The 72089-nt window shown below is 38.7% G+C and overlaps 1 long non-coding RNA gene across 1 annotated transcript; it reads left to right on the forward strand.

The window, feature by feature from the left end:
- The first annotated feature begins 3878 nt into the window (after positions 1–3878).
- LOC129784618 (uncharacterized) lies at positions 3879–42998 on the forward strand. Its single transcript, XR_008747566.1, has 3 exons — positions 3879–4099; positions 32042–32212; positions 42814–42998. It is a non-coding gene; the product is annotated as an uncharacterized LOC129784618 (long non-coding RNA).
- Positions 42999–72089: the final 29091 nt, after the last annotated feature.

A 72089-nucleotide genomic window follows, 5' to 3' on the forward strand; every position in this document is an offset into this window, starting at 1 on the left:
TGCATAGCTCCAGCCAGATATGTAAACAGATGTTTTGATGGAAAGTAATTTTAAGGCTTCATTTTGAAATTTAGCTTCAAGGAGGAAGATTTAGGTTAGGTATCTCTAAGGTTAGATTCTGATCAAGTCTTGAGAACTAAGCTGCTTCATTTTATCCCAATTTAGAATGCAGTTGACGTTGACAAAGATGAAATTTACAATGAAATAGGTGGTGATATTTTTAAAATGTATCAGCTGATTTTTCTAATGATTACTGAATGATTTAACTACAATTGATACTCAGAATGCAGGAACAAGACTAATGAGTTGATCTGATAGTATAAAATGGGTATTAAATCAGTTATCTAAAATCTTCAGCAACTCCTAATATTGTTACCTGGATCTGCAGACCTTTTCACATATTATTTATAAGAACTAAGACAAATTTTCTGTGGAATAGCCAAATGTTCTCAACCCAAAAAGTGGGCAACAGTATACAGAGTTTATTACTTACAGGGCACTGAACAAAAATTCTGGAAATAAGGATTTTCTGTTTTTACTGCCGGTTCTGCTATTGATCCCTTCTGTGTCTACCTTATGAATACAGTTATCACTTTTCTGTCAGAGGGCTTAGAGAGGCTCATTTAAACTAGGAATGACAGTTGCAATTGGCCTGCTGTTTATATTGAGCAGAGACCTGACCAAACCAGGAGTAGCTCCACACTAAGCTCTTCCCTTTGCTGATCTCCTCTCTGTTCTCCTACAGCCCAAAACTTCCAGCAGTATTTCCATGTTATCTTGCCAGTGGATTCTTTCTGCCTTCATAAGTAACTGTTGAAACAGTGGTTTTGCTCTTTTTAGTTATGTTTTAAATTACTGCACCATGTGGCCTGCTTGGCTTTGCTTGAATACTTATTTCTTTCTTTTGGCATGTTTAACCGGGAGATTAGTTTTCTGTGTCTCTTTTTCCCTCTAATCTTAACCCAATATACACACAACAGCTTTCGTGCATGACCACAGTAACATTCTCACCAAAAGCACTAGCATCTTCACTGATGTATCCATAGCTCTTTATAATGGCAAACCCTCCTTCTATTACTGAAACTTTAAAATTAATTTCTTTCTACAGAAATTTTAATCTCTTTGAAAGTGTTTTGACTGGATTACTTTGTTATCTTACGCTATTTGCTAGCTACCCAGCTATCCCACCATAAAACCAGAATAAGGTGATTTTTCACTGCAGTGGTTTAAAGACACTTGTGATAGAAAAACAGCATTATCAATCATAATGTCTGAAAGCAAGCCTAACATTGCATAAACTATTAAAATAAAGTAATTTTTGCTAAAGGACATTCTTGTGAGGAGATAAGCATTCTCCCAGTGTTAAGAACAGGAAACAAAAACATTATCCATGACCACACATTGTGTCTGTGGTAGAGGCTCCGGATCTTTCCCTCCTGTGTTCATATACCCCTAGGGCATCACCATTTCCTACTGCTGATTAATTATATTTTAAAGCAGTAGTTTATTCTTAAGTAGCCTGCAAAAACAAGAACAAAAATAGTTAACCGAGCTAAGTCTCAAAATATCTCTGAGAGAAAGAAGTGGCTAGTTTACATGAATGCACGCCTACACTGAACTTTTTACTTGAAAAAAGGAGCAGGATTTTCCAAATGCTGCAAGAAAAGCACATTTAATGGACTGTTTCTTTTTTCTTATTGGTGCAGTTTACTCAAGGGACTGCAGTCTTTATAATAATTAATTAACCACTGTAACATTTCCTGGATATTATCAGTGACCTGCCTTCCAAAGGCAAAATGGCCCTTGAGAAGTACCAGTTGTACAAGCTTGTAATACTTATAAATACTCACAAAACTGATTTCAGCTTCAAAAATCTTTGGACAAAATGTAAAACTACTTGAAATTATCCTGAAAGTAGAGATAAAAATCTAAGCCTCTCCATTCTTGGCTTAGTACTCTAACTAGAGTTAAGGTCCTTACTTTTTTCTGGCCTCACGAACCTGTTATTTACCAACCATAAGGAAAATCTTCAGTAAAGTTATCATCTTCAGGTTCTGTTAGCTTTACAAACCCATTTGCATGGCTGAGGAAGGACACTAGAAATCACATAACTAAGTCAATTTTGGCAGCAGATCTTTATTGGAGACGTGCTGTCAGGAAGCAGAAGGACATGGTAGAGTACTTCAGAGCCAAAGCAAGGAACTGGTCTGTCTTTCACTAGTCTTTTGTTTACCAGGCTCTTTAGGTGCCTTGGCAGGATTATGAGGCATGAACAAAACAGACTATTTCTTCCCCTGTGTGTATGTGGGCACAAATCCTGTCCTTTGCAATGATAACACCAGCAGAAGTTTTGTAGGATCCTGGAAAAAAAATCAAGATTAAGCTTGTACAGAAAACATGAATAACTGCATGGCCCTTGCATGAGCTTTCTCCTTTCAGGCAGTGACTGAGCCCTGGCTGTTAATCTGTACTGATGCAGAAACAGGTTTCATTGAATATCTACACAATTCTAACCCATGAGTACAACAGTTTAAAGCTGCTTAAAGTATAAATGTCAGTATTCTATCAAGCACAGAGAGACCCACGTAACTTGTGTACAACTGCCTACGCTCTCCCCAAGGCACAACAGGAATCTGTAAGACAAGTAATTTAGGGTTTTTTTTACTGTGTTCAGTGAAAATTCACACAAATCAATGCCATAATTTGTACTGTCCCCTACTGTGGGGACCACAATATGTTGCAAATGCTTAACAAAATGTTTCTGTGAGGAAGCTGTTCTTGAGTTCTTGAGCAGGTTTTACTGTCACTATGCTCTCGTAATTTCAGTGTGACCTAGGATGGAACACCTATGAAAGTGGTACCTAAGCTGTATTTTTATCAGTTTTAATTCACAGTTTTATAATGTATTTCCAAGGTTGACAAGACTTTTCTCCACAGGAGATAGCCATAAGACTGTTTGGCCCTTCCCTGCTGAGGGCCCTGGGGACACAGAGATCTCCCTGCCCTGCCCAGCCGTTGGTACTGCACAGCTTGCAGGGTCTTTGCTGCCCTGGATTGTTTCGACCCTGTCTCAGATTTGTTACAAAATTGTTCTTTGGCGTCCAAAGCGAGCTTGTTGTCAGGAATTTTTTGGCAATGTGCTGTCAGCACCCTGAGCGCATCCCCTGCTGGGGCTGGCTGCAGGGCAGGGCCTGTTCAGCGCTGAGGCAGCCCAGGGTGGCCCTGTTCTTCTTGTGACCTGGGGAGAAGCTCCTGGACAGGTGATGAGGAGGTTTTGGCCAGGTCCAACCCCCAGTCCATGAGGGCTGCTCTCGGCTGAGTCCCCACTGGCGACATCCCTGAACTCCAGCCCCACCACATTGCAGTCACGCCTGGGTCCATCATGGGCCCCACTGAACCAGACTCAGGCACACCCATGGGCTGATGTCCCAGCCTAGCCTCGGCCCATCCCCAGGGAGGTGCCCGATGTTGAGGGCTGTGGCAGCCCTGGCTGCCTTCCCACCTCCTGGCTCCTCAGCTGGGGTGGTGGGATGGGGTCTGGCTGCAAGTCCCTGCCCTGCCCTCCAGGGAGGCCCCATAGAGCGAGCCATAAGCCCACAGAGCCACCAGCCCATGCGGAGCCCTGACATGTGCACTCAAAGGAACAAGATAAATGCACATGGAGAGAAAAACAGTTGGTGTGTTGTAGAGGAATGGAGGCAGTGGGTTGATTAGCATTGATAACATGCAGCTGTGGCCTTGCCTGAGAGGCAGGGAGTTGATTAACATGGATGATGTGCAGCTGTAGCTCGTTCCTGCTAAGTGGTTAAATAGCCCTGAGGATTGTAGAGGAGGGTGTCAGATGTAAGAGGAGCAGTGTGGTTTGGCCTCTGGAGGAAGGCGCTACAGCACAGAGTGGAATATGACCAATGGTAAAGCCTTATTATAGCCTACTAGTTTGTGCTACAACAATTGGTGCCCAGTGTGAGGCTGACTGAGTTGGACTACAGGAGTGTGCGAGACTTTGCAACCTTAGAAAAATCAGCTGCAGGCATGCCCCCAGGGAACCTGTCATGGGCTTTTCCTCCAGCGTGCCATAGGAGAGATGAGGATTTCTCTGGTAAGTTCATAAATTCTGCTCACCTACAGCAAATCTGGACAATTTCAGTAGCTTCTCTCTCATTTAACTGCATTTTCTAAGCTCTTAACTACAAACTGGGATCAAAGTGCTGAGAGTCAGGAAATCTGGGTGCTGTTTTAGGGCCTGCTACTTCAGCATCTCATTTCTGCCGTATAAAAATGGGATACTTCTACACACTTCATTTGTAAAGCCTATTAGTCTGTGCAAAAGTAAAGAGCTATGTGAGAGTTTAGTATTAGTATAATCCCATGCTGCTCTGTTCTTCTAAATCTAAGGGGACAGAGGATGTTCAGTCCCTTGTGCTTAGTTCTGCCTCCTTCAATCCTAGTAAATGTTAGAGCCTGCTTATGGGCTAATGAAAGCCACATGCATCTCAAATGTGCAGATCCAGAGTAGATTTCCACTTAGCCAAGCCCTACACAGTTATTTTATCTTCTCCTCAGGCATTTTCAGACTTCTGGAGTCTTTGAAGCTATTGAAAAAGTTCCTCTGTGCTCTGTAAAATATATAGGGATGAAAAAAGTACACTTTCATTTTTTACATAAAGAAGGAAACAAAGTCATTGTTAACTGTTTTTAGTTATAAACTAAATGGTGATATGCCACCATTGCATAAAGTCCTTGGTAATCTTTTTCTTCTTTCCCAAAACCCACAGAACTATAGCAGGATCCCTGCTGCAAACTAAGACAAATGTGCTAAGAAAAAGAACGCATGTTCCCTTTCATCAGACTGGAAAAGGGAAAGAATAATGACTCGGGATTAATTGAGATAAATTCTCAGTTGTGTTTCTCAGTCAGTCATGGAGAAAATTATGAAGCAAAAAATACCCAAAGTAATAGAAGGCATTCCATAACCAAATATTCTTGAATATGGTGACTCTTACATCCAAAGGATGAAAGCTGGTAATAGACTATCTCCTATGATCAATAAATGCCCAGGAATGAACTGATTTACAGGCTTTGACAGAAACCTTCCCTTCAGAGCTTTTGTGTGGGAAGAAGTAAAATGAAAATTTTATACTCAATTTCCTTCTTTTTTCAGTTTGAGGCTTAGCTTGTGAAAAGGTGAAAGCCAAGCACAGCTAAGGCAAGAAGGACTCTTGTATGCCTTTTTGCTTTCACCCCATGACATCTATGATTAATAAGCTTCAAAGTGTACAAAACTCTCCCTAGAGGAAAGGTTTACATGGAAGTAAGTTTTAAGTTTCCTGATGAGAAGTTAGGGAAAGTGCATATAATGACATTTAGCTTCATTTTTTTAAAAAAAAAAACAGTAATATGTTAATGGGTTTTTTTTGGTTTTGTTTTAATTCATGGCAAGGAAAGGAAATAATCTGGTTTAGAAGTTGCTTATTTCCAATTCTAATAAGTTTACTAGGAAAGCATTAGAATATGAAAGTATTCAGATGGTAGAACAGCCTTTTTTGTATTTATAACTTTAGTTTTATAACACTCTCACTAATCTAGTGGAAAATAAATTTGAAGAAAATTGAATTGAGTGAAAGCACTGAAACTCATCTACTTCACAGATTATATGCCTTAGAATCATATGCAGCGTGCTCTAACATGTGCCTGATAAATTGTAGAGGAATCATTAATGCTCCATATTTTCAGTAGTTCTTTGACCATTAATAGCTCAAATGTGTGTCAAAATTAAGGCTCCCCAATTTTACTCAAAGATAAACCGATTCAGTCTTTTCATCATCACTGTGTGAACAGAATGCCTGAAACAACTCAGAGTTCCTGTTTACCTTAGGGGTCTGTTAACTCTGGAAACTAGTGGTATGCCACAGGAACATTAGCCTTGTAATTTTTTGTTTTTAAAGGCAGAAATGGACAGTGATCTCATAATGGTGAAAAAAGTCATGTAACATCCCTGAAAGTATATCAAGAGGAGTGAACAGAGGATTTATGCCACTTCCCACTGACAGAAATCTCTAGTGTGCCAAATCCTGAAACGTCTTTTTTTGTGTGTGTCAGGATGCTAAAGTCCTGAGTGTGGACAAAGTTAGTTTCCAACATGCTTAAACCTCCCTTCATGACACTTCTAATATGAAACCTGTTTGATTTTAATAGGAGCAAAATCTGCAGTGGGTGGAAAATTTAGGAGTAGTATAACATGTAGTCATAATTGAAATGTAGCTATGTTGAAATGATTTTTTTCATGGTACATGCATCTGAAAAAAATAAACAGTTAACTCTTAAGAAATCATTTAGTGGTACCGGATATTAACTTTGTTACCACCACCAAAATGCAAGAGAAATAAGAGACTTTTCTTGGAGTGAAGTTTAGCTTGTATCAAATACGTGTTATATCAGCTTGCTTTCTTTCTGCTGTGCTCTAACACTGGAGTCAAATACCCAAACAAATGAAATTATTAGATATAATAGTGGTCTTTGTGAAGAACATTATCTGTCCTGGAAGGAAGTAAAAAACCCTCTCCAAATACCAGTGCTGCAGAATGGAATTAGAGTGAAGATAGAGGTTGAAATGTTTGAATAATCTTATTATAGACAGCTAGTGATTCTGTCCACACACACACCATTGATATCCAAGAAGCTGTTATTTTGAAGTTACAATCTGTATTTCAATAAATTACTGATCTCTAGGAATCTGGCTTATCACAAGCTCAAGATAAGTCTGCTGTCTTCTAAACCAGTTCAAGACATTTGACATGAATTAACAAGTAAAGGTACTTTCTTCAAGTGCTATAACCCTTCAGTGTAAAACTGTAAAATTCTTCATTGGCTGTAATTTGTGTGCTCTTTCTTTCTGTGGAACAGGAATATAAAGAGGCCAATTCTGAGTATTTTTTCAGGAGATGCTTAAATAATAAGAAGCAGAAATATTACTAGAGTGATCAATTTAAGAACACATTTCTGCTCATAGAAAATGGGTCAAAAATCAGGCTTTTTCTGTCCCCACTACTACTGTTTATAGAAACAAACAAGCTGCACCTGTATCACATGCAGAAATAATATCAGTGTTATTTTTAATAAGGAGGCTAACCAGAATGTCAACATTCAGCTTAATTAATGTCAGTAAATCACACATATGTATGTCTTCATTTGGTAGTATTTGAACACTCAGGTAACCCCATCAAAACTCAGCTCATTCAGTGACAGCTTAATATTTCCTTCAATTTGGAGCCTGAGTAGAGGTTCTGAGAAGACATACAGAGAGGAGAAATACAGCTGAACCCCTGGTTATACTGAAGCTGGGGAGTGATGAGATAGAACTTTTGATAGAGTAAGATATGCTTACTCTGTATTCAATACTTGTAAAGGATCTCTTGGCCAAGAAACTGTAAATGTTGGTGCCACAGCAAAAAGTGAGAATTGACCCTTCCTGCAACCCTTAAATTTTAAGTTAGGAAAACAACGGATAACTCACCAATTTGTATATATGCCCAAATGCCTGATGCCTTTGATGGGAAGAGTTTGAATAAGTTAGATGCACAGATAGTTTTTACTAATGGAGAAGCGTAATTGTTGATACTTGAATCTAAAGCTGTGGAAGCAGAGATTTTTAGGTTAAAGAATACAGAGATCAAAGGAAGAAACACTTGAAGTAGAAGATGCAGTAGGCCCTTTGGTATGGCTAGTGGAATCCCAAGTTGATCTAAGTTGACTGAACCAGTCAGTTGCAATTATGCATTGTAATTAATGAATTAAAATTACACAGGGAAATAAGTGGATGGGCAGTGACCTCCACTGCACAAGTAGTAGCACCCCCTCAAATAGTGAGAGAGATTGCAGAAAGAGAACATAACAAAACTCATCAGGACTCAGAAAATTTGGTTAAATACCTCTGTAAAATTATTATAAGCAGGCAAATAATCAGATCAATCACTGAAAAATGAAAAAACATGCTAGAAAAGCAATCCAAATAAGGGGAACCACATTGCATTAGGAACTATTAAAGAAGAAAATGCACCCAGAGATTATTGGCAAGTAGATTTAAACTGCCAAGAAAAGAGAGATACAAACATACACTGATATCAGTGGATATCTTTACTGGATGGCCAGAAGCCTCTCCCAGTTGCACCAACAAAGCAAGAGAGGTAGTTCAGGTGGTGTTGAAAGAAGTTGTTCCAAGATTTGGTATTCCCTTAGGGATGTCATCAGATCAAGGATCACATTTTATTGCTAAGATAGTACAGCAGCTGAGTAAAATGTTAGCTATAACCTGGGACTTGCATACTCCATGGAGACCACAGTCCAGTGGCAAAGTTGAAAACGAATTATACTCAAACTGCAATTAAGCAGAGTTTGTCAAGAACATCTATGACATGGGTGCAAGCATTCCCTCTAGTGTTACTTAGAATTAGGATACAGCCTTGCAAGAAAAACCAGCTCAGTCCATATAAGTTGCACTACGGACATCCTTATCAGGCTTCCCACATTCCTGGAGATCCACATATTAAAAAGAATATTGATATTAACAATTATTTGATTTCTTTAGGGAAAATTTTACAGAAACTTCAGAGATGCATAGTAAAAGATCCCTAGGACTGGATACTCTTGCTTACTCTTTTCAGGCTGAAGACAGGGTGTATGTCAAAACGTTGGACTTGGAACCTTTGGCTGAGAAGTGGAAAGGACCATTTCAGATATTACTGATGGCTTGTATGGCAATATAGGTGGAAAACAAGGGACTGTGGATTCATTATTCCAGGATAAAGAAAGCCCTTGCTCCCAGTTGGACTGTTGAACAACAGTATCCCCTTAAGCTAAAGTTAAGGAAATAGTGATGAAACTTGGTGATTTGTTATGAATATTTATGGTGGCAACGAGTCAGGCTTGGTTAGTTCTAGGATTGGATCAAAATATACATTTAGTTTTGGCATAGAATATCACTCAATTCACAAGAATGATTGTTGGATTTGTACCCACATGCCAACCTCAGGAGAAGGTATGCCTTTAATAGGAGTTCCCTTTTCCTCCAATAATTCCTGGACAAATGCTGCATATTGGACAAACACCACCATGAATAAGAATCCTAGATCAGAATAGAAAAGTGAATTGCAAATAACCATCTTAAGAGAAGACAGTACTTACAGCCCTTGCTTACAGAGCTTTCAGAAATCATACATTTCTAGGACAATATTAGGGGTGTGATGCAACTACTTCCCCTAATATGACCCATGTGAGTAGTTTTTGTCAAATGTGGTTGCACTGGCCTCCTAGTCCCATTAGGAACAGACTGGTATTGGTCATGTGATAATCAAACTTCAAAAGTACTGCCCCTGGGTTGGAAAAGGAGCTTTGATCCCCAATATGACAATAATTGCTAAACTACACCGACAAAACAGGTGGATTAGAACTTTCCTCAAATTAACCCAAAAGAGCCACAATGTTATCGCAGACGGACCCACAAGATTCCACAGCTTTATTAGATGGTTTATCCCATGGTTAGGAGTAGCCCAACTAGAAAAGATGATTGTAAATGTATCAGCTGTAATTGAGAATATTGAAAACAAGACCACTGATGCTATGCATGCACTTCAAATAAATACCTAGTTTATCTCTGGTAGTGTTACAAAATTGAATGGCCCTTGACTGACTTCTGGCTTCACAAGGAGGTGTTTGCAAAATTATTAATACCAGTTGTCATATGTATGTGGACCAAAGCAGCAGAATTTCTACTGACTTAAAAGAGATTTGGGAACAAACAAAAATTTTGTATCAGGGTACAAAAGACATACATCCTGGGGTTTTAAAGAAATATGGAACAACTTTACCTCATGGCTGCTGGATCTGAGCTGGTTAAAGAACATGTTTATTATTGTTATTCTTGCTGTTTGTATCTGTGTTATTGCTTGCCTGACAATTCAATGTTGTAGCTGTTGTAGCCAATTGTGGTACAAAATTAAATATGATTATTGAGGCTCTGGGTTGATAGCCAAAGCCTCAAGAAAAAGGGGGGGGAGCTGGTATAATTAAAATATAAAGAATCAGTAACGGCAGGTGAAACTGAAGCAGTGATTAACTCTACCTATTGAATAAGCTTGCTAAGATGTAACAATCTTTTTGAGACATCTGAGGTATAACAACAGGCAAGGGAAGTGGGGGTAACAGAGCGTTGCAGTCAAAACCATATAGCGCAGAGAACAAATGAAGTTATGTAAGAATACAAGTAGTGTGCACGTTCCTCAAGTTCAACTGAAGTCCAGCTACTTGTTGACCATCAGGGGTCTTGACAGACCCCAAGAAAGACTCCCAGGAGCGTAGTGTGCATACACAAGTGGCTTATGCATATGTAAATAATTTTGGGGAACTAGTTATAATATGTATTAGATTTTAGATTTGGGAGGAATATGATGAATATGTCTGCTTTTTTGCAATAAATTGGGGAATGCTGGTCAGATTGGTGTGGATGATTTGAGATGTTAATCTCCATACATCCAGCACTGCAGTAAAGGATGCCTTCCCTCTAAACTTGCAAAATAAAGTCTTAGAGGGCTTCCCCCCCCCTCCTGTTTTTTCGGTATCGTGGTTACAACACCAAGGTGTGATATTCAACTTTTACTGAACATGATGGCTCTATTTGGTCACCTGAATGTAGGTGACTGCTACTGATTTGAGACATGCTAGGAAATCTGAGACATGAACACAGGCTGGAAGATATGACCAAAGACTTACAGGATACCTTTGGGGACAGTAGCTGATGATCAGGTGGGAGCATTTCAGACAAGCCTAGATCCCTCCATTTCCAATCTGAAAGACTATAATGTTGTGAACTAATATTATACACAAGAAGATAAATGACACTAACCACTTGAGTAGATCAAGGGTGATTATGTGTTTTGGCACAAATACACTTATGGACACTCAGCTCATGAATTAGTGCTGTAAGAGATCCATCAATATTTGTGCATGTGGAGGCATTCAGAAGAAGAGCTCAGTAGATTGACTCCACCTGATTAGGAAGAATGTTTTTCTGAACTCAAGGCTGACACAAGTGACTGAATGAGTTTTAAACTCGGACAAGAAGAATATGAAAGACTGATGGTCTCTGAGCCCATTTTTACAGTAGAGAAAACTCTCCAGTGAAAGGAGATAAAGGAAAAGAACTCTACAAGATGAAAGGATGAGAAAGAAGCTAATAGCAGAAGAAAAAATCAGATAAATTATACTTACAGAGATAGGACTGTACCACCATCTGGCTAGGAAGATGAATGAGATGAGTAAGTATCAGCTGAGAAATTCATACACAAATTTGAAGAACATAGATAAGAGCTGGAGGGGTGAAGGACATGAAAATGGATATTGTAAATGATAAAACAGACATGGAAGAAGAGGAAAAATTAAGGAATAGTTATTAGAGTAACATTCAGAAAACAAAGTTAAAGGTAGATTAGCATTGTATATTACTGCTATAATAGACCATATTTAGAAAAATGTATTACATAGATAACATTTTTTTGTGTGTGTGCAAAAATCAGTTTAGGGCAGGATCATTAAGAAAGGATCTCCTGGGGATGTATGAGTTGTCTGGTTCTGAATATAGATAGATCTAACTATAATGCTAGTAGAAATATAACTGCCACTGCAAAGTATTTCATTATAGGAAGCTCTAAACTTTCAGACACAAATTAGAGGAAAAAGTAATACTAACAATGCTAAGTTCCAGATACGTTCTGAATATTATAACCAACAGATTCCATTTTCAGTTACTGAGTCAATGTTCAGTGGTATTTTTTAAACCATGTTTTATGAAGTAAGGAAGATAATAGTTGCAGAAGTATTTGGATGCAGGGAAAGCTGCCAAACATCAATCTGTACTAGGCTTTTGAATGGAATTAGAACAAGTAGCAAGAGGATCTTTAGCAATCTAGATCAAAAAAATAGAGAAATTATCTGCATGTAGGATGGTATAGGATAAACAGTAGTCTAAATATGAACCCAGAATAAGTGAATGCTTTGCTTCAGTTCCTGTGGGCAGAAGGGCAAAGGGTGAGACACAGGCTAGGAGTAAGAAAGGGAACAAGCACTTACAGGATGGAAGAACAAGTGCTGGAATTCACTATGCCTATGCTGGTGTGACTGGATGACCTCCAGCCCAGAATTTGGAAGACTACAGTAAAAACAGCTTTGACAGCAAAGATTTTAAAGAAATCTACCAAGTCAGAGCTGGAGCACGTATCTGGTAAAGAGCAAATGCTGCAGCTGTTTTTAAGAGGATAAAGCGATTTAGGCACCTTTATCTAGTTCCAATATCATACATTGCTTTAAAACACAGTTTGGAAGGAAGGTTAATTGAAGACATGGAGTTAAAGTAAAAAAGCATTAAGATCCAAGATAATGATGTCACTGATATGGTAACTTATATTACAGATATGTTGGCATCTTACCTGTCTGAGGAAAGTTTTTGCTAAGATGTTCAGATGGAACACCTTCTTGGATAAACTAGAGAAGATAGGTGTTGGTGCAAGAAATGGGAGATGGGAAGGAATTGGCTTACCAGGGATTTCTAAATGGCAATCTGATTGCATGAGAATGACTTTTTTTCCCATGGAAAATTCTCTCCGTTAAGGATTTTCATACAGCTCTGTACTTAATGGCCCATTTGCTGCCTGCTTAATGGGAGTAGAATTGAATGCTCCAGGCATAATTTTATCTAGGATGCTGAACTGAAAAAGTCAAAACTCAGAGAGCAATGTCAGCAATAAACAACATTCAATTTCCTCTCTATTTTTCATGTATTAAGTATATACATGCTTGATACTACTTTGTTCAGCTCAGCCTGACTAGTTGCAGCAGAATACTATAACCTCATTAGAAAACTAATGTCTATTATAAAAACATTGTACTAGAGATACAGGAGGTTGGGACCAGCTGCTGCAGATGGTCATGTCCTGGCTTTCCCTGCATGTCCAGAGGCTTAACACTACCTGGACAAGTCTACACATAACTGTAGACATCTACTAAGTTGTGTCTTTCAGATGGACTTGATCAGACACAATCTGACATGTATATGGCCATATGGTTTCCCGACCAAGACTTACTCATGCCCCATGGCTGTCCATGCCTGAGTATGTGAATAGGCCCAAGACTGGTGACTGATCGCAGGTATATTCCTTTGGCTTCTGGAGTGGCCATGCTGAAATGCGCAGGTGGGGAAGGCAGCTTTAAACCTGCTGAGGGTATTCGGCACTTCTTCCAATTAACAGAGAAAGGAGCAAGAAAATTGTTGTGAGTTTATAGCTTTAACTTAGCTGTTACCTTTGTTTATGATTACAGATTGTCCTGGTTTCAACTGGGATAGCGTTTATTTTCTTCTTAGTAGCTGGTGCAGTGATGTATTTTGGATTTGGTGTAAGAACAGTGTTGATAACACACTGATGTTTTTATTTGTTGCTTAGTAATGTTTATACTAAGTCAAGGACTTTTTAGTTGCTCAGGCCCTGCCAGTGAGAGGGCTGGAGGGGCACAAGAAATGGGGAGGGGACACAGCCAGGACAGCTGACCCAAACTGGCCAAAGAGGTATTCCTTACTGTGGGACTTCATGCTCAGTATACAAACCTGGGACAAGGTCGGCCAGGACCTGCTGATCACTGCTTGGGAGCTGGCTGGACATTATCAGCGGGTGGTGAGCAATTGTGTTTTATATCACTTGGTTTCTTTTCTTCCTTCCCTTTGGATTTAATTCCTTTCCCCTTCTCCCTCCTTTTCATTATAACTGTTAGTGGTTTTGCTATGGTTATTATTAGTATTTTTATTTTACTTCAATTATTAAATTCTTATCTCAACCATTGAGTTTTACATTCCTTTATGATTCTTCTCCCCATCCCTCGGGGTGAGGGGGTAGTGAGCAAGCGGCTGCATGGTGGTTAGTCGCTGGCCAAGGTTAAACCACAACACAGATAAACTTCATTTTTCTGAAGCTGATAAATGACATGTAGGAGAAGTTTTAGCTTCCCAAACAAGCTCCCACCACCATTTTGGCTGTTTGTAGTCAGTAAGTTTGTGACTAATTGCCAGAGCCACATGACTTTATTTTGTTTCAGGCTGAATAATTTTTCCTTCTCCCCCAAACTCCTAAGAACTTTCAAGAGAAAAGCACAGACACACATGAATATTCATGACCCTTTTGGGAAACATTTATGCAAATAAATATCCAGTGGTATGAATACTTTCGAAAACAAGAGCAAAGAGTTCCAAGTGCGAAAGCAAATTTGCATTTTGGTTTCAATAAATAGGTGTGGGTTTTTTTCTAAGTATTCAATCAATTTGACAAACTGGGACTAAGTAAAGCTCTACTACCTAAATACTGTGTAGGCAGAGATTTGCATATTCTGGTTCATGATTTGATGGTAGACTGTAGCGAAGGTAAATGGTGGATTCTAATATCATTGTAGTGACTTCAGTCAAAAGGGCTGGAAAGGGTTCATATGGATTAGTGAAGAAGTCTGAAGGGTTAACAACCATCCACTGATACAAAATGGTTAGAATCCCCTGGTGTGACAGAAACTGGGAAAGGAGAAACCCGGAGTGTCTGAAAAGAATAAACCTCTAGTATCTGCTTTGTGATTCCTAAGACCCAAATTGACTAGCTGAGGTTAGAAAATGCAGATTTCCTACCTGCCCCTTACAGGTCAGCTCTGCTTTTTGTATAGCAGCCTTTATGAAAAGTCATTTAGACTTTCTCATTTGAGGATCTCCATGTTTAACTTTCAGCGCAAAGCCCAGTAACTGTGACACACATAACCCTGGTGTCTGTTGCCCCTTACCTTTCTGAAGGGCACTTGCAAGGGGAGTCTGGCTTCAGCTTCTATATCATTTCCCAGTAGGTAGTTGATTACATCAATAAAATACTCTTGTAGATTTCTTCTTGTAAGGCTGAAGGAAACTAGTTCTCTCAACTTCTCAGATATCATATGTTCCACCTCATAATCTTGGTGGCCCTCTCTCAGACTTGCTAAAAATATGTCCATGTCTCTCTTGTACTGGGGAGCCCAAAACTAGACACAATACTCCAGATGTGGTCTCATCTGTGCTGAACAGAAGGGAAAATCAACTTCTTAAACTTGTTTGTTAGAGTCTTGTCTATTGATGTGGTTAAACCCCAGCTGGCAACTAAGACCCACAGAGCCACTTGCTAACTCCCTACCCTGGCGGGATGGGGAAGAGAATCAGAACAGTAAAAATGAGAAAACTTGTAGGTTGAGATAAAGACAGTTTAAGTAAAGCAAAAGCTATGTATGCAAGCAAAGCAAGAAATTCATTCACTGCTCCCCTTAGGCAAGCAGGTATTCAGACATCTCCAGGAAAGCCGGGCTCCATCATGCATAACAGTGACTTGAGAAGACAAAACACCATCGTTCCAAATGTCTCCCACATTCCTTTTTCTTACCCCAGCTTTATATGCTGAGTGTGATGCCATGTGGTATGGGATATCCCTTTGGTCAGTTGGGTCACCTGTCCCAGCTGTGTCTCCTCCCAACTCCTTCTACACCTACTGTTCCTATTCCTTCTGTGTACTCACTGGTGGGGTGAGGTGAGGAGCAGAAAAGTCCTTGACTCTGTGTTAGCACTGTTCAGCAATAACTAAAACATCCCTGAATTACCAACTCTGTTTCCAGCACAAATCCAAAACATAGCCCATACTAGCTACTATGGAGAATATTAGTTCTGTCCCAGCCAAAACGAGCACACCTATGCAGTCATACACTATTCTTCAGGGCCTCCTCTAATCTACACTTTAAATTGTCATTGTTATCACTGGGTATAAAAGGTAAACTCAAAATTACCAGCTATCCCACAAGGAAGAAATACGCCTGCTAAATATCTCTGAAGTAACTCATTAACACAAACCCCATGAAGTATTTGCATAGCAATGGAACTATAATGTCTTTTAAGTTATAGAGAAAAATCCATGGGCTTGAAAGAAACACTATTTCATCTAATCAAATCTTTTCACAGCTGTTTCCTGACTAGAAACTGTTCCACTTTCCCAAGAAAAAAAAACCTCAAAAACAAAAAACTTTTTATTGAAATGCATTTTCATGAAAAAATTCATTTTTAGGAAAAATTAGGTAAAAAAATCTTTGTCTTCTTCATGGCTGTCCTTTTGATGATCTACTCTTTCACACTTTGGAGCACTGAAAAAAGAAGAATAGTACTTAAAACTCCAAATGAACCAAAATACATTAATTTACTTTTTAACTGAAAAAGAATTGGGAAAGCATTTAAATATAAGAAATCTTTAACAACTGTGTTACAGTTCACATAATCAATTTTGTTCACTACCATACCATGGGAACACTGATTAAAATTTTACTTTTCCTTTTTACCCTGTTTTAATTAAAGCTCGCCTGCTATTTGCATGCTTCTTTATTAGTTCTTCCAGCATAAGCATATTCAGGCATAGTCAATCTTCAGAAGTGTAACCTCAAAGGTACCTCTGGAAATAGCACTGTAACCACTTGGTGGTTTTGCTTTACAGTGGTAAAAAAATCTGAGACAAATTTTTTGTAAGCAGCAGGCACATACACTATTCTGAGCTTCTTTCTTCTGACCCTAGGCAGCTATAGAATACTGAAAGATTTATGCAAGTTGGCCATACTTTTATTATTTCAGGAAAAAAAAAGCAATAGTTAAAATGTGGCCTGTGATTGACAAAATGTCTTCCATCCACACACCTTAATGAATTCAATTATTAAAAACTGTTTAAAAAGCACTTACATTAAATATTCATGACTAATAGTTAATGCTTAACTTTTGACTCTTCTGCTGTAAATATCACTTTAGAGCCTAGACACTCCTGGAAATCTCATTAATTTGACAGAGGGGGATAAAATTACTGTGAAGATGTCAGATTTTCTAAAATGTGACAGAACTTAAGGAATACGTGTAGCATGTAATAAAAGTCAATGAAAACACAAACTATTGTGGGGGGAGTTAACACCATACTAGTGTGAGAATTACCTCTCTATGGTGATGAAGAGGACCATAATAGTTTCCTCTGATTCAGTTGCTCACATGAAAAATGTTTGCTTCAGCATGATGAAATTAATTTCTTATGCTTTGTGAAGCCAACAGGTCTGTTTACATTATAGCTAGGAGGTTTTTTATCTCATGGTTGTGCCATCCTTCATTTTATTCCTTTGCATTTTAGCAATTTAATCTATTTTATTAGAAAACTAGGAAAACTATTATACATCTCTGCATTGGATATAAACGAAAAGGAACCTCTAATTTATTCAGGGGGGTTGTTTTTTGGAGTACACAGGTGTGAATTCACTGAGGTTAGAGAAGCTGCCAGTTGCTTATTAACATGAACTCATATCGCAAGAGTAGGATTCAGTATGATTCAGTCAGTATATTGTGACTTCCCTTAATGTTGAATCAAATCTTTGTTCTAAGTAGAGGCTAACCTGCAGGGATGATAAGATGTTCTATTTTGGAAGAAATACATCTTTGCAGGTGAATTTTCAAACAGAATTGGATGAAGCATAACACCAAGATGTGAAGACACATGTCTATGCTGCAGAACAGGTCACAGGTATATGATTTAATTTTGAACACGTTCATGGCAGAAACAGAAAGCCATTTAAGGAGAAAAAAACTCAGGCATGATTCTATAAATACAAGGTTAAACTGCTTTGAATGCTGAAGTCAATATTTCTTGCTTCACTAAGCCATAAGAATATGAGAGCTTATTCGTAATGCTAATTCAGCAAATGCTGGCACTCTCCATCACAGACCTCAAAAGTTTGGCCAGAAGAGCTTCTACCTTGAAATATGTGGTCTTCAAAAAAGAGTATTTTTAGGCATATTCTCAATAATTCTACATTCAATTATATCGATTTTATAGTGTGATTAATCTTGACCTACATCAGTGAAAGACAGAAGGTAAGGTGAACACTATATTCATATCTTTCACATTGGAATAGGAACAGATTTGCTTCTTTGGTAAAAGCTGTACATGTGTTTGAGGTGCTTGTCTAAATGGACAAACCCATTCTCATGCAGTTTACGTCTGTTGTATCTTGCAGAGCTTTAGCTGATCTGATCTTTGACATAATGATATTTTCTGCTAGGTTACTGTTAAAAACTTAAGGGGACAGAAAAATGCTTATTATTAGCAATAAGTACAGAAAGCCATGGCTGACTTGATCTAGTTTTCAGCACGCTCTCTTCAAGTGGGAGGCTGGATTATAGATCTCCAGAGGTCATTTCTGATTCACACTGCTTTTTCACTGAATAAAAAATGCAATGATTCTTCTTGGATTTTTGCATTATTAAAGCCTTTACTATAATCATTAATTACTGACTTATTAAAATGGACTTATATGCATAGGAAGTTTGTCAAACATTATTTTCAGGACCTTGTGTTTTCAAGAATATAACAACTACAGCCAGTTTCTTTTCTGATATTATTTCCTTAGATTAAGGACATTTTGAAAAGAAACTTGTCAGCCCTTGTCAGACCTTTTTCCATTTCATTACTACTTGGGAAGAACTCGGCTGTTCTAGTACTGTTAATCCTTCCCAAAATCTTTCTTGCTAACTGCAACAATTTCAAAAACTTACATTTACATAATCAGGAGTGACAGATAAAGTCACAAAGCATGTGTTATAAAATAGATTTAAGCAAGATATTGTTTACTAAAATATTGCAGATTTAAGATCTGTAAATGCTAACTGATGTAGTTTGATTGGATGGAACAAATCTAGTAATAATCCAGTTTGACACTAAGACATAAAAAGAAAGAGGTGGTCAAGCTGCATTAGATTAATCTTTTTTGGTGATCAGTTATAAACAGGCAAGTAGGATGTAGGGTAAAGATGTATCTTCTGGTATCTATTTGCAGCAGTATGTTCAGCCCAATTTACCATGCTATTAACATGAAAATGAGGGCTTAGTCACCATAAATAGTCATACACATGCTAAAGCAGTGTAGTCAAATAGAGGTGTTGATACAGATAGGTAAAGAAATAGCATTATTTCCTGTTGTTAGAGCATTCCTCAAAACCAGAGTGGTGTGATCACTTGCGCTTTCGACACAGTGCCTGTTATTTCATACACAAACTGTCATATTATCAATAAGTTCAGAAGGACAATATTGATTTCTGTGTTTACACACTCAACAGTAGCCATTTAGTTCTCACTAATATGGCTCCTGACCTTTCTCTGATTGACAGTTCTTCCATGGCAGCTGACAGATTCTTTAGCTTCTTCATTTGAAACGCTGCTGTAATGAATTTGGATGATACCTGTCAGTAAAAGCTGCCTATGTTTTAAATAAACCTGTCTCAAGATCAAATGTTTCCTTTGGATTTATTTCAGATGAGCTAGGTCGTCCTGCTGACTCCTGCCACCAGCAGAGCTGGAAAGTCCATAAGCCCTAAATCAAAATGCTGTCTGAGTGAAACTCCAAAAAAATGACTCAAAGGCACCAACATATTCTGAAACTACAGGAAATTGTTTGTATACTTTTTGTGGAAGCTGTCCTCAGTTTAACTCCAGGGCTTATGTAGACCTAAGAAGTTGCAATCCTTATTGCTTGGAAACCACTGCTGCTTTTATTTTGGAGTAGAGATAATACAGACTTGTTTGAATAAAAGATTATAATTGAGACCTGTCAGGTTGTCTAGTACCTGTCGAGCTGTCTATCTGTGCAGAAAGTTTCTTACACATAATTTCTTGGTGTTTTTTTCTATGTGAAAATTAAGAGATATTTCAGAACTGTAGCCCTATCCAACAGATCTTTTTCCCTATTCAAAACATAAAGCCAGCACTACTTCTTTGCCCAGACATCTGCATCTTGAATTTTGCAGTCCCACAGTCTTCTTTTTGGCTTTGGCATAAACCAACTCTTTCTCCTGTGAAAAGTTTCAAACTGTTGCTGCACAAATCAAACTGGTTGCTTGAATTACATGGCTACCTCTTCAACTTCCTGCAGCGGTCTCCTGGTTTTTATTCCTCTCTTGGAGACTTAGTCCCATCTGGGCTGTCATCTCTTAGAAACTGAGTAAATAATCTTCTCTCCAGACCACTTCCACCTTCATTTTGCCAAAGATTCTGAACTCTAATTGTCTTGTATTCAGGTTTTACCACAAAAACACTTTGATCTTTTTTGTGTGTTGTCTTTTAAGTACAGGAGGGTTCTTCCACAAAATTTCATGAACACTTTTACCTTTTTACCTTTAAATCTCCCCTTCAACTCTGAAAAAAGGGGGGGGGGGGGGGGAAGAGAAGAGATTTTGGCCCCAATTCATCCTGCTTACCTTTGGATAATTAATATTTAAATTAGGAGACTAGTCACACTGGGTTGCCTTTATCTATTAGTGAAGAGAAAAGTGATCAACATAGAGAGTTATTTACTTTAATATTGCCACAGGCAACGATAACATAAGCCTAGGGTAATAAAAGTGGGTATCTCACTTCAGTTCCTTGATAATTCCAGACCTTGGCAAGCAGCTGGTACACGGTGTCTACTCCATATTCATTACTGTGATTGTTCCACTCCAGCTTGTCCTAACTCCACCTGCCTGAATCACATTTCGCCATTGTCCTTATTAAAACTGGGTCTTCTGGGGGCTTGTCTTTGGGATTCTTCTGCAGAACGGGCTGGCAGCTGCTCTTGAAGTAGTCCAAGTGCTAGAGATCTTCAGTAGAGTTTTGGCTAAGGGTGTACAAGTTAAATTACTTTTATTTTCTTGTTTCCAAACTTAATGCTTTTAAACATATTGAAACACTCATGAAGTTTAAGTTGTTCCCATGTTATATGAAAACATTGCAAAAAGCTAAATAAATGCATGTTTTGTAGACTTGCATAATCAGCAGTGACTGACTATGAAAAACAGTATGTGATGTTGAAGGAATTATTTTTCATCTCATGTGGAAATACCAAATTTTTGCTCAATTGTGGAAAGAAAAAGGATACAAAGATGGATCCAAGTCTCCACTATGCTTTTAAGTGTCTATTAGTTCCAGATCTTTTATGCCCTGGACATCTGTATGAGATCTTTGCCTGGCATTTATACTGACTAGACAGAAGAACAGGACTAAATTAGTATTCCTTTTTTGTTTGATGCATTATATGGAAATGTAGCTAAATCTTTCTTATTCTTCTGATGAGATACAAAAGAAAAGAATGTGGGACTCAGGCAAAGACGCTAAATACGTGTTTCTGTGAGGTATTTATCATGCCTGGAATTTAGGAAGGAGCAGACAGGAATGGGACAAATGCCATGGAAACACCTAGGGTTACAACTATGTAAATGTGTAACTACACCATCACTCTGCTGGAAAAAAAGCCTTTCCTATCAGTTTATTAAAACCTCACTTTCTACATTTACCCACTGTCCTTATTTTTCAATTTGTTACTAACAGAATAATTTGAGGCACAATTATAATCTATAGAAAAGTTGGGGCTGAGTTTTGACTGTAAACCTCACTAGCTAGGTTTCTTATTATTACTCCTCTGTGTTAACTTTTCTTCCCTTTCCAGTCTTTTTGGATGAAATTTGCTTGATGACTAAATATCACAATAACCTGAAGATCAAACCTCAAAAGTCAGAAATCATCACACACTGGGAGATTTAACGCAAATAGATGAATTTGAATTTTACACAAAGTCAAGGATTTTTTTTATTGTGGCCAGGTCAATCAGGATTTCTCATCAAGTTCATAATAAAACATCAGAGCAGATGAGGGCTTCTCCCATTAGCCAGACATTTAGCTAGACTCTGAAGCTGCAGTGACGTAAGAACAATACCTGCTGTCAGTAAGTTTTTGAGATGTGTTGCACACACTGCATTGGAAATGGCAATGCTTGTGCATACTTTTATGTTCCTGATGATGCACTTGGCAACCCAACAGATGGACGGGTTGTGGTGTCAGTCAGTTCTTTCACTGGACGGCAATAGGCACCAGAGGCCTTTAGTCGGTGTTTGTTGTGCTTTCCACAGTACAGAAGTAATTTGATTTCTGACATATCTATTTGCTGCCGATTTACAACCACTTCTGCTTCTTTTTGCATTATTCAGGTCTCTAGTCCAATGATTCCTTTCTCCCTAAAACTGAGCTCAGTTAGCCAAAAGGAAAGTCCAAAACTGGGAAAATAACCTATTACTTTTAAATCTACTTGTTTTTTTCTGGATGGCCAATACGTTACACGTAGACAGGGTTAATGCAGACATCAGTTACTTTTATACTTACAACTGGCAGAATTTAAAATTTTGGCAATAAGTTTTAAAGCTGGGCAAGTTATACAAAAAACTTCAAATTCTACATTATTTTTTTTTATTATTTGAAATCTGGTGTCTGAGTGAGGTCTCTTTCCATGATTTTTTTGCCTGTTTCTTCTGTGTGCGTTGTTTCTGAGGTTGTTGCTGGTGAGGTGCGTTACTCCAGGGGTTTGCTCCATTTTGATAACTACAGCCTCCTGTTCTGAGGATTAGAACAAGATAGTGTCTGAACATGCAGAAAAATCATGACACCCCTGTAAGCATAGCAGCCACTGTACATCACAAGATGGATGCCAACTTCTTCTGGTCCACGATAGGAAAGCTAGGAAAATGGTTTATATGCTGTAATTTAAATTATGTAGTGCAAGTGGCTTTCATGATAGAGCTAAAGTTTTGCAAGGACACCCACGATCGTGTGCTGCTGTGTGTGGTAAGGTACCATTTTATGTGTACTCTAAGCACATGGCTATATGGAGAATAAACTCAAAACATGCAAATCAACAACTTGTTCACCAATCTGAAATTAGGAAGGAAGCAGGATATGGAACAGACCTATGAAGTCTGAACTTATGAACTTACAATCCAAAAATAATTGATTTATCAGACTACATTCTTTCCTCTATGCTGAGGTGAAATCTCCAGGAAATATACCTCTTGAGACATCTTCGCCATTTCTGTCTGTGTCAGAAAAGCAACAGAAAAAAGCTTTCTTGGTGGCTTCCTCCCAGTCTCGAACTATGCAGACAAGTTTATTTAATAATGTGTACACTCATTATCCCCTTTGTCGTTTGAGAAATTCTGATGTTGGTTTTTTGCTCTTTTTTAACTTCACAAAAAGTGCAGTATCCAGAGCCATTTACTATATGTAAAAATATACACTTTTTTTTTTTAATCTAATCCATGTCCTATATTTCTGAACATATAATGAACTTTTTATACTTCCTGGGTGAAGACAAAAATATTGCAGAAACGTTTGAGCCTTGATCTTGCATCTTGTCTTTGCCCAAAGGAAACACAAACGGTAGGACTCCAAGAAAGGTAATTTTAATTATTTTTTCTTTGTGGAGCCTGATTAGTAAGCATGTAACAGTGGTGATCTTATTGCTATTACTTTAGACCTCTTGCTTTCCCATTAAAAAAGTCTCTTTGCAATTTGTTTCAGTATGTTTATTTCATGGAGCTGGTAATGATGTTGATCACACCCTAGAAGGGAGTGGGAGAATTGCTGGTCCTACATCAAGTGGTTACAGGGAAGAATATAGCTTCCATCTACTGAAAAGTCAGTCCCATTTCCAGGACAATGATAGCTTCATCTTCTCCTTCTATTCTTCTCTTTTGAGCCCACTGTAATAACAGTGTACATATTCATATATTCCAGAACATGGAAAAGGCAATTACAAATACCTAAAGTTTGGACTCATCAGCTCTGAATAACCAAATTTCATTCAGTAAACTGGCATAAATCTCAAAAGATTCAGCACTCACTTTGAACGTTTCCAAAATTAAACCCATTAATTAAAATAATTTAACTTGAATTAGGAAGTTGTGCTGCAGCAATACAGTTTCCAAAATAAACACAATTTAGTGAGATTACATGTTTTAATTAGATACTACTCTATGGCACTTAATATGATGTTGGATGGCTTGGTTGAAACAATTGTTTGTTTATATGAAAGACATGACTTTTATTCCTTTCAGAATGATCTTTTCCTAGAAAAGTTCCTAAAACAAATTGTCCTTGCCCCTTTTAATGTACAAAATGCCACAGCTCCACTAGACTTCTCACTCCTTGAGTTTACGTCCTCTAAGGCACCAAACAATATTGTAATAAGGTTTTATTGCATCTTATTGACATAGCATCTAGTTTTTAAAATGGTAATTACACATGAATGGAAAACCATGAACAATTTTAAATGGTGATTAGCAGCATTTATATGCCAGTGAAACAACCCAATACGCCAAAGAAAATAAAGCTTTTCTGGCCTTTCCACTTGTCTTACAAATCATCTACAAATTAATAACCACCCACAGTTTCATGAAACAGTATCAGTCTTCATGATGACTGGCTGCTGTTCAAAGGAAAATGAGGAATGAGAGGTTAAAAAGGTTTTGTCGGAATTATCTATTAAAAAATAAGCATAGAAGGAGCAGAAGGTGAGACAAAACAATGGAAAACACACCAGCTTTCAGATAATCAACAAAACTGTTATTTAACTTATACCACCAAAGGAATTTGGCTACATTAAAATGCAAATCAACATAAAAGGCAGCAATTTACCATACAAAATGGGAACTGGCTAATATAAAATATGGTGGTTTTCCTTAACAGGATCACTGAATTCAGAGGTCATAAAAAAATACTGTGGTTTAAGTTTCTGTGAAATCATATTTAATGTTTCCTTCCCATGACTTCACATTCAGTGACCACTGAAGCTTTGGGAGCTATTCTATCCTCTAAGTCTTAAGATTTACTACTAATAAGGGCTTTTTAAAGAATAAACATTAGAAAGACTGTTCTCTTTTCACCAATGCATCAACAGATCATCAATTACAGTGGGGAGGCAACTTCTGGCATTTGATACAGATTTTATGAAAGGGCTGCTTCTGTGGACAAAACAATAATTATCCAAATGCAGAAATGTTGTCTTTTCAACCATGTTGGGTTTTGTATCTATATCTTTCTACTCCTAGCTACTTATTCCTTTAATTTAATTTCATTCTTACAGGTCATCAGTACATTTAACCAAATGTCTGAGTCTATTGGGAACTATTGCCAGTAAAGTCACCATTATCTTACTGGAGACCTAGAAGAGGGCACTCACTGTTGAAAGGGGAATGCTTGACAACAGATCTTTCATCTATAATGCCTTGTTGGGCTAAACCTGATCACTCCCTCACAGCATTACTATTTCAGATACCTCTGTGACAGTTCTGTCACAAGTGTTGAAATTCTGAAATTTCACTATAACTATGTATTTCATGTTACTGCAATAGTTTCCGATCAATTGTAGTCAGCAAAGCATGTATGAAGATGTCTGTTTAGATACTATGTACCAAAATTATGCAGTGCCCTTCCTGGTATTGTGTTTATAGTGATGTGTTTGTGTAGACTTGTAAGTTTATGGCTAGGAGCCATATTTAATAATTCTAAATCATTTTAATTAAAAAGTTTCTCCATTTATAACTAAATATTCTACTGGTTAATCCTGAAAATTCCAGTTGAGTTCTGACTCTTCCACAGATAACCCACATCTGCCTGGGTAGGGTTCATCTCCACCTAGCCTCAAGTATCTACATCTGAACTAGCTGCCTTGGAATCCTTTTAAAGCCAACACAGACCAAACTGGTCTCGTTCGTGTCAAGTGTACAGTGCTCCTCGACCGTGAGTGCGTGTCTAAACTAGGTCACATGAATCAAACCCTCATCTCTTTTTCTAGTTCAGCCAGAAGCACCAACATGATGAGGCCATAAAGAAAGTGAAATTAATCCAGGCTCTTCAGCCTTTGATTCTACTTATACATGATCGAGCCTGTGTAATCATAATGCTCCCAGTATGTACTGTGCCTATGGAAGTGCTTGGCACTTGGGAAACACTTCTGTTGATATATAAGAAGTAACAAGTTCTGTTCATTCACCTTCATAAGAAGTGACTAAGAAGTAACTTTGAACTTACTAATGATCAAATCTGTTGAGTAACAGATTTTGGTATTTACATAATCACTTTCCATGAGACCTTTAACCGAAGGAACAGCGATAGAAAAAAATCACTGGAAAGAGGACTGTGAATATTATTTTTTTAATTCTTTTTCTTCCTTTTTTCTTTGTAACAATTATCAGGCTGATAAAGTGAATAAGAATTGCCATTCCAACAACTACAGCAAAAAGAAATTAGCACCAGATGAGAAGTTTGATTTTGATTCTCACACAGATTGTGTCAAAACTGAGGTAACAAAATATTGGAAGGATATCTAAGCACAGGCTATGACCTCATTCTTCACAGAGAATGAGTGCTTTATTGTTGCTTCCTTCATCTGGGGGTATACCAAATGCTGTACTCACATGTGTGTCCAGTAATTCAAGCATCAGCCTCTCTTACCACTGGCCAGAACTTACTTAGTCTGTGTAGCCAGCTGAACAGGTTACTTGGGCAGAATTTTCCTGATTTCAGAGGATCTGCTTAGATCCATGCATCTGGTTATAACATTTGCTGATTTTTATTAGCATTTCATTTCTCAGTGCAGTACTTCACATATATCTTCATTGAATTTCACCTAGCTGCTTTTGAGCCACGTCCTGTCATGTGAATTTTGAGCCTGTTCTCCAAGCCCTTCTCAGGGCTTAGTGTCAATTAAAACATTTATAAATCAGACTGCGTTCTATTGTCCAAGTTGCTGATGAAAATATCAATGAGATGTGACTCCAGATTGGACCTTTCTGGGGCATCACATGAAAGAATCTTCTCGTTTGACATCACACTTTGTTACAAACAGCTCTCTGTGCATCTCTTTTATAACTGTTCAGTTCAGACCTCTTTGCTGCATGGCCAGCACCTCTTCTTAGGTCCAAATGTATAATGTCTGTTACTGCCACCTTTCCTGCTAAGCTATTTACCCTGTAAAGAAAGAAACTGGTTTGATGGAGTTTGGGTTTGACAAACACATTTAAGCTCTTGATTTGCCATCTTATTATTCTCTAAGTGCTTGTAATTAGATTGTTTAACAATTCCATTTAATCATAAGGCGAGCTGGCAGAGAATATTTTGCTCTCAAAGGTTTTCAAGGTGGCATCTAATTATGCCAACAAAACATCGCTGTCTGCATGGATTAAAACACAGGGGTCCCCAAGGTCATGCTGGAACTAGACCAACTACTACTGAATAAGCTGCTCTGGAAGTGGCCCCAATACAGAGCTACACAATAACACTGCAGTTCTAACCTCAGGGCAGCTGCTGATGGCTTTAATGGATGCCCTGCTGTGTCATGCAGACATACCTGTTATCTGGAAACTAGTTCAGGGGTGTCCAACACCGCTGTCATGTACTGGAGAATCTGCCCACCTGAGTCCATCCGGGGCACTGGTCCACAGCCCTGACCATGCAAGGAGGCTACATCAAGACACACACACTCAAATCAGAAAATGATAAATACTGTAGAACAGCGTAGTGACAAGAGCCGGCCAGTGCAACAGTTGTCTCAGCAGCTGCTCCTTAGACATCGTCTTTGTGAGCAGAAACAGTTTCAAACAGCTGAATGTTACAGAAAGCTTGAACCGACTCCTAGACTTTTTTCTAAAGGATACGTTCACAGTTCAGCACACCATACACTACGCAGGAAGACCACTTCAGTGACAAAAATATTCTCTTGTGGTCAAGAAATGTACAGAACCCAGAAGAAGCAAGACAAATAACTAATTTCACTCCAAAACATTTTCAAGTCATTTATTTTCCTTAGGTGATGGTAGTACTGATAGTTGATGATGTACCACACCAAATACAAACACCTGAAAATTACCCTGGTTATTTGCTATGGCTTGAAAGTAGTCTCTTAGGCACCGTGACACATTGCCCAGAAAGGTTAACAAGGGAAATCCCCAGGGCTGACAGATTTTTAATGGAAAGCATTCATCTCTGAATGTAGCTAACAGCAGCATCCCAGAGAAATGTTACAAGACTTCTGCTTCCCTGCAGAGTATTCTTACTAGTATTTTATTACAAGACTTCCTTTCAATATGCTGAAATGTGATCTATGTCTTATAGCAGGTTTTCTGTTTTTCTTGCTGCCAAAGAACTTATATAGCTTTTGCAGGTATGCAACAGCAAGGTAAAGTACTAATAGCTTGTTTAGCGTGCACATAGCAGATGCCTAAGGTTTCCTTTTGCAAATATATTTTGCTTGTATTTCTTGAGTGCTATTTGAATGAAAAGGGCATGGTTTCATACGTTTTAGAGGAGAAACACAATTTAAAGATATTTGTAAAATACATAAAGTATTGATTGTGGTGTATTGCAGACTTTCAAGCTAAAACACTGTTGAGAAAGGCTCTCATATGAACCTCTCTGTGTCATTGGGTGGCACTGTAGAGCAATTCTGACAGTTTTAACTTCTTACAGCTCAAAATGGACCTTTTCCATTATCTAATCTGACTTCCTACATACTGTAGGCTACAGAAATCCAATAAGGAGTTCATGTTTCACTCCAAAACTGTGCTTCAATAAAAGCATATTTTTCAGATGTAGCTTTTGACCTCAAGGAAAACCAGAACAAACATAATACTGCAAGTCCCTGATTTCCCTTTCTGATAACATAAACCAGTTTGTGTCTCAAACCTTAATCTCTCAGTTAAATGATTTGGACCATTTAAACATAACTAAGATAAAATACCTGTTTAGATTCCAAGTAAGCAAAAAGATGCATGTTCCTAGCATGGCAATAAACCAGACCAGCACTTAACTCAGCGTGACAGGTAATTCTCATTATGTGTCTCCTTATGGCAGCACCAGTCTCAGAAAGGATTGTTTACCTTTTATGAATGCCAGTACTCTGATGCCCCTACATTTCAATTCCATTTAAACCATTTCACTTTTGACTGACTTGATCATCTTGAGCCTGTCCTTTCTGCTAACAGTCTATTTTCTACTGGCTGCATAGAAGGTTGCAGCATGTCAATTTTTAAATTTAATTCCTCCAAGTGTGACTGTACACAATTCCCACTGTTCACGATGGCATCAGGCAGTGACTTTGTGCTTTGTACTGAGAGCTCTGAAGCTAAAGAGCAGATGAACTTGTGCACATGCTTTTATCTGTCGCTGTTAAGTAACAGGGCCTTGACCGCACTACAAGAGGGAGAGGTACATGCTATAACCTCTTCAGTTTCGTGATAAATTCAGACCTTTCTGTCTTTACTGCCAATCTCCAACAAACACTTATGAAAGCAGATTAGGAGTGCCTATGGGTACAGTTATAGCAGGAGGTCTAAAGAGTTGGTTTCCTGGGTACAGATGACAAGCCAGAGGGAGAGCACAGGCTCCAAACCTCAGTAGCACCCAGAACTATCTCCAGCCTCAGCTTCAGGTGACAGCCTGAGCTGGCCTTGGCATCCAGACCTCAGAAATGCTTCAGGGAGTGGCTTTTGGGTAGAATGATGACCAAAAGGCATTTGCTGCCGTAAGCAGAAAAAAAGACTCCACTCTACCAGTTCCTTCTGTGCACAAGAAAGATTTACTATGTATCTATAGATAAACATGACCTGTCTGTCATAAATCACTTCTTCCTAAATTGAGATGAGCTGTAAAACAGTCAAAATAAGTAGTCAACATTTTACAATATACTTATTTTCAAAAAAAATATCAAAAGCTGTTTCAAAGTGGAAAGATCAATATTCTATTCTGGAATGGTAAAACCCAGAGTACTTCAAGAGTATTTTTTCTTTTATTCAACCAGAAATTAATTTTGTAAAACCTGACATTTTTCAAAATATAATTATATTGTACATTTTGAAGTGCTTTCTTAAGACTCCCAACCAGTCTTATTTTTTTTCCTAAATATTTTAGAGCTTTAAGGCTGGGATAATCAACTTCTATGACCATCTCACATACAAAGTGAAGAAATGTCTTTGATTCTCTGTCCAGAAGAGATGAGAGGGGTTCCTCCCCATGGAGATTAGCAAGTAAAATCAAAAGACCTTGAGTTAGACATTTCTTCCTGTGCAATTTCCAGAGCCACAGTCTGTTTTTTGTATGAAGTCCCTGTGGGTGTCTATGAGCTAAGAAAATAAACAGAGCTTGTTTATTGTCAGCAACGAAGTAAAGGTCAATCTTTATAAGTGCTTGGACTGTCAGAGAGAAAAAAGGCTTGTATCATTTAGCATCAAAAGGAAGGGATAGGAAATAAACAGGTACAAACGCTCTTTCACTTGAATTAAAAATGCAGAACTTGTTAAGAGTCAAATTGGACTCTGTTTTGTCTCTGTGATATCCAGTTCTGATAAAGCACCCTGACCAAGACTCTGCTACCTTCTAGACAGTTCCACTCACAAAAAGAAAATTGTAGCTGTCAGCATTTCTCACAGAATTAAGACTAACAGCAGAGGAAAAGCCAAGACTGGCAAAAAAAAAGAGCTCATCTAGAGCATAATGGTGATACAGAATCCTATAGTGACCCAGCGCATTTACTGTTTTCATTAATGACCCTGGCCTCATTAGAAATGAGGGAATAAAACTGGCTGATGACACAAGGTGGAAGACACTGGGAACATGGATGAACATCATAGTGTCCTGCTGCAAGAACTAGATGACCCAGAGGCAAAAATAATAGAAATGAAATGTAAAAAATGTTACACGCAATGTCATGAGTTTAAGAGTAAAAATTTTTCCTGTAAGTGGGATAAGCACATTAGCTGGAAACACCAAACAGAAAAAGATCAAGCTACACTAATCTAAGATAATCAACAGTCATAAATGTGATGTGGTGTGAAAAAATAAAACATGATATTAGAGTGTAACAAGAGAGGGCTTTCTAGTAGAACTGGAGAAGTGATGGCACATACAATTTCAAAAGCAGAAGACAGGATGGGAAAAAAGGCACAGAAAATGTGGATATTGAAAATTCTAAGTTCACAATAATGAAATCAGGCCTGTAAGGAATACAGAGACATAGATAGGAATCGTTCTGTTGAACTTAGTGGAGGATGGGTGAATCTCCAGACTTATGGATGTGGCCTGGAAAGAAAAACCTCCATTTTATGTGTTTTAATCAAAACCACCTATTTATGTTATTTTAATCCAAAGGCCATTTAAGTCACAGTATTTCAATAGGCCATATAGGTTGTCCGCCTAGTCTTTCCATTAATCTGACTCAAAACACTTATGAAAATGATGTCCTGGAATGCTCCATAGTATTTATAATGGCTCCCATTCTTTGTTTAACACCTGTAATTCATCAAGCAATAGTAAAGTGCAGAACAAAAGATCACTGATCCTTCCCCAGCATCTCGACTGATATTGAGTGAAGTATGCACAACAAAAATAGGCAGGAAAATGTCTGAAATTTAGAAAAAAAAACTTTAAAAATTGTGATTCTGTTGAGGTCACTTCTTACTTTAGCTCCTCAATTTAAAACTTACCTGGCAGTTTTCCATTTGTAAATATAGAAGTTGTTTGGTTGTTTTGTGGTTTTTACTTTTCTGCATATTGCTGTATTGGTCAGGTAAGCGGTTGGTAGGATGACACAGAAAATCATTGTCAGTCTTATTTTCCTGGGCCAGAACAGAGCATAGTACATTCTTTTCAAGCAAGAAGTAATGGAAAAATCTATGAAAGTGTGAAGAAATTCATAAAGCATTATTCTGTCTTGCTACGTTCCACTTGCCCTCTACAAACGTAAAAAATCAGAAAAAAACAAAGTCAGAAAGTTCATTATTCCACTTATGTTGATTAATAGCGTATCACTAAAACTTCTGGTACCACTAACTAATTTCTAGGTGACTAAGGCCATCATGACTTTTATATAAATAATGTGTTTCAGTGCAAGTTTCAGCCAGTGATGCTAAGTAGCAACCATGACTTCATTAAAGAGAAATATCAGTGAACATCACCATAAATTTCACTTCCCCTATTTGCTATTTCAATATGCATCCCATCATTTTTAAGTTGTTGGTATTTGCTTTTGAAAAATGAGTTAGGTGTTACATAACTTTTCTTATTTCCAACTTCTTCCACAGCAGATCAGGCTCTTCATTGCAGTGAGCAATCTGAGCTCTCCAGTTGTGAAACAGACCTCTTAAGTGCTACTACACTTCATGACTTCAGGTATACAGACAGTAAGGGCAAAGAGATGCCTCCACAATCTGGATACTGTAAGACGTGAGTGTTGAAGGCAGACTGGAAAGCAGGTAAGCAGGGTGAAGGCTGACTGAAAAGCAGAGCAAAGGCTGACTGAATTACTTTGAGAAACATCTAGGGCAATAGGGAGTAATCCAATAGGCTATAAGGGTGGGGGAGGAGGAAATGGAGAACAAAAGGAGATTATATCTTTTTATACCTTGCTTTAAGAAATGTCTTAGTCCTCTTTTACAGTTATCTAGCCTATATAGAACTAATGTAGGCTATAACAGGGGTGGGTAAAGGAAAGGCCTCTACCTGGTCACATGGAAGAGAATCAGCTTTAGGTCGCAGCCTGTGATGTATGAACTGAGAAACTCTGAAGTAAAACTGGTTGCACTCTCAGCAGACTGATCTGTTCTTATTCCTACAGGGTGCTAACATTTAGCCTGGAAATATGTCTGTATGGTTTATAGTTTAATTGTTCTAATTTGCACATTTAACTCTGAAAGAATTATTCATTGCAAATCTTTCTCTCTAGGACTGTCAGTCCTGTCCTTCCATTTAATAAATATACAATATTAATATAGCTGCAACTTTCTCTGCTCTCATGAGACTCCAATAGATTATGTAAGTACTATCGTGTGAATTTCCTTTTATAAGCAGTTCTAATCCACTTAGATCCTTTTAGATCTAGGTGAATAGTACACAATAAGTCATTTACTGTGGAATTTGAACTCCTTCAATACAAATGGGTAGTAGGCCGCAATTTTCTCAAGCATTCACTTTCAAAAACAGTCATGCAGTAGTTGATATGAATGTTTATATTCTGGCCTCTATCAGATAGCCAAAATGCTGGTTTGTGTCTGAGCTATGAGCCATTCAAGCCTCTATTTTGTTTTGGATGTATGTCAAGTTTCCAGTATGAATGTTTATAGGTTTGAAGCTCGTTTTCTTTGTATGTGCTCCAGCCAGACCTTGTCAGTCAAATCCTAAGTAATATTGCAGACAGGTTATATTGGTAAGCATGTTCAGAAAGAGTGCATAACAGTAGTCAGAGCACAACAGAAGGCGCAGTCCCTAGCCCACCCACTGGCATTCTTGCAGCTCCTTCTTTTACCTCTGTTGCTTTGATCAATAGCCAAACCATACACTGTGCAAAAGTTTAGAGGCTGTCATTTTTTTCTTTCCTGAATCGTTCTCTAGTTTACATCACTGGAAGTCCAAAAGAATTTCAAAAGTTTCAGCACAGTTTTTTCATACCCACATCTGCCTAATACATAGAAGCCAGAGATTCCTGTCCCTATGTGATAAAAGTTATGAATATTCATACAGTAAAGGGATCCCCAAAAGCTATTGTAAACATTAATAAATACTACCTTGCTTAAAAATAACTCATTATTCTAAATGCTAATGCATACTGTCATTAAAGCTGAATATTTAGAAAGGATTTTCTAAACAGCACCCATTTCAAAATGAATATATTATTCAAGTTTTTGGTACACTTTTTGTCTGTCCTAGTAGGGACAGATTTGTCTGTCCTAATAAGACATTTTTATTAAGAGTCATGTGCTAAGACCACCATCTCTTAGAAATCTAAGAGCCTCATTCAGATGCTGAATATCTGATTCCAGCACAGAATCCTGCCTGTGTTTTAGCAGTCTTTTAAACATTCTTGCCACTTTGAAACAGGCTCTTTCCATCTTGCATCTATGTATCTAGTCAGCTAGTAAAAAACTCGATGTGTATGAAAAAGAAGCACTTAGAATAAGCCAGATTTAAAACTATATACATTGTATTGTCACAATGTTCCGTGTGTCCCCAGCTCCTTTATGAATAGAATGTACATGGATATGTACAATGTGGCAATTTTGTTAAAACAGAGCTGAAATCTCTTTCCAGTTGTTCTTGAGATGAGACAACTTAAAAATTAACTAGCATTGTTGCCATTCTGTGCAAGGTTTCCCTTCTTGCTCCAAGATCCCAGGTGGAAATGCAGAAAACCCAGCCCAGCTGCCCTCTATCTGTGTAATTCTCTGTATCTTGTCATGTCATTGTTTAAGGGCCTGGACACACCCTGGCTGACTCAGCATGGTGTTTACGAGGCAGCTGCATGTAACAACAGCCCTCTCTTGGAGCTACATCTAAGCTGCTGCAGAGATCCCTTTTCCTTATGCTATTAAAACAGTACTTTGCCTACTTGGAAATTTCTATTATCTGAACATCATTCATATTAGGCATCTTGGAGAATTTGTTTTATTGGTTTTTTGTTGTTTAAAATGATCTTTTTCTGGGACTCTGATGTCAAAATACATCAGTATAGCTAAAAATCAGTACTGTAAATGTTGAGAGAAGGCAGAGGTGTTCTCAGGTTAACTGATTGCTGCGATTTCTTATACTGAGTCCTCAGTCATCTTGTATCAACACATATATACCACAGAAATGCTTTATAATTTAAGTCTTCTGTATTCTTCCAAAAACATTATTTTGCTACAGCAAACCAAATAATATCTGCCAGAGGATATGATGTGATTCATGTTGGCTGAACTGAATACTGAGGAGGTGTTTTTTTAGTGATAAATGAGAATGAAATAGAAACAGCAGAAAAACACATTTGCAGGTGATATTGTAAGGACCAAATGAGATAGATTGGATTAGCACAGATAGTAAAGGACAACAAACTTCTCAAAATGTGGCAGGAGGCATTATTGTTCTCTAACAAATCTGTTCTACAGCATTCAGCTACAGTAGCAGAGAAATGCTTCAGCAGTCAGCTGGTCCGGCTCTCTGGGTTTGGCCCCAGCTCCTGTGTTCTTTTCCAGCTCACCTTGTGGGGTCCCTGGGTTTTGGGACTCTGCCAAGGGCACTTCTCACCTCCTCAGCCTCCTCCATGCTGCAAGGTAGAGACTGGCACACAGCCCTGCTCTGGGAATACCCTGGCTCATGTTTGCTGTTCTTTCTACCTCTTGCCTTTTACTCCTGATATCAAGAAGCTAGCTGTGAGACTAAGTGTTTATCCAGCACCAAAATTTTCCTAGCCCACTCCAGTTTCTGCCAAGCTAGCAGTGGTTATCTCAGTGTGCCATGGCATGGCCTTGCAGTGCTGGAGCAGTGCCTGGGGAGGTGTACACAAAGCCACGGTCTGAACTGAAGCCAGTTACGGAAGGTGATGGAAGTGGGAGTAAAGCAAGGAGAGCGTATGGAATATCTTGGGACAAAAGTATCTCCAGTAAGGCCAAACTACACAGCAAAGCTGAAGAAAGCGACCTGTACTATTGCTGTAATGGGGCAGGGCTTGAGGATGGGGCAGAGGAGCATAAGACAGAGGATTTCTGGTTCAGATTATTCAGTTGCAGACAGACAGCTAATGCCACTTCATGTCCTCATCCCCTTGCAAGTACCATCCGGAGTTTGGACTCCGAGTGGAATAAGACTAACGTGAACAGGAATAAGTTGCATTTTTAAACTTCAACTAATGACTACAGAAAAGAAGAAAGAATCAGTCAGGATTATAGCTTAGTCAAGAGGCATGCATGCCTTGGAAAATGCTGTGCTTTGCACTGAAAGGCAGTGGGGAAGGGTACAAATATTTGCATTCTGGCATTTTTTCCCAGAAGCTTCTCCAAAAAGTGCTGTAGCTGAATGAAAGACTTCCACTCAGATGGTCATATTCAGCATCTTGCCACATTCTTGGCACTGAGGTACAGGTGGCTCTTTGAGCTGTGGGAAAGCTCAGTTTCCCTGAAGCCTCATTTGCTGAAGATCTGGTAACTGTTTCCCTGCACCTGGCTGCTGAGGCTTCAACAACCAACACACTGGTGAGGTTCCTGGAAACATCTACCTCCCCACCCAGCTCACAGCCAAGCTGATCCCTGCAGGTCTGTGTTTTGTTTGTTTTAAGGTGCACTGAACCCAAAGCTTTTATTTATGCATTTATTTTAAACAAGCTAAATAAGAGATCCCTCCTGTGCTGGGTGGCTGTGACAAGCGGGCTAATACCAACTTTGCCCCAGGCCACTGGTCAGAAATGAAAATGAATTACTCCCAGTGTCACCTGGTGACCTGGTTATGACAGGAAGATACGGAATAGAAAGTTGGTTTTTTCTTCACACAAGCTACAATATGTTTTTCTCTTCTCTGAGCAGTTCCTTTGCATGACTTAGATCCTAAAGGGCTGTGACCCAACAAAGAGGCTGTAAGAAAAGGAAAAATTCAAGAAGAAATCAATGTTTGAGGTTCACTCAGTTTTAGGTATAGACACTAAGGGTACTAGAAAAATGGGAGGAACAGAATAAGGAGAAAGCTATGGTATACAAAGGAATTGTAATTCCACAAATGAAAAACTAAACTAAAAGTCTCCATTTCTACTCCAAATTGAATTCATATCATGTCAAAGCTTGTTCTTAATAGTAAAACCAATCTGATATGACAAGAAGGAATATTCTCCTCTCCTGAATAAAGCATCCTGTTTATCAGTCGTCATCGCAGCCTCCTGAACAGAACACTACCAAAACATTTATGTTTAAGACCTAATGTTTAAAAGCTATGTTAGTGTGCTACAGGTATCAATGAAGAAAAAGAAATTCATATTTATTATTTTTGTCACTTTTGCCTCCCCAGTCATTCCGTCCCCAATTGCAACGCACCCCTCCAAAATTCAGGTCCCTCTGAAGCATCTAGGAATTGTCTACCCTGTTCTTGTTCAGCCGCTGTTGAGAGATATGAGTGTCATTCAGAAACTGCTGGCAAAACACATATGAATGAAGAATATGAAACTTTTGTCGGATACTGTATTTCCAGATCAGCGGAGTATTTCAGTATTTCACTAAGACCAACTAGCCTACACAGCATCATCCATAGAATAGGAAGTCTGATAAGATTCCCTGAGACTCAGCTCTGCAGTCTCAGTGCTGGGGGCTTGAAAAGTTAACTTCTAGAATGCAAAACCAGTAAGCACCATGGTGCAAGAGAAGGCAAGGACCAAGCTGTAGGCATAGCAGTGCACTGAGGCGGCCTCCTGTGTCTATGCTGCAAAGAGGCAGCTGAGTAGTTACAGAGGCAGCAGCAACTTTGCCATCTCTTGGGCTTGCTCCTATGCAGTGGTGGCAGGAGCCATGTCGGGAAGGGACTGTGTGCTCCTGGGACAGTAGTTCCTTGTGGGTTCAGGACAGCATGTCGCATGTATCAGATGCCCTCGGTCACAGGTCTGTACTTGGCAAAGAGTAGACTCTGCACTGCAGCAAAGTTGCGTGCTCTGCAGGCAGAGCAGCACCACCGATTCCTTCACCAGATTTATGCTACAGACACGGCATGTGCCATCTGCCATCTTGGGCACTTTTTAACTCCTGGAGATCATATTGGAGTTTTTAAAACAATTTCCCCAAAGAGTTTCCCAGTTGTTTATACAGTGCCTGTTGAAAAGAACTGTGGGTACAATATCTTTCATATAGTCTTTCATATAATCTTGCTGATTTTTGTTGAATGTTCATTTTCTGTTTGCAGTAAAGGTAGGCATACATTCAGTTGTGCTGAACTGCATGGCATCCACTAAACGAGACGTCAGCTTGAGTATTACAAGCATTGAAGTCGACTTAGCCATGAATGTTATCCAAATACTGAGTCCAGCACCAAATTTCTTGTAGTACTTCAGGTGTCTCACTTAAAAGCAGATTAGGCACCTCTGTGCTGTTATGCCACACAGACGATATGTCAGTGTTAATGAAGCTTTGGAAAGTCTCATATAATTTTATTAATGAAATACAGACACTTCATATATTTGTCTCTCTTTAAGGGTGACAGGGGCCCACAGTTAACACAGTCATTAAAGATAGAGATAAGGCGGCAGTAATTTTGTCATTCAGAACAATAATTATGTTATTCACTGCTGCTCTGTAGAAGGCAGGCTGGCTGTGATGATAGCTGGTTGCATGTGGTAGCCCAGAACAATGAAGGCTGTAAGGCAGAAATACTGATGGATAATGTAAACGGGAACTGCACTCAGCTCTTCCAAAAGTGAAATTAGAGCTGTGAGAATTTTGGTAGAAGACAAAAATTCTTTGCAACCAGATTTTCTTTTATAAAAATAGATTTAGTTCACTGACATTTCATAGAATCATAGAACCATAGAATAGTTTGGTTGGAAGGGACCTTTAAAGGTCATCTAGTCCAAGCTGCCTGCAATGAGCAGGGACATCTTCAATTAGATCAGGTTGCTCAGAGCCCCATCCAACTTAACCTTGAATGCTTCCAGAGATGGGCCACCCACCACCTCTCTGGGCAACCTGTGCCAGTGTTTCATCACCTTCATTGTAAAAAAATTCTCTTTTAAGTGTAAAACCATTACCCCTTGTCCTATTGCAACAAGTGTCTGTCCCCATCTCTCTTTTAAGCCCCCTTTAAGTACTGAAAGGCTGCAGTAAGGTGTCCCCAGGGCCTTCTCCTCTCCAGGCTGAACAACCCCAACAGAGGGCTCCAGCCCTCTGATCATCTCCGTGACCCTCCTCTGGACCCGCTCCAACAGGTCCGTGTCTTCCCTGTGCTGGGGACCCAGAGCTGGGTGCAGCGCTGCAGGTGGGGCCCCACCGGCGCGGAGTATGGGGGCAGAACCACCTCCACTGACCTGCTGGCCACGCTCCTTTGATGTGGCCCAGGGTACAGTTGGCTTTCTGGGCTGTGAGTGCATGTTATCAGCTCAAGTCTGGCTTTAATTTACCTTTTAATATAGCTTTTAATAATAGCTCTTAATTTGCCTTACGAATGCTTCTCAGTTCTAGGATAGGGTTCTGGTATAAGCCAGATACATACACCTGAAAGTAGGCAGGATATTGAGGCTCCTTTACCCACAACAAACACTGTGGTCCAAAAGAGCAATTTGAAATGGGGCCTCTTCCAAACGAGCACACTGACCACTGCTGGCTTGGATAGGCTTGCTCCAATTTTTGCAGTTTCTGAGAGATCAGATTTGAAATCTAATGTGAAGAGAGTTTTGTTTTGTGTGTTCTAAATCTTGATACTTTCCATTAAAAGGAATTTGTTATCCAGACAATGTATAAAAAAATTGATATTAAATATTTTTACAGATTCTCTGAGGTTTTCCTGCCATCAAAGGTTCAGAAGTGTGTATGATTGTGTAATATCATCAGAAAGTCCTTTCAAGATTTCAGGTTCATTTCAAAAGATTAGATCAAATCCCTAGGTCTTAACTTTTGTATAAGACTATATTTTTGACAAAAGCATTCCCTGGAATTGTTGCTTCACAACAGCTTTTTTTCCACGGCACTTTCATTCCTTCTTGTACCTGACCTTGGGCAGTCTATCTCAAAAAAATCCAAACCTAAACCCCTTAGACTGATTGTTAAACTCTGGTAATCAGAGGTGGCAGATGACAAATTTAATTGTGTTGCAGTATTACTAGCACAGTTTTCTGTGTGAGGGATTGTACATAGTGAAGCACACAAAGGAAGAAGGACGTTAAGCAAAACGAGGTCAAGTATTTTATTGTTCAGCACAGCTAAAAGCTAATCTCACCCCACTGAAATTAACAGAATTGTTGCTACAGGTTAACAGATGTGAAGAGTCTGTCCTGGATCTAAAGAAAAGGAAGTAAAATAATTTTTCCTAAGAGTGCTTGAGTGTCCACAGAACCTTTCCCATCCATGCTGGTAATCATATGGACCCTCTCTTAATACACTGACATGCTGTGATTTTTTCTTTTTAGGCTAAAAGAGATTATGAGATAAATAAACATTTGCATGAAGGTGAAAAAAGCAAAAACAGGTGGTAACAGAATAATAGGAGTAAGAAGACAGCTCGCTTTACCAGGCATATCAGTGTGTTGAAAGAGCCTGGTCATCATGATAACAATGACCTTTCTTGGCAAAATATTTACTTCTGTTTTTCACTACATTTTGTCCTTTTGCAATTATGCATCAAAGAAAACCCAGATTTTTTACTACTGTTTGTTGATGTTATTTATACCTGAAGTCTTTGCCATTGCCAGTCCTTGTATGGAAGGATGAGTGTTCCCGTTCTGTCTTTGCAGTACAGCCACAGGCTTAATCAGCAGCAGAACTCCTAATTCAAGCTTGTCACTCACTGCTGGAGAGCCAGCCAGTTCCACTGGTGTCTGCAAGACTGGCCACTTTGCTGTGCTGACAACAGGCCTACAAGTGTACAGCCTGCTGTCCCCAACAGACAGGGCAAGGCATATGTGCAAATGGTATTTATTTTCACCTCGGATCTGGTGGTGCATCTGTGATGCAGAAAGAAAAAAGAAGTGAGGTTTTTCATCCGAGGTGTTATGCAAAATGAATTTTAAGAGGGCGCTAAATCCCAGCTCCTGGAGAGATACACACCTATACTGATTAATGTATAGCTACCTATCTGTCCAAATGCCAGCATTTATCTAGCCATTTCAGCAAAGAACTCCTCCTATCATAGGAGGCTATTACTCTTGGTAGCTCTCGGGACCATATCAGCACTTCTATAATCACATTTGCACTCCTTGTTATGGAAGAAATGAACTATTTATTCTCAAAAAGGAGAAATATGTTTGGGCATGTCCAGTGAAAATTGAAGTTATATAATCTGTTACAATGCAGAAGTGGGACTGCCTTCAGGCACGAGTGAAACACGACCAGTGAATGTACAGCAAACCTGCTGATAAGACTATCTGTCATGGTCAGGTATGCAGGAGCTGAAGAGAGAGTACAGACCATTTTACTTCTTTTTTATTTTACTGCAGCCAGCTAAAAGCCAGAATTTTAATATTCTGTAGGTATCTTAAAGAAAAGAAAAAAAGATAAATATTTCATTGAGCTTGTTGGCCAGCTTTATCAGAAGGGCAGAGGTCTCAATGATAATTAAATGCCTACAAAAGTTATAAAAGGGTGCAGAGAAAAGGTCGATGTGTGAATATATGCAAATTCACTCCACCACCTTGTACGTATTAACACTGTTATTTTGCTGGCCAATCTCTTGCAACTGCAGCAATCTGTGCTTTAGGGAATGATGCCACACAAATATAAGGCAGAACCGAGAGCCTTTGGCCAAGGTTCCCACCAGATTTTACATTAAGGGACAAGACATAGCCAGGCTGCACCAGGCTTCTGGTGCTTGTGGAGCTAATTGTTTCCAAATACATTTCTTCCTACTTCAGAGCTCTTGGAGCAAGAAAGGGCTGTAAGTGACAGAAAGGTCCAGCTATGGGATAAAGGGTCTTCGTGGCTTCTGGCTATTGCCTTGCCCTCATTGTCCCACAGAGATCCTCTGGACTACCTCAAAATGTATTTTCTCTGACATGACTAACCTATTTATCCCTGAAGTGCCCTTTCTTAATGACTACTTTTCATGTCCCTACAGATTATTTCCTGCTTTAGCAGTATGATCCTCTTACTAACCAGGTTTTAGTGCTTTGCATAGACTTGAAACATTTGGTAAACCAATCTTGCAAACAATGAGCCACTATACAGTTACTAAAGGTCTTCTGTTAAAAATATTTAAATAACTAGGAAGAATGAAAAAGATATCTGTAAATGTTTGGCGTCTTCAAGTGAATAAAAAATGTATTTATTATTATTGCATCTATGAAAAGACAGCCCTTCCTAGAAGCAGGACAAACTCATCAACTAGTTTATAGTGAGAAAGCACTGTGTCATTTTTTTAACTTAAATACATATTTTGAATTATTATTCTTGCCTATTCTCTTCTCTGGCCTTAATTTTCCCACTCCTCCCACCACTCCTCCATTTTTGTAATTTCTTAATTATTTGGATATTTCTGTCATTGAGTGAATAAGGAGGTGCAGCTTGCTGAAATAAACTGGTACTTACTTGGAATCACAGATGCAAAACGAATGACATTCTTTGCAGTTAATAGAACTTCAATATTTCTAGAACACCTGAGGTTTCAGTGTCCTTATCAAAGTTTACTGAATTCATGGACATAGCTGTGATCTTTTGCAATATCTGCAATGGATATAAAAGTTTAATGTGGTTCATAAAACTGCATAAAGAATAAGGAAGAAAAATCTGATGACTACACAACAATATTTTTTTTTTGAAAGGGTTTCAGCTGGTCCTAGAATTACCCTGTCATACTTTTCCTTTCCTGTTTTTTTGTAAGGAAAAAAAAAGTTGATTTATCAAAGAATAAATCCTTTCCATGGAAAGACAGATATCAGATGTGACTATTTAAATATTCAGAATATTCATCTTTGCATAACTAACATCAGAGGTTATAAGAAACAGAAGGGAGACAATCTACATCTCCCTCCCACCTTATTTTTAGGAGGAGAGAGAAAAGCTTTAATAATAGGGACACCAATTTAGCTTAGTGGTACAGTGAAATACTGTTCATTTAAAGGAAAAAATGAAAACAAGATCATAGCAGGATCAAGAATATATGGTTATCAATTGTGACATCTACACAAATTAAACCCCACAGAAAATAAGACCTTGATGAGACACTTAAAAACTTTGAATATTAACAAATTTGTCATAATTGATTTTGGTTAGAAATCTCCTTTGTTTAAGAGTAACTAATGAAATATATTGCCCTTGCGCTATGATTAATACTGTTTGGTGTTAGCTCACTAGGATAAATGATTGATGGACTTCTTTCATGTCCTCTATACAGTTACAGCTTAATTGTTCTGTCTTACCTACTGAAACAGGTTTGGGTCTGTTTCCTTCTGCAAGTCTGAGCACCTCAGAGGAAGCTGAAGAGGAATGGATCACTGAGAAGCAAAATTCTTGAACAGGCATTCCCTATGGAGAACTCAGGGCAGAGTCTGCAGCCCTTCCGCTTGCCTCACAGACAGTATGATAGACATAAAAGTGATAAAACTCATTTGAAGGATGGCTGTAGTCAGTTACTCACAGATAAAACAGAGTATAAAACCCAGCCAAAACTAACAAACCCAAAACTGTGTATGTAGGTTGGTCCTTGACATGTCATCTTAATACATCATGTGTCTTTGTATGAAAAACAGATTTGCTTCTTGCATTTTAACTGAGAACCAAAGAAAGTATAATTTTTTTCTCAAGGTATTAAGAGTAGGGTCTAATTAATTATTAACTATGAATATTTTATACACTCTTTTTTGGTCTTTTTCCCATTGATGCATAAATCCAGATTTTCCCAACCTAATACAGGTCTCTGAATGGTATATGCAGGCAATTTATACCACTGGGTGGCTCTTGAACTTCATCCACCTATTATTTCTATGAACATGGCATAGTTTTTCCTCTGATAGAACCATAAATTTTAATCAGCTGGAGGATAGCTGTTGCCTAAATCGGAATATAAAGGATTTTCTATAGTCTATTTATGACTTATCAGATGAAAATTCAAAGTTCATCAGATTTCTAGGATAGGTTTTCTTTTTTAAAATCTGAATGTTCATGCACATTTATGCATTTGTTCTTACGAATACTGCAGAAGCAGACTAAGCTTAGGGCAAGATTATCATCAAATTTCTCTCTGTTCTGTCTAACCTGCCCTAGGGAGCAACAATAAAAAAATTGGTGGGCTCAAGTAGAAACAAGGAACCCAAATGTTCTACATAGGTGACGTAAAGGGCTTTCCTAAGAATAAAAGAAGTCTTTACAAGATAATCTGAGAATTTTATAAGGTACTTCATGTATACATTTTACCTGCTTTTTGGGAACTGTTGTACAATTAGTCTTTTTTTTTAATTAATCACTGAATTTTTCACCCATGCCTAAGATTTATTTAGTGACAAAAGACCAAGAAATGCTAGACACTGAATCATTACACTGAGGCAAAGATTAGTGATGACAACCTGTGCAAACGGCACTATGAACCTTCTGTAATGAGAGGCTGCTGAATGATATCAGAAAAAAGAAACTGGTTGATTCATTTCTTAGACTAAAGTAGCACCTATAGCTGTAAAACGGCCCCACTGTGTTCAGCAAGTAATAAAGACTTACCATCTCTGTCCTAGACTGCTTTGTACTAGTAAGATCTTAAAAGGGCTGTGATGCTGCCAATAAATCCGGCTTGTGTGACCCCAGGTGTGTTACTGGAAAGGACACCCCTGCAAAGGAGACCTTTCTCTCCTTTCCAGGCTAGTACCACTTTGGGGATACTCTCCCTCAGTCCAAACAGCACTGCACCAGCCCACGGACTCATGTGCAGAGAAGGAAGCAGTATAATACATACTCAATAAGCAGCTATCTGCTGTATGTTGTTTACCTTAGGCTGGACAGAGACTTGTCAGACGCAGTGAAAAGAGGATGCCTAGTTGTACCTTGGACTTGACCCAGTGCAGTGATCACGTACTATATGGGTGCTCTGTGCCACTGCACTGTGGGCAAGGGAAGCTTGTGTGCAGGGAAGGGGAAGGGGTCTAGTCCCACCACCATTCCCTTTCTACAGGCCCACAGACTGCTCTGGTCAGAAGCACAGCAGGGGCATCCCATTTTTTTGTGCCCAGCAGCCAGGGTGCATGGAGAGACACCTTCCCAAAGGTGCTCCCCTCCCTCATCTGGCCACTACTGCTCTCTCACCTTTTTCTTCAGCAATCATGCTGAAAGGGCTCAGTAATAGGTATCAGGTATCAATAACGCCCTAGGTTTCACCTATATTTATATTACCTACAGTATATGTAAATTACCCATAATAGGTATTATAGGTATAGTAACGCCCTAAAGAACATGTATGTGACACACATCCTCACTTCATCAGTAATTTGCCATTAAAAAGGTAACACAATGGAATGCATAAAATATATGAACATCCTCATGTATGTAATAGTCCTTCTGGTCCTTCTGACCCTATGACACTCCACAGGGCTTGGGGGGGGGGGGGGGGGGGGGGGCAGAAAAAAAGCAGAGCACTGTGTTAATGAAGAACAGCTATCAAATTAAAAGGTAAATACTGATTCTCGATTCTCAAAATCTCACCTAAGAGGCTGTTTTAGCTTGCTCTGAACAGAGGCCTCTCAGCCCAAATGGAGGCAAATAGCAATGGTACTGGGAAATATAAAATTAACTGGCCTGAAGCAGGCACTAGGGACAAGCTGCTCTGTATTCTTTGAAGAACAATCTGACATTCAGGATTCTTGTGGTAAGAAGTAAAGTTACTGACCTGCAAGACTCAGCTACTGTGCCTGAAGCTATCCATGGAGAAATGAGGGAATGAGAAGCAGACAGCTAGAGAGCTGCAGTCACAGCCAGAGCACAAAGGGGCATTCAGCTTAAAATCAGATGTCAGAAAAAATGAAGCAAGGAGTACTACTTCAGAATGGAAAGACTTCGTAGGAAAGCTGAAAGAGAAAATCCAGTCTGGCATTAAAAGTGTTACTGCAAAATTGCTGAAGCTGAGCTGTCTGCAAGAGACACCACACATTCAAGCGATGCAGTCAGTATGAAGTGTGAGGTGTTGTCACCATTTCTCACCTCTTGGGCTCTATGGTAAAGCTAGCTGCCTGATGGAGAAATTGCATAATTTTCAACATAAGGTTTAATTATTAAAGAAAGTGAAAGAAATTACCTAAAGGGACACTGACATTTTAATTTTTTCTTTTCCAAAATAAAAAATAAGAGGTGGAGCAGCAGTCAGGAAAACACAAATCTGCTACAGCTAGGAAAATCTAGAGTTCTTATATAGTACCAGTTCTAGAAGATGAGGTCATTTTCAAGTCATTCAAGACGCAAATCCATATCTCAGACAATCAAGAAAATACTAGTGATAAGCTATTCAAAAATTCCCAGCAGAAGATGTAAACAACAAGAAGGAAAATGCAAGGGAAAAGACTAGTCAACACATTGGCAAGTAGAAAATTGCAAAGACTAGCAATGAATGTGGGTTTATTTGAGAGAAGTGTACTGTTCAAGGCAAAATACATGAGACACTTTTTTTCTCTAGAGAAACAGAAGAATAATAAGCAGGAGACCAATGTCTGGACTAACAGATGGAAATAAAAATCATCAGTTCTTCCCAAGACAACCCCAGGCACCAGAACTGTCCATAAGAGGAAGAATTAGATCTCCAAGACAGAGAATATACTTGTCTTGGACTGGAATGTAATCAGTCCAAGCACGGACAGTGGCAAATGTATTTGAAAAAAAGTACTCTGGGAATTTACAAAGAGAAATCAAACTACATTCAATTGTGGATATGACACAATAGGAACCAAAAGGCATTTGTCATTACAGTCAAGACAAACCTTCTTCCAGACTGCCAAGGTCCTTCATGACTTCAAACTCTTTGATTAAACTTAAAAGTTATAATCTATGACTTTTGCCTTCAAAGCAGATTTTATAGAACTAAAGGTGTGGTTCTCTTCAGCAATCAAAGAGTGAATGGTTGGTGATCTGAGGACACATAGCACTTGCTTCCTGTTTTCTTTGCCTTTTAATTCAAATCTTAGCAGTAAGTCTGTCCACCGTTCTCCTGAACAAAAGTTTTTCTGCCCAGCAAACACTGACAGATATACTAGAAATTCTGAAAATATGTCCTGCTTTTGGCTGAAGAATACCTTAAACTCAAGATTATAAATAACCCAGAAACTGTAATCTCCAAAAATGGGACGTGAGTTAGGCTACTAATCTGATGACAGGTGTTTCTCTTAGCATATTCTTAAACAGATGCTTAAAAACTCTCTTGAAGCCATTTTTTTAAAGAGCTGACAACTGCACATCCTTTAAGTTCTTTGACATAAACTAACCAGAGAGGTATTGTCTTCCCACCCTTCCTTAATCCTTACAGGGGTTTTCTCTTTCAAGCAACAAAATTTAGCCTCTGATAAATAAAAAATACGACTTTTTTGCATTCCATAGACATTCTTCTGCACTCATATCAATATGTCTTGACATTCTGCAGCCTTTTCTTGCTCTTCTCAGAGGGACAAGAATTAATTTTTCTTTTTTCTTCTCAACTAATTATTCATGTTTTTAATTTGATAGAGAAGAGAATGAAAAGTCTGTAACGGTCCCAAGCTGCCTGGGAAGATTATTCAAGATTAGACAAGATCGATTCTGTCAGACATTTTTCCAGCAGATGTACTAGTATAAGAAGTTAATGCTGATTTGTCCTATGACTGCTGTTACACAGAAGTTTGAAGTGTTCTGCTGTGATCTTATAATAAAACAATGCTTTAAAGTGACATACCAAGATTGCCAGACAAAATAAAGACAGTCACGCACCTCATCATGTTCTATTCCAAGTTTTCATCATTGTCTCATTGAATGCCCAACACTTGCATATTCAAAATTAGCAAAAACTGTCCTCCTAATGAAAAGTAGGTGTAGGAGTTCTTATCAGATACAGGTGATGACAAAGGAGCCACAGCAATTCACCAAGAACAGCTATGTAATAAACTAAGGCCTTAATAGGCAGCAAAGTAAAATACAACTGAAGTAAATAATAATACATGTCAAAGCAGCCCAAGACGTCTCAGGGAAGGTGGAAGAGAGCATTTCAGATCTTAAACATTTCAGTCAAGAGTACAGAAGTACACTTAGAGTATGCATTTGGCTGTTGTCAGAGCCTTCATCTTTGGTCCAGTGAACTTCCTGACATCCTGTTGATGTGCTCAGACTACACTGCTGACCCGTGCATATGTCTGGGAAAGCTGGCAGAGAGGTGTCTGTGTGCAGCTCACCAGGCTCCAGACTGACCCTCTCCCTCATCCCCCTCTAGCCGCAGGGTAGGCTCTTTGCAGATATCCTGTCCTCAAAACATCAGGTTTTTCAGGCATAGTCTTGCAGGGCTTTGGAGGGCACCAGCCTGAGACAGGAGAGCCAGCTATTTTAATGACTCATTAATTACATCTTTAATTTGGGCAAGAGGACACGCCAAATTGTACTTGGTGGCACAAATGAGGTTGTGATTTATTGGACTACGTGCTTCTGAGCCAAACAGCCAACTGACATCGGGGAGCAGAGTACAGTGCAACCTCCTCACTGGAGTAGAAGGTTCAACTTTTCTCATCTCACAGCAGGTGCCAAGAGAGTTCAGCTGAAACACAGCTCAGTTGTGCCTAACTGTCTTCCCTGTCTTTGAACTGAGTTTGGCATGACCAGATTACATGGCAAGTCTTGTATCTGAAGTCAAGCAAGATGAAAGCCACTGCTAGTTTCAGAGCTCCAAAGACCTGGCAGCTGATTGTGTGCTTAAGACAATATTGTTTGATTCAAGCCCATGTGCCTTCCTCTTCTCTACAGCCATGCACATAATCTACTGAGAGGAGATCCTCAGCTCTACCTGAGCTCTCACAAACGTGTAAATTAACTTCGTGGAAGGTATCCAGACTACTCTGCTTACCTTTCGTAATAACAGCCAAAGTTGTGTAAACTTCTCTTTGCACAAGCTTCCATTTGAGATGACTGAGAATGCCATTCTGGCAATTTACTACTCCTTCCTCTTATGTACATTGCTCTTTAATAGCCAATCATATTGTTTTAAGTTCATTTCACCTTTAAATCATCAGCCTAATGCTAATATATTCCTGTAGCAATGCTGCAGTTGTCACTGCAAAGTATATTTTAGTAAGAAAACCTATTCGCTAAATGCATGATGATATACACCACCACCTTTTAAATGATTTATACTGCTAAGCATGCTTTGCCCTCATGATTTCTTTCATTCACCATGCTTTTCTTCCACTGCAACTTCTTCAGCAGTTAGTTTCCAGAGCTTTGTGGAAACCTGAAACAAATGTTTTCCATATCCCTACTGGTGGAGGATGTCTAACATTTTGTGCCATGTAATGCTCAAAGCAGAAAGTTCTGCCATTGTTTCCTTTTCCATCTTTGGTTTTTGGAGAATTGGACTATGACTTTCTCTTAGAGTACAAACAGTATGAGGAGGTTTGGAATTCCTTTGTTCATTCCAAACTCACTCCATGTGCCACTTTTCATCCTGATCCAACTAATTTAACTGCTTAAAATTCAGCATATATTTAACCGTGATTACTACACTGGGATGACTTTGACTATTGCCTCTATACTTCCGTATCACGCTTCCCACACTTGTAAAGTCTTTTCAATCTTTTCCTGCAAATCTTTTCTCAGATACAAGAAAGTAAATTTTTCCTTATGATGGCATAGAAGTCTTTAAAGAAAACAGAGTGAAAAAGAGGATTCAGTCAAACACATTTTGGTTCCTAAGTTTTAAAAGAATTAAAATGTTGCCTGTTTTTAAAGACTGTTCAGGCAACTTCTCTTTCCAAAAGTAGCATTTTTTAAAAAAATAATTATTTCCAAGTACTGACTTCAGCTCAGCCATATAGCATGCAATATATTCATGAGTCTATCTTATCATTTCAGCAGTAGGCTATGCTTCCATAGATAGTTTTAAAAGCAACAGTTCTCAAAGTCATAATTCTTTCTTATTCTGTATTTATTTTGAATTGATGTCTATAAATAGGGCTTGCTGCTCTGGTTCCTTATAATTATTATAGCTGCTCCCAGACGCCTGAAAATAGTCAATTATAACTCTGGCTTGCTGTAGGTCTTAAATAAAAGCGTGATGATTAGTATTTTTAAACTGACATATTAGTGAAGTGCTGATTTCGAAAAACGTGAATATAATTAAAGTATGTCCGAGCACAGTGGCTTTCAAATGCATGAATGTTCCTTGCTTCTAGTAGAAATTTGTGGGTTTATGAGTCATAATTATTACTAATGCTATTAGTTACAGCAGAGTAGTACAACATACTCTGAGAGCTGATGTAAGGTCATGAGTGACCCTACTGAAGTTGAAGAAGGCAAGGATTACACAATGTCTCTTTGAAAAAGGAGAAGAGTATGATTCTATACACTCAAACTGTGAACATCTAAAAAAATTGCATTTTTAGTCACCTATTAGCAAATTAAAAGTCCTCATTCCTATAATAAAATCCAGTAGAAAGGAGTAAGTGGTTTGCTAGTGCAAAGGAAATTCTGTTCAAGAATCATTACTGAATAATCTTATCTATTTATTAAAAGCACCTTTCTAAGCACACCATGGAAGGGAGGTAGCCTTTTGAAAATTCGTGTCAGGGGTTGTATTCTTACTATAACAGAAAGCAAAGATAACACTACTGGTCTTTATTGCTGGTCATATCCTATGTTTCCCAGGAGATTTTGGAAAGGCTAAAGACAGTTGTAACGTCTCTACTCCTCTGTGTATGAGCAGCGGAGGAGGGTAGGCTGGAATAAACAAGTCTGAAATTCCAGAAGAACGAAAGAAGAGTTGTTCTTCAGAAAGGCCATTGTAATCTGTCATGACAAAATGAGACTTGCAAAAGATTTATTTCAGCCTTTCAAAATGACAGTGATCTCTCTTTCCTGGAGACTCTACCTTCAGGTTTCCTTCCATGCAGCCAAGAACATTCACAGCCTTGGCAGTCTTGTTCAAGTCCTCCTGGGCTGCCATTTAAGATTTTTGCTTTGGAGAAGGGCTATATGAATGCTTAAGTGTAGCTCTACACCACATAGCAGCCTTCTCCCTCAAGGCTCCCCAGGCTCCTGGGGCAAAATAAGAGGAAACATTGCAATGTTGCACAGTATACATAATCTAATGAAAAAGAATTTGAATGCAACATTTTTAATCAGCTTTAATTATAATAAATCCCTAACATACATCACAGCAAGACTGTGGAGCTGATTTTATGAAACCCTTTGGTATTTCTGGGTGAAATGTGCTATTACAGGGTTATATTAATGCAAGCTTGGGCAAAATGTCCTGGTACCACTACGGAAACATTCAGAGGAACATGTCATTCTTCTGTATGAGAGGAGTATTAACCAGACTCTTACCTAATCCATTGCTGCCTTTTACTACTGAACCAAACCCACCTGCAAAACTAGAGGACAGTGACACATAAGATGTATTAGGAAGCCAGAACCTCCCTAAAGTAGAGAGAATTCAGTTGTCCTCTGAGCATCTGGCCCAGCAAGAACAGAAGTTCTATATTCTCCCTTCACCTCCAGTTACATTCCATTAGTCTTCACACCTCTCATGCTTGTAGAGTCTCCATGTTTTTGAGGAAATGTTAATTTGTTCACTTGATAATTGCTTTGCTCCTGACAAGCTTGATTCACAGTGATCCCCTTACCCTGCAACATGCCCAGCCATGAAACCTGAAGAAATACTTTGCCATTCAGGACTCTCTTGTTGTTGGGGGTGTGTAGTAAGAATAGGCAAATAGGGGCTGGTGCTGCTCTAAAAAAGCAGAAATGGAAAGAAAGATGGGTGCAAATTTCCCCAGCATCAGATTCTGTCAGTTTTGCTTCTCACACTGTCTTCAGCTCAAACCTGTTACTCTCTGCCCTTTTCACCCTACCCGTAGGCAATCAGCAATACTTCTTTTACTGAAGGATGCATCTCTGGGCTTCTGTGAAAAGTATCCTAGGAAACAGCAGGATAGCCCCCAGGGCATGAAAACTACCTTTTCTTGTAAGAGAAAGGGAGCCACAGCAATGGTGGTAAACACAGGAACTCATTGGCAATGGTAGAATTCCACTTGTGCTGGACAATGGAAAGAAAACTGATAAACTGGATACTTCTAGAAAGTGCTTTTAGGAAGCCAACAATTACAGCACTGAACTGAACGGGTACCCACATGCTCTGCGGAGCTGCTCAATACCATACATGTCACCCGCAGATGTTTCAAATAGAACTAAAGTCTTCAGTTAAAATAACCATTCGAATGTAAAAGACCAGGCAGGCAGAAGTGGTGCAAAGGGAGAAAAAACAGCAAAAGCAGGTACAAGACTATGTTATTAGCTGTACAGAGAGAAAGAATCATTTCTTCATATTAAATTGTGTTGGGTTCCTGCTGCCAGTTTCAGGGGTCATGCAGTACTATGGAGAAATGGGGAACTAAACAGTAGATTAAATGCATGTTTTAATCCTGGTTCTTCTAGACCTACCCGAAAACACAGGGTCTGAAAATAGCCCTCTGCATTGATTGTGAGTCTTTGGCTGCAGGCTTATTTAGCCTCTGGGGAAGCAAAGAGATTGCATTAAATATAATTAAATGTAGCATAGCAGAGAGAGTACTGAAGCAAGGTCCTGATCTAGAGCTAATGATAAACTAATTAAATTAAACCAATTAAGGTTAAAAACAATACTCATAATCTGATTATTGCATTTGAAACCTGAAAGGGAAGACTGCATCATAGGGAAGGGAGTATAGCACCAGTGCTGAATGCAATAAGATTCAAGGCAAACCCACCATCTAGCCACATTACTTCCAAACCTACCACCTGAGAGGCCATAGTACCTGCTAAATCGTACACAACACCCATATTTTCAATACTGTCACAAGGCAATATTTGACATGATAGGCCAACATCCAAGGGGCAGTGTTTGCCAGCAGCCTAACACACAGAGCATTTTACTAATAAGAAAAAGAAAAGAGAGCAGAGTGATCTTCTCCTTGCACCAAATATTAGCATGGGATACCTCTTCTGTGGACCAGGTGGCATCTCAGCCTACAGCCTTGAGAATGACAAAGCTGGGATTTTCCCCCACCCCTGGTGTTTTGTTGGTGAGACTCTCTATTTAGCCACTTCTAGCTGGAACAGACATACACTGCTCATCAGCTGTGCTCTGATGCGAGTTAGTCCATGTTATTGACCTTGACTTTACTTTGCAGCTGATTTGCATGTGTTTTCTTTCAGTGTTGAAGGGGTGGTGCTATTTGTGAGGGGAGCAGTTACCTCACTGTGAGACCTGTCTGGTGGGATCTGGTTTCTTCCTGCTCTTCATACGGCTAATTAGACTCAGGTAGCGGCTTAATTCACCACTGATTGAGTTTCCACAAGTCTACCCCAGAAAATATCCTTAAAACATGCATTTATAAGCTATGTAAAGGACAAGCTGATTGATATTGTATGACCAGATTCAAAGCTGACAGAATTGGGTCTAGCTGTTTATTAATTTTGAGTCATAATCTCCTGGCTCAGCATTTTCAGTAAGAAGTTGCTTTCCCTCACTCAGACTAGCAGTATCAGGCAACTCTTTCTATGCTCAAGTTCCTGAGAAGAGGTCAGAGAAAGCCATGATGATGGCAAGATGGTGTCTCTCTTGCTGGGAAAACGGTAACAAAACTTACATTCCCAGCTGGTGAAAAGGTGGAAAGCTGGTAATTGTGTACAACATTGCATCACATCTGACAAGGTGTTATCAAAGCACGTTGACATTTAGCAACAATTACATAATGGATTGTTGTTGTAGAAGCTATTAATCCAATTTTCATCACAGAAACATTTTTGCAATGTCATTTGCCTAGTTTAACGAAGCTGAGATTAAACAGATGACCTGAGCATGAAAGCATCATCTTCCAGCTACTGGAAAACTCAAAACTTTACTATATAAACACTAGACTAACACAGTTTGTGGTGCTATTAACAGCAAGGAAAAATCAGATGCTACCTTCAGTTTTCACTAGGAAGTAGACTGGTCTTCTCAATTAAACTTTAAATAAAAGCTGATGTCACTAGTCGCGCTTTGCAAAGGCCTAAGTGGGAGGTTTTGCTTGCAGTCAAGGTTATCAGTAGTAGAATCCTATTTCAAATGAAACAGTACTGGAGGAAAAAGAAGACACACAAAAAAAAAAAAGCAGAGGAGGGGAAAAAAAAAAAGAAAAAAACCCAGAAAACAACCACAGCTATTTACTGTATATTTTATCACAGTGTGAGTTTCCTTGTGAGTCAAGGAAAAAAATAATTACATGCTAGCATAGACAAATTCATGAATTAATCTGTGTTCAAATTCTATCAGTAGCATATATATCCCTGGCCAAAATATTAAAAGATAGATTTCAGTCTGCCTCCTCCCATTCTCCTGCTTATTCTTTCTTTAATAAAATGAAACAAGGAATGTAGCAAGGAAACAAGGAAGTTATATTGGGGTGGGGAAGTTGATACTGATTTGTTTGGGATGGTTCAACTCAACAAATACGCAAGGAAATTAAGTAGGAGTCTAATAGTCAAGATATATTTTACTACTGTTACAACAAACTTATTTGAACACAATATTTGTAAATATTTCCTAAACTACCAAAGTGAATTTTTTTTGAAAGGTGCTGATGTGACATGTCAAAATGTTTTTTTGTTTTCTGTCAAAACAGTGGCAATAGCAGCTTGTTTCAAGGCTTTCGCCACCCACATAACCCCCTTTTTTTTCCCCCTACGTTTTAATTGTGCTACTTAGAGGTAAGGAGTCAAGAAAATAAAATCAAGCACAGGAACAATTCATTTTACTAGGATGCAAAAATGAAGTGCCAGTCTCCAGTATTTAAGTAGTGTTAATGTGGTGCATTAAAGCTAAGTGTTTGAGAGAGAGAGGGATCCTAGTCTCCCATTAATTACTTTGTCTCAAGTGCTCATACATTTGCAAGCAGCATATTCAGAGAGCAGCCCCCAGGTTTCTGGTATGCCCAGATCACACTGGATGCAAAGTATGCTGCTAAGAAGCCAGACACCGCCTCCTGGCTCACTCTTCCACCTCTGCACATTTCAGTGTATGGCAGTGATGCTCACATTCCAGCTGTGCACTGATTCTAGGCCTGCTATAATGATTCAGGATTTGATCTTGAATTGCTACACGCATATTTTTTCCACTGGATGGTGACTTTCATCTGGCAGCAATGAAACATTAATATAAAGGTTAAAAATGAAAAACTATCCTTAGAATTTTTTTGTACTGGTAACTTCATTTGAGGCTTAATAGACTTTATTGGCAAGTGCAAACATTACTTAGGAAACATTAAAAATAAGCCACAGTAACAAATCAAGTCCGGCATCTAAAATATGGACAAGTCCAACTCAGATATTTTTCTCCATTAAATCTGTGGTATTTCATCTTCCCAGTATGTCACTTCTATATCTTGGCAAATGCTTTTGTATTCCCTAGAGTTCCCTAGAATCTGGCTGGGTAAAGCAGAAGCTATACAGTTCAAAATGACAAACTCATGCTTCCTAAGATGAATAGTATGAGACCTCTGTGGGAACATAAGCATTCATTTATCTGAGATTTATTGTAAGCTGTCAGAAATATTATCTCAAAGGCAAAGAAAACTTTCACTTACTCCAAGTCTTTATGTAAACAGCTGCTACCAAGATCTAGTAGTAGATTTCTTATCATTGTGAACAGGCAAAAATTACACTACAGAGATCCTGCATTTTAGAAACACTGGGTAAATTAGACCAAAGAAGAATCTGTCCTGTGAAAGGCAGGTAGGTATCTGGAAGTTATTCTGCTTCAGAGTGAACAGGAGCTCCTTTCAGAGTGTTCCTCCTCTCCCCCATGTGAAGTGACATCAAATATTGCTCAGCCTTAGGCCCCCAAAACAACCTTTCCACATACCTCCTAAATAGCCCAGAAATTGGGTCATTCACCTAGGACTGATTCGTGTCACCAAGGCCCTTCAGATGCAGAATTGAACAGGGGTCTTCTACATGCCTACGGGTGCCAAGCTGTTGGTTGTTACAGAAAGCAGTTTTTCAATCAAGGCAGACATTGTAAAGTATTCTTTATCCTGAGGCTATTCACTATGCTGGCTGTACCACAAAGTGCCTGGGAAGATAAAACATTGCAACAGAACCAAGAGCATGGGCCTCGGTTACCTTTCTCTGCTGGAAGGAAGCGGTACCTGCAGCGGGAGCAGCTGTCCCCTACTCTGAGAAGCACATCTTGAAACGCTCTAACAGACCAGAGAAGCAGCCTCCAACGTTTCTTCATACTAATTAGTTTCCCTCCACATTCAGTTTTCTTAGAACAATGCAGTGGGAGGAAGGGGTCAGAGCAATTTCATACAGCTAAAGTCCTATTTTATACGTCATTGCGTTGCAACACAGCTTGAGGTACTGGCACCAAACCACAGCCAACATTCAAATTAAAGAGGATTTCTCCGAAAGACAGAAGAACCCCTTTTATGCAGACTCATTTCCTTCAGTTCAACTTCTACAGAAACTTTGGGACTCAAGACAGATATGCGAACATTAATACCCCAGTATAATTTCTGAATAAAAGGTCTTGCATATATGCTTTATAATACTGCCTTCCTAGAAGGTTATGCTGAACCATGGGAAGTGTTGTGAGAACTTAGAAATACATGACCAGAAGGCATATGTCAGAAAGCATCAAACAAGATCACAAAAATCCACTATCCTGACACCTGTAGCACACAACTGAAGAGCTGAATGAGCAAGACTTTGCAATTAACTTATTAGTCAAGAAACAGCTTCTCCAGGATGTGACTGAAACAGAGTAGCTGTCTATTTAACATGTTCTGGTTTACAAATACGCTAGTGCTCCAGTATAAACAAACTACTTTGGTTACACTAGTGCTCCAGTATAAACAAACTACTTTGGTTAGCCTTTAAAGACGGCATCATGCCTATTTTGCTGTTTCAGTGCAGCTAGGAAGCATGCAGCTGTTCAAATTCAAGAAAGAGCTGACCCAGTAAAGCAAAGTGGGACTTAGACATGGTTTTTAGCCACTAGCAGAGTGACACTGGATATCCTTCTAGTTCCTGATGAGGACAAAGCTCCCACCCACCCACAAGAGAACTCACTGCATTTGTGTCAGGTCCACAGCTCATGCTGCTCTTGGTCACGTGACAATGGGACTTGGTGTATATATCTGTCTAAAGCAGCTACAGAAAGAGACTGCTTTTTTTAAATGGCCGCTGCTTGCCTCGCTTACCTTGCTAACATCCATATAAAGCAACTGCAGAATTGGAAAGAAATACTGCAGCGACTTTCATGGGCAGTGATCACATACAGTTAAAGAATTTGGTTAGGAAAGTGAGCACTGCTTTTGTACACGCAGGTCTGCAGTATAAATCCTCTTTATGGGTATTTCTCTTGCTGCATGACTGCACTGATCTCCCCTGTTGCCCATCCTCTTTTCATCTTTTGATTGATTTACCAGACTTGGAAGTTTTTTTAAACTTTTTTGAAGAATCAAGTTTTGTGACTACTAAGACATTCTCTTCAAGTTCCATACTTCGCAACCAGAATAGAATTCATTTAAATCTAGTCGGTGTTTACTGAAAAAAAGTCATTTCACTGTAAAATGGTGTTTGGTGACTCAAAATAAGCTATTAATGACTCTGTACACTTTGCCATGAGAATGGCATACTGAGCACCCAGCTCTTTTAGTTATGCTATCAGCGCTTTGCATTAAAAAAAAAAAAAAAAAAAAACACAACCAAAAAAACCCCCCAAAAAACCTCCAAGAACAAAAAAAAAACCACCAAAAAACCAGCCCAGGTGTTTGTACTCTGAATAGATATTAACAGCTTTGGCAGCCAGCAAAGAATCTCAAGGGTACTTTAACCTGATGTTATTGGATTTCCCTCAATTGGCAGTAAAGTTGAAGACTTTCTGGTGTCTGAAATAGAGACTTGGGCAATTGTTTTGAAAGCTCATTAAAACAGCCACAAAGGACTGTTTCCCAGAGATGTTAAAATTGCTTAGCTTGTACAGTATGGAGAAAACTATTAACCTCAGTAGCTTTTTTACACTGCTGGCCACAGTGTGATCACGAACACTGCAAATAATCAGTTTTAATTGCCTTTCAAAAATATGTTTTGACATTTGAACTACTTTATTGCTTGAGCGTCTCTCTTCTTTATCTCACAGCTGCTAGAACCGACCTGAATGATCTCTGGGAAAGTGCAGTTCAGATGAAACAGCTGCTGAGAGCACAATCAACCCAATGCTTTTGGTCAAAGTTTACGTGTGTTACAGAATGGTAAGCACAATGAAAAAGCTTTCTTTCATGTAGGTTTCAAGTAAGGCACCTTTAGAAAGCTAGAAAACCCAGATGATGACTTACAGCAATGCATACTTCAGAATGGGAGAGGGAAGGGTAAGGAAAAACAGATTACACTGTAACCTGTGCTGATCATCGAGCAAAAAGTTATTTGCCCAAGTAGAGGGTTATCTCCACTAAAAGTAATAAAGAGCGGATAAGTACAAACTGATGAAGTTTTGCTCTCACATGAGCCTGTGGGAAGTCTTGAATTCGGATTTGTGGATTTTTTTTTGACCTGTCCAACTTACATTCAGAAAAAATCACTATCTTCCATGCCTGAAAAGCATGCCTTCTAGCAGCAAACCAGTGCTGCTACTTCCCCATTCTTTTGAGCTGATATTGCCTCTGAAACAAGACCTCCTGCCTGTTGCTGAGCAATCATTTCTGGTCCAGCACAAGTTTTCAGCGTGAGGCACTTTTAGGCAGGCTAGTTGAAAGACAATAGCTAAAATCAAAAAGCAAGTGGTTTTAAGTTACACCCATTCGCCTGCCATTCATTGCAGAGCCAACACAAAGGTATGTCTTACTAGAAAGAAAGCAGTAACAGGCTGAGAGCCAGCATGACTACTTTGAAACAGTGGGGAGGGGGAAGCAGCAATGATGGCTTAACAGTCATGAAGACATACTGCGAAGGTAATTTCATTTCAGTGAAAGTAACCTGGACCAATGTAGAAAAGTAGATGGATCTTTGAGACACAGGTGAGTTCTAGATACTGTACACCAAATCCAAACAAGATTAGACAGGAAATAATGTATGACTAGCACTGTCAAAAATACACTGAAATGACTTACGGACATGAGGACTCTCCATTACTTACAGACATTAAATACAAAGGAGTTCCTTTTCTAGAAGATGGGCTCTAGTTAAAAAAAAAAAAAAAGTCACGGACTTAACACATGAATATTCCTGAAGCATGTTCCAGAAATTTTACCAGCCCAGGTGACCACACCAGTCCCTGGCAGGGTGGTTAAGGTAGAGTTTCACATGTGAAGAGACATCAGAGCTCACCCTACGTGCCTACACAGTTCATTGCAAGGGCTTCACACCAAAAAAAGCTTTCTTACCCTTGAAGATAAAGATTTCTCTCCAATCTGATTCTAGTGCAAGGAAAACATTTATTCACACTGAGCAGTTTGTATCTGCACTAATACTGCATTGAAATTTATATCTAAATATGTTATTATTTATCTAATACTTGCTGGACTGAATTGTAAATTGCAGATATAACTATCTTAATTGTAAAAGTCTTCACGATGAGACTACCATTTTTGGCAGAACACCAAATATTATGAAAATTAATAACTTTTGCAGTAGGAAGTCTTACATTATAATTTTCAGTTGATACTTGCTGGAAGAAATTACACAGAAGAAACAGCAAAACCTTTTGCATTTACAATTGAGATAAGTACTACTAAAGACTGACTATGGAGATGCAGAAAATTACTTCCTTTATATCAGCACAGTAGGCTACTACATACTGTTCTTTGGTCAAATAAAAACATTCCAATTACCAGCTCTGCAAGGCCATCAACAGGCCCTACCATCCAACGCTAGTATATAAACCAGTTTTGTACCTACAAAAAAATTACAGTGAGGGTGCTAAGACACAGTTAATTTTCAGCAGAGTGCATAAATCAGCTGATCTAAATGCACACTGATTTTAAGTAGCACGATTTGAATGCTAGCATCTGTATGCCTCCTCTTGATTTAAAAACAACACATCTGTGTTTTGTTATCATCTCTATAGCAAAAAAAGACACATGGTCCTTCACATGTAGAACATGCTCTGACATGCTTAGAGAGATTTATAGATATATATTTCTAATTTTAAGTATTATTATAGTGGAAAATGTATCCGTCAAAACTGATGCACTTGGCAGAAAGTATCTGATTCTAGTAAAATAACAAAAACATAGAAGAAAAGGTTCTGAGGTCATCAAACATATGATTTTTGATATTTCCAAACCCCAGCTCTTTTCTGTTTCGAACAGTTTGTTGTTCATAAGTCAGATGATAATTAGAACTTAATGGCTACTTAGATACAAGGCAGAAAGGTCAAGCATTACATAAGGTAACAGTTGTTTGATGCCAACTCATTTTCTTCCTGCCTCTCTGTTCTGGAAAGCTTTATGCACCCCTGACCTCCAAATGAGAAAAAGGATAAAAAAATGTCACTCTTGATGACAGACTCTGTTCTTCTTCCTTAAACACCACTGAGAATGCTTATCCTACACTGCTCTTCAGTCAAGGACAGCTAAGAACCGTTTTCTGCCCAGCGCAGTGGTTCTGCTCCCTTAACCCAGCCCTTCCTCCATTCAGACTCCCAGTTAAAACAAGGTTCTACCACACCTGCTGGACTTCCTCTGGCCTTTGATTTGGTTCCTTCTGCTGCCTTGCCAAATTATCCAATGCATTGTCATTGCTCTCTGCTTTCACAAGAGTCTGAGCCTATGCGTTTTCTAGCTCGCAACTCGATGGCAGGGTAAGCACAGAGCAGGTATCGAAGGAGAAGATGAAAGAGCTCTGTACAAAACCTACAGTCTACCAGGGACATCAAATCAAAGTAAGACCATATTTATCATTCTGCCTTGACTAATGACAGAGGAAATCACTTTCCCCTTGAGTTCTCTCCAGAATAATTCATCAGCTTCTTGCATTGCTAATGGGTTTATAGCTATTACGTAGAGCTGAGTCAGCCACGGTCCCACTGCTGATCTTGAGGATTACTCATGGGTTTTGAGATCAGCAACAGAAGCTTCTCTTGTGTATCACTAACTTTTACTTAACACATTAAGCAGCTAACAATCACCTAATTAGGCCCCAAACCACAGTAGATTCACAGCTACTGTTAATCAGAGCAAATGAAATCAGATCTTTTTGCTTGCTGAAGGCATTGTCTGGCTGCAGGCACATCTCTTTGTGCTTGAAATTTCATGTAGTGTATATTTCTAAGCCATGTTTTATTTTTTTATTAATATCTAGTCAAGGTTATTAAAGGAAAATCCTCAGCTAAGTGACAAAAAGAACAGAAGACTTTAGGAAAATCCAGGTAACAGGGTACCCCGAGTTAAGCCTCGTTAGCAAGCTTTCACTTGAACTGCTTGTCCTATATCTAGTATTCACCTTTACTGTTTGTAGTGATATTTTTAAGATATGAAAGCACACACAAATAACATCTTTCGGTTTAATTAAAGACAGCACATGAGAAAGCAATCAAAAAAAAGTATCTGTTTTTAAGGTCTCCTTCTTCTCTAATCACAAACAACTCAGTTTATTTGATAAAATACTGGACTTAGTATTTCTGGATTTGAATCTATTTTCCCGTGTGACATTATAATGTTATGAATTTTGGCAATAACTCATTTGTTCTTTACTGTTTCCTGCTGGTACAGAAGGAAGCAGTACTCCCAGGGGAAAAAAAAAGAAGCAAGGGTGGGAAAAGGCTGTATATGGCTTTCCCTTCAACCCTGAAAACCCCCACCTACAACCAGCTGTATCAGTCCTAGACACTAAGAAAAGGTCTGGAGACTAACCACTTAACTTTGCACATATTCCTGTTGCAAAAGAAATGCAATCATAGCACAGTCACCACATAACCACAACATAGCTACCTATGATAACATTGCTATTCAGAGCTGTTGAGGAAGCCAAACAGAAGTTTAGCAACATAGCAGTCCAGCATTACACAAAATTACTTTTTGATAACGCTTCTTCAAGCCTTGCACCTTTTCCCTGCAGAGCTACTGTTCTAAGCAAATGCGGAACCATGTGGCTCTTTACATCTATTTAATTTACTTGCTGCTAGCTCATAATGACTTGCTAATAGCCCCCACCTTGGAAGCGATTAGCACATTGATTAGAAAGTAAATAAGCTCAGTAATCATAAACATGGACCATAATACATGGAAAAGCACAGGCTATTTTATAGATTCATAAAACATACACACAGAAAAATCCCAAACTCTCAACAGCTAGAATATATTTAATGGTTTCTCATTTGAATTACATGAAAAAACCGCACCATTTTTTCCTGTAAAGATAAAAATCATCTCCTATGCTCACCTGGTATTTCTACAATGTCTCAGATCTACAGGAGGATGTTTCCATAACAGTATCATCCATTTAGAGTCAGTTATCTGACAGAAAACAAAAGTGCTATCTCTAAACGGTTTTCCAATATCTTCTCTGTTTCTGAAACTTAAAGATATCTGTTCTGAAAATGAAGGCTACCCATATAGTAGCCTAAACAGCGATATTTTTAATATGTAGCTACTGTAAAATAGCAATGAAGATTTATTTTTAGTAGCTATTTCCCCTATTTCTTCTTAACAAATGTCATACCCTCAGAACTTTTCTTATCCAGAGATATATCTATCAGAGAAAAGAACCTGAGTAAGATTTGACTTAAAATCTGCTATCTGCCAACAAATTTTTGGAGGGTGTTCAAGATCATACTGTAGAAAGCTGTCAAATTTGAAAAACTTCGGAGTATCATTACTTATATACTTCATAGCATGTATTTTTTTAAAAAATGATCTCTTAAGCCTTTAGACATTCAAGACAGAAAGCCAAATTTTTTATCACAATGAGTTACTGGTATATCCCCCACACTGGAATGAGGCATATATAAGAGGGGACGTCTACATCTAAGAGACTTCTTCAGTGGGGCTAAGATTTCACCCTTCTAGCAACTCAGTTTTTCATCACTAAACTCTGCTGTCTCTGTAATGATTGCTCCAGATTTTTTATTCAGCTTGTTGAAAGTCAGAATACCAAAAATGATGCCTGTAGTCCACGAGCAAAAACTGTGTACATATTAGCAAGAATTGCTTGGAACAAAGTGGGAGGAAGGAATCTTTTCATGAGCTCATTGATTATCTAAAGTTTTTAAACTACTGAAGAAGCAATGATATTTTAGTAAAGAAATCAGAGTGACCAGTGAACATCCCCAGAAATCACTCCAAGGTAAAAAACACACGAAGGAGATAAAAAAATTATCAGTAATGGAATTAGGCTTGCTATAAAAGTTATGAGTGGCAATATGAGATTAAGTATTCCATACAGCAACCAACAAAACTAGGTAGGTCAGGGTATTGGCTGCTAGTCACCAGCATAAATAGGAAAAAAAGTATGAAACATTAAAAAAAAATAAAATCCCGTTATGGAACAACAGTAACAAGAAACTACCAAATAACTGAGTCACTCTGCTGCTTCACTGAAGGAAGGAAGAACCACAATTATTATTCAGTGTCTGCTCTGTCTTTCAGAAGTCAGGATTTTGCAGGCCTTAGTATGTATCAGTCATGAAAGTGCACATACACACACGGGCTAACTCATGTACAGCTCCTGCATACATATCTCACAGCCCATAACCAGATGTGCCCTTTTTCTCCATGTTTTTCATGGCTGTTGATCAATGGGGAATAAATGATGGTGAGGCACAAGAAGTTCAGTTGTGTTTAAGTTAACCTCCTGAAGCTTGAAAAAATAGAAGAAAGCTTATTGATGCTGGCCACAGCAGTGCTGATTTGTCCAAAGTGGATTTGGAAATAAGGGTCAAGAACTGTGAAGCAAGGCCAATGAAATTTATACCAAGCATATTACCCCAGCCACATTTTTCTCTGCTTTTATTTGATGAAAGCTCTCACTCGTTGGATCTTATATATATTAAAAAAAAAAAAAAAAGCCACAAACCAAACCAACCAACCAACCAACCAAACCCAAGAAGCACTACTTCTGCATTGGTCTACAGCCTTTGTGCACGTCCCAGGCAGGGGTGTGTATCTGTGTGCACCAAAAGTCTTACATCTCTCATCTCTGAATTGAAAGATGCTGAGCTGGTCAGACTTGACCAAGTAGAAATGCTTCTGGGTTTATGCAGGAGGGCTTAAGAATCTGGAGGACTGAGGGGCTTATAAGTTTAGGTGTGTGCATTACGAGAAAGCAGCTGTGGAGAGGTTCTTAGGATTGCAGTTTGGGATTTGAAGGCTAAATGTTGCCTAAAGCCCTCTTTCAGAGATACACTTACTTATTTTTTAGATGCCCCTAATCAAACTTTAATTCTTTTATTTTCCTCCCACAAAGCAGAGATACCATTGTTTCTTGCATCACTCTGACACTGTGAATGAAAACATCTAGGACTGCAAGATGATCCAGACACAGCTGCAGCCTGGCCAGTGCAAATACTGAAGATGAACTGTTTCACCCCGTTGCAGCTGCAGCCTTCCAAGCATCTGAAGACTTGGACACTCATTTAATGTGTCATAATACATGAGCAATCCTGTGCAGAGTAACTTGATGGTCACTCTGAGCAGACATTTAATGCTTCACAAAATATTTGAAAAATACCTCAGAAGTGGTAAATCCTAGAGAAATAAGATATAATTTACATTTTCTGTTGAGAAAAGCAGTGCTCTTTCTGACAAAATAGTTCCTAAACACTTATTTAGATATTCAAGTACATATAAAATATACTTTGCTTTTTTCCTAGATTGTCTCAGGACAGATTAATTGCCCTTGCATGTGGAAGACTGGCAGTAAGAAGCATAATGCAATGTTTCTGTAAAATGCAGGAGAGAGATTTGCAGCCTGGGTCTTAAACAGAAACAAGTAATAAACCAGCTATGATTCCTGAATCTACTGGACAGACACTGAATGGACATTTAAAATCCAGTAACAGAAATGAACACAGAAAACCAGTATTTAGGTTACTCTAATAACACATCTATTCATATTTCTTATATGCAACAGTAAGATATTAAATATTATCAGAGAAAATAATATATTTGCTTTTTGATCAAGTAGCAGTGAAAAAATCTTTATTCAGCATAGATGCAGGGATTAACATTTTTTTCCCCCTGTCTAGGCTACTTCTTCCATCTAGGTTTCTAATTACTTCTGTCTGTAGTTTTGTAGCACTATGTAGTACTTCTGTAGTTCCACATCCTTTCAACTGTCCGGTTTGGATTTGTCTCCATAGGCAAATACACCTTCTTTGAGGTGCTCATTTTCATAAACGCAATTATTAATACCTTGTTCTTATGGAATACTGCCCTTAAAGAGATTTTTCATAGTTTTTGTTAATTCTCTCTTAATCATTTATAAAACTACAGCAGAATATTAGTAATAGAATCTGATTACTACTTATGCAACTACCAGTTTGGGGTTTTTTCCTCTCCTTAAATGTAATTGCAAAACTAAATTATATCCATTAGTTTGTTGTGAATGACCTAACAATAGCATCAAAACCATTTTCAAATTGCTGGACATAAAGCCATGTATATGCCAGCTTGCATACTGCTGAGTGTATAGAGCAGAGGTATGGGAATATAAGCAGCCTTATTATCCCGTGCACAGAAATTGCTCCCAGAGTAATTTCTTTTGTAATTGTGCAGTAACTGTGAAATTGTTGTGGCAATCTCATTGCTGGTGCTGGATCCAGTGTTGCTATCTTCTACTTTATGTCAGTCAGACTGCAGCATTTAGCTATCAATTTCTAACTGTGTGTGCCTGTGCAAGGGAGCACAGCATTACACCTGAGCAAATTCAAAGACCTGCAGACTCGTAACTCACTGAGAAAGTAGCCCTTACTGAATGGGACTAGATGGTCGGTGCCAACACAACTAATGGATACTCTGTCTCATCCCTTGGTCTTTGGTCTGGGGTAGCACATCAGTTCTGCCAGTTTATTTAATAGGAGGCACATGAAAAAAATGTGATTGTTAGTCTTTGGCATGTTTTTCACTCCTAACACTTCCACTGACCATGTGAGTCTTTGTAGTTAGCAAATGGCAATTAAACAATTGTTTATGCAAGGTATAATGATACTATAAACACTGTATAAAAGATCCAAATCTGTCAATTGAAAGAAAAAGTGCTCTAATTTTGTGCTGTATAACAAATGAATGGCCTAACAGTCTGATCTTCCTAATTAATGTGCCATTATTCAATTATAAACCCAACTGACATAGTTTAATAAAAGCATAAAATAGAATTAACTATATACAATAGAATTTTATATTAACAGTTGTTTATTTATTCACTTTGAAGTAATTCCCTGCCCTAAAACCAGCGTTATTTCCTGATGCTATAAGAAATTGCTGCTAAATAAGTTTTTCATTTGCAGATTTTTCTGGTATGATAGACGTGTGCAAGCTTTTTATTTGTCACCATATTTACTAATATACCCTTAGTACTAAGAAAGCTGCTTGGTATCTCAGATTAAGCTTTTTGTAAAAGACAGGGAAAGCATCCAACAGAAACTGAGTGATAAGTGGAGTGTTTGAAATGAAGCAGGGATTGCTGTCAGCAAACTTTTGTGTGTTTGATAAAGAGGCTCGACTGGAAATATAATTTGAAAACTCATAAAAACCTGTAACTCCTCATGAAACTCCTCAACAGATTTCTCCCAGTGACACAAATGAAACACCATAGGTGGCAAATATTAAACTTAAGACATAACTGGACCGTTCCGGTGTGTTCAGGGGAACACGAACCTCAACCCAGACTCTCAGATAACCCCTCTGTATAGCAAGTGATGTAATCATTGCTATTTCACAGTTCTGAAGTAGTCAGGATTGTCTTGGGAGGTTTCTCAAAAATGCTACGCCTGCTTCAGAGTATTTTTAAGAAACAAGGAGAGAGACAAGGTAATCAATTCACCACCTCCATCCTCAGAGATATTCAAAAGCAATCTGGACGTTGTCCTGAGCAGCCTGCTGGTGGTGACTCAGCTTGAGCAGAGGGGTTGACCCATTGACCTCCAGAGGTCCCTTCCAACCTCAACGCTTCTGTGATTCTGTGAGTAGTTTTTATAAGGAACTTAAAAGTTCAAGCTAAACCGATGCACTTTTATCCGCTCTACAAAACAGTCTATTTTTTCAGATTCATAGAGGCAAGCAGAAAGGGAATTAAATGGCTATAGTAGCTATTTCATTAAGGCCCTAACTTCTATTTAAACTGTCAAGTAAAGCCATCTAATTCCGACTTTCAAGTCTCAACTAATTTAATACATGCTGCTAAGTAAGTTGTGGTATCGAATGTCCTTTCCACTAACAGTTGTACCTCATCTAGTTTACATGGGTATTACCTTCAGTTTCCAATCTGCTCTTTGCCACATCTGCTAAAGGCCTACTTAACTCTAAAACCTTTTCCTAGAAAGTAAATGTAGACCACAGTCTGAAAGACAGATGGCACATCCCTTAGTGCAGTGGAATAATTTCACTGTAGTTGAGACCATTAGTTGTTTCTGGTCTTCAGCAATGTAGCACAGGATAGCCATTCTATAAAGCGTGAATCACAAATCAATATGTTAAATTTTCTGTTGCCTCAATTCTGCTCAAGATCATGGCTTGTGTACCAACTGGACTTTTTCAACCTTGTGTCATTAACTTCGAGTCTTAGACCACTTTGGAAAGGTTCTCTGATTTTGTTATATCAGTAGAAAATAAAATATGATGACATCATCTTCAGAAATTGAACAGATGGTTTTCTACGTTAAAAAAAAAATCAGAAATATTTCAGTATAATGTGGAGACTGAAATTTTTACAGACTCTTAGAACAAAAAGTCAATAGTTCAGAGATGCCCTGATTTCCAGGGGAAGAAAAAATTATTCTGGGAAGGAAAAGTAGGTTTGAGCAGAAACTGAGATATCTAATAAAGCTAGAGGCCAAAGGATAAAAACGAAAAAGACTGTTCCTTTCTCCTCTGTTTCCTAAATGCCATCTTTCCTCATAGCTGTACACCATACACTGTGTTAGCACTTTGCTTCCACAAGTCACCCTCTCCCGTTACTCCATGCTGAACAGCACACTCATCCTAAGAAGCAGTCTCTTGTGTTGGCTACTTGTTTATGGTACACGGTAACTTAAGAGGATGTGGGACTTTGTAGGTGTCAATCAGAAACAGTACCTTTAATTGTGACCAACCCTGGATATGGAACACAGCTATCTCAGAAGGAAGCTTCTAGTGATTATAGTTGTATTGTGCTCTGTCAGACCCAGATGTATAACTATTACCCACTGTCTTATTCTCAGCCTTCTAGTTTAGCTCTTTGCTGGTCCCTCCTGCTGTTTTATCCTTGTTGGGATTTTTTCCAGCCAAGAGGCAAGGCAATAAGATGAAGATTAAATAAAACCCCCATGCTTATCACAGTACATGTATCCCTATTACAGACAAATAGCAACTCTGCTCCACACAACTGTTAGAAGTCAAGGTTCACATCACAGAGTGAGGTGTATCGTACTGTATGACCCCCACAAACCTTAATCTACCTTAATCTACAATCCCTGTAGACTAACTCTGAAGCTGATTTCTTCTGTGAAGCTGTCAGTCTTTATTTTTACTTTATCAGTAACTGATCTGTATTTGAGTTGCACAGATTAGCTTTCAAGCCCCTTCACCTAGAGAATTTTTAATCAATTCTTTATACAGATTTTTGATACTTAGGGAAATATTAACATTACAAATAAATTGTAGTACTTGTTGCAATATCTCAGTTTATTTGAGAGCTTTCAAGGTTGAAGATAAAGAATGCATCAACATGACATATATTTGTAACTGTGAACTGGCAATTTTATTAAAATGCAAAGAACAAAGTTAGAAGAGAAGCATATTTGTACAAATAATAATAACTTACTAAGTGGCACTGGCCTTACATTCTTTTGGGGAAGCCATTGTAATTGCCAACTTCTAAAATCACCATGGTTTGCTATTTTCATTTATCTTGACAGAAACTGTAATTTGTTTAACAAAAGGTTATCAGCGTCAATAATTTAAAAGAATCAGTAAAACTCTCAAGAACAGGGTCACTATCTTTTACGGAAGAAAAATATTGCTGTTAGAATTGCGGAAGGTATATTTTTAAATCTATACTGTTACATATGTAAGGCTAAAATGTAACACGTGAATCTGTTTCACATCTGACAACTTTCCAGTCTTCGTTCAGATTTTCTTTCTGCTGTTTACTTGGATTTCAGGTTTGAAGTTCTGCCTTCTTTAAGATGAATACTGACGCTTCACTTCATACCTCTTGGGTCAGAAATTCCACCTGAGCTGTATGAACACAGGCAAAATAAAGACTGCAAGGAGTAGCCATTGTAGATTTTACTGACTCAAACCTACTAAAGACGTTGTGTAATGATTGTCTCCATTGACACTATGTGAGACAATAATCAATGACTAAAGCAAATTCAAAGCAGGAGCTCATGATGAGTCTTTAATATAATGGATAAAATACCAAACATCATCAAATATTTGGGACTTGTGAAGGCAGGAAAAAGATTTATATTATTTTTTGTCAGGCTGCCAGCTCTCAAATAATTCAGTGAATGGTTTCAAGGATGCTTACTTTTCTTTCCAAGCCTTTTTAAGAGCCAGCTGCCAGTAAGAAGTGTGAAACATTAATCTCTTAATTTTAAATCTATTTCCATTTGTAGTAGTGTTTTTTCCAGATGGTCAGTGTATATGTAAAATTACACTTCTTTTTTGATGAGAAGAAACACTCTGAGAATGAAAAAATATCTTTACACCTGAACAGGGTACGGGGAGATATGCCCTCCACCTACCCTAGCACTTCTGAAAATGTTAGTTAGGTGTCCTTTCCCCTCTCTGGTGGAACTCAGCTGATTCTCCAAGTGATTCTTTTCTATTCAGGTGAAGTCTAATGATGCTTCGTAACACCACTGAGTTAATTCCATCATTTCTTATACTTCTCATCTTGCACACTGTGGTTCAAGTTTATTTGCATAAGCCATTTCCATTTTCAGGACACATTTATAAAGTCATTTACATAGCTGACAATTACTTTCAGTGAAAGATTCATAGTGTGGCTTCTGGTCTCCTGCTAATTGAGGTTAGAAAGGCATCACTGATGTAAAAATAATAATGATGTTCTGCAACTCAGTACAAACCTACTAATAATTCAGCTCTGGAAAGAAAACAATCTTTTCATATTCATTAAATGTAATTTAAAATCCTCATTAGCAATCTATGAAATAAAATCTTAACCATGAGTGTGTTATGGTCTCCCAGTTAAGAGTTTTGAATTTTTTGCTGATTATTCACAGTATATGTAAACAATTTTATTTAAGTTTATATCCTCCAGAGTTTTAGGAAAAATAGGCTTCTAAAAGACTGAAGATGAACAGTTGGACTATTCTAAAAATCTTGGCTAAAATTTAATGCTATCAAATTTCACATGGGATATTCCGAAAACCAGTTTTTTACAATACAGCTCACTGAAGAACCTCAAAGGTAAGCTGTAACTCACCTAATTAACCTCTTAGCTAATAGATGGCAAAAGTGAACCGTAAAGATTCATATTCTCATTTTCAGGTGCCTGTGATATTCACGCCCCTTATGCCATGTGTGAGTGTCCAGCAAGGATTCAACATCTTTTGAGAATTCTGCCAGGTAGGGACAGTTGAGTATCTTGGCTCCTGCACAACATAACCTCCTTGCCTTTCCAATTGTACCGACCATCCAGAAGGCTTAAGTTATTTCTGCCTCCCCACCTATTTTCTTCCAGCCTAAGGAGGTCTCTCTCCCTCTTCCTCCCTCAGTTCTCCAGCAGCAGATCTTGCCCATTATTGGGAGGTTATCTGTCCCAGTGAGACTGCCTTCGGTCCCCTGAATCCATTTGAACACAAGCACTAAACAATCACCATCAGATCTGAGAAAGCTTATGGCCTTAAAGATGCTAAACTTCCACAAGTATCCCGAAAATACCCGACTACTAAAAAAAACCCTAATAACATGCTGGGAAAATCTGTTATGCAAGATCTTAAGCTTTTTAGACAACAGAGAGAAAAGAGGGGAGAAAGTTTTCACTGCCTTCATTGCTCACAGTAAAGCTTGGAGCTGATTACACCCCAGGCAGCTCCCAAGGTCCCTCCCTTGCCCTTTCCATCCCTCTCTGCTCCTGGTTTCCCTCTGGACCAGCACCAAGGCTGCCGCCTGTTGAGGGGGCAGTGGGTGCACTCATCCTGGGCACCGTGCTGCCTCCAGGGCGCCTGGGCAGCGGCAGGCAGGAGTTGCCCAGGCTGATGCTGGGTAAGTTCAGCCTGAGACAGCAGTGAGACATGCATCTCTTCTGCCTTCAATTCTCCACCTGTAGAAATCCCCACACCTGCTGGCAAGTCGGGTTGCAGGGATCCTTCTGAATGTCATCATGTTGCCTAAACCTCTGGTTTAGTGTTTACGTGTATGTTAAACCAGTTCAGGTCAAGCTGACCCACCCTCTCAAGTTGTCAAAACTGATGAATGAAAAGACTTCAAGGGAGTCAACCTTGGGAAACAAAGAACAGATAATGATATCTAAATTATGCAGGTAATTGTGGCAATGGGAGATCATGACCTTCAACTCAAATAGCTTCTCCACCACCCACCCCCCAAAAAAAAGAGAGGGAAAGAGGGCAAAATTTCCGCTTATAGGACCATGTGTGGTTGGTAAAAAAACTTCAGTAGCCCTACCTGACGGTGTGCACTATTTTGCATCAGAAGCAAGAAAGTTGTAACCGGTCTTCTTGTGTGTGAATGAAAATGAATAAGTAATGTGCTATGAATATGCAAGTACTCTAACGTACATAATGCGTACCCTCGAGTAACCTGGTGTGCATGTTAGGAGGAAAGATCCTCCATGCACCCAGTGCTGCAATAAACCAATGTCGGCTTTCTAAACTATCTTTGGCTTGCAAAGTTTTCCTGGTGATTTCTGGTAACAACAGGCTGCTTCATTCCCTGACAGAAATTTGTCTACTCAGGGCCAGCCAGAAGGGAGAGATTAATTTCCCCTTTTTTAAAATCACTGTGTTTGGGGATGCAGGGAAAATCAGAAGAGAGCTTTGATGAAATCAGTCTGTAGAATGCAATACAGCACATCTGCCTATTTTTAACCCAAACCGTGTTTGTCTAAATTTTAAAAAGTTCTTATTATGAATCTGTTAAAGGGTGATAGGTATCAAATATTTCTTGATAATTCTTAAAATGGACTTTTCCTCCATAAATTATGTGATTTCTAGAATAGATTCTCATTACCAGCAGTGTAAGCGCATACACAGAACTTTTATTCAGTCTGTAATAAATCACAACGCTGAACAGCCTCAAATGAAAGCTGCCTATACAGCTCTTTGGTGATCTGTGTGAACATGATTTTGCAAACTTGT

The sequence above is a fragment of the Falco peregrinus genome, chromosome 5, assembly GCF_023634155.1.
Source record: "Falco peregrinus isolate bFalPer1 chromosome 5, bFalPer1.pri, whole genome shotgun sequence".
Lineage (NCBI taxonomy): Eukaryota > Metazoa > Chordata > Aves > Falconiformes > Falconidae > Falco > Falco peregrinus.